At 38.2% G+C, this 72,089-nt stretch overlaps 1 long non-coding RNA gene, 1 other non-coding gene and 1 pseudogene across 2 annotated transcripts; 2 read left to right on the forward strand and 1 right to left on the reverse strand.

Annotated features, from left to right (window-relative positions):
- Positions 1–22,014: 22,014 nt before the first annotated feature.
- Positions 22,015–30,508, forward strand: LOC141658795 (nuclear poly(A) polymerase 1-like; annotated as a pseudogene).
- Positions 30,509–35,041: 4,533 nt separating this feature from the next.
- Positions 35,042–35,148, reverse strand: LOC141588973 (small nucleolar RNA R71). Its single transcript, XR_012519936.1, has one exon. It is a non-coding gene; the product is annotated as a small nucleolar RNA R71 (small nucleolar RNA).
- A 2,320-nt stretch (positions 35,149–37,468) lies between these two features.
- Positions 37,469–41,413, forward strand: LOC141658796 (uncharacterized). Its single transcript, XR_012549432.1, has 7 exons — positions 37,469–37,678; positions 38,481–38,594; positions 38,743–38,857; positions 39,346–39,414; positions 39,509–39,616; positions 39,697–39,772; positions 41,140–41,413. It is a non-coding gene; the product is annotated as an uncharacterized LOC141658796 (long non-coding RNA).
- Positions 41,414–72,089: the final 30,676 nt, after the last annotated feature.

Here is a 72,089-nt window from a genome sequence, read left to right on the forward strand (position 1 = left end):
TTGAAAATAAGTTGTTCAAAAGTTCGGTTTCGAAAAGGACATGGAAAATTTCGAAAAGACTCGGGAAAACAATTTGCACATTGTCATTCTCATGTTATAAGGATGTATGCTCTTAGACATCTCTAAGTCTCGGCAAGTCTTCTACAAGAAGGTCTATGCCCTCCATCCTTTTGCGGTCTTATAGAGCAAGGTGTCTTAAGGTAGAGTACCTAGAAGATCGTCCCCACCATCAAGAACCACGCGAGGTGAAGTGGAAGCAAGCAATGTGCAGCTTCCTAGCATAGTGGGACGTCGCCCCCCACGCATCACGAAGAAACGCTGGGACGGCCCGGGAAAGTCCTTAAGGGTTTATGCATGAATCGTAGCACTATGAGTAATGTTTTACTTTCCGACACTTTCTTTTCAAGTTTCACCTCGGAGGAAAAGACCCTAGAAACAAAGTGTAACTAGTCCTCTTTTCCCGGTAGTCGCCAAACTCAGGACAAGGCCCTCGGGAACTGCGTCTGCGGGATCCACACTAGGCATAATCGACTCGAGGTTCTTTCGAATCGAATTAAGACAAATTAGAGTCGCCACCAAGTTTTTTGGGAACTTGGAACCGTTCAAGTCAACTTTACACCTTTCATCGAAAAGCATAAAGCCAATCGACTACGAGTGATTAAAGATAAAGACTTGTACCCTATATCACTCGATTTGAATGACTCTCGTAATCCAATGGTATTTAGACGGATCCACAAACCATAGATCTTGAGTAAGGGGTGAGGGTACGTGTTAGGAAGCCCATAAGGACACCTAACCCCGCCCGTCAATAACGGCCTCTACTAAGTCAAGTGTCGGATTTCAAACAAGGTCATAGCTACTACGATATATGATATGCAAACATCGTTTTAAAACCCTAACATGTGACAACAATTTCTATGTCGTTTTAGATGCAACTAAACTAACTTTGTCAAAGTTGTAATTTAGCATGTTGGTTGATTTGAAATAAAAGATGCGCAAACACGGCTTAGGAGGAATGGGGGAGCCATTGGGATCTATCCTATTACAACCCAGGCATTTCATGCCGACACAACGAGAAATAAATTACAACTCGATTTAATTACAACAACTATCGAAATTATTTTGACTCAATTAAAATAAAACCTATGTACCTGATACAAAATTACAATACAAACTAACAAAAACAACTCAAACTATTATGACTTAACAAATAAAATAAATGAAAACAAAAAGGCTAAAACTAAGTTAGATTGATTAATGATGTTAGCCGATTTATTAATTAGTAAACAAATTAGACTAGAATTAAACTAATTAAATTAAATTAAACAAATACAAAGGTTTGAAATAAATTAGGTACAACTTATTGATTAAATTGAACCCAACTCATTAAAATTATTCACCAATCCATATTTATTAAAATAGGATTAGTAAACAATTAAAGAAACAAAAGAAGAAAAGAAATCAAAACTGGCAGACCCGTGCAGTGCACGGATCAGAAGTCAGAACAGACCCGTGCAGTGCACGGTTTTTTGTAGAAAACAAAGTTAATTGCATTTTAATTTCGAAATCAGCAAAATAAATTACGGAAAAATTCACTAAATTAAATTTACATATTTTGAACCTTAATAAAAACAAAATTTACAATATTAGAAACAAGTAAAACAAATTAAAGGTTAATTAATTATAAATTGAATTAAATAAATACGAACTAGGTTAGGTACAATTCTAAATCGTCAACGAGTGCAAATGGAAAGGTGTTAAGCACGCACTTCCATGCTAGCGAGAAAATTAGTGAAAGGGAAGATGAATTCAATTAAGTTACAGAATTGTTAATCGGTTTTTAAAGCTATGTCGATGTACCCTAATGTGTCTAATTAGGTTATCAAATCGATCTAATGTCATCTAAATGAGTTATATGTTAACAATCAGAGGTCATACTAACATGTAAATGGTCCAGGGGTAGGTCGAATCACACGAAACAGAAGAGAGGTCAAAAGCGAAGAACGAAGTTAGAATTTGTTTTATTAATGCCCTACCTTGAACACGAGGATATGTAAATGAGACGGGGGTGTACGACCGACTGATGTAGCGGTTTCTTTCCCATCTCAAGTCAACGCGGGTGTTCATGGTGGTACTTTAACTCATACTCGGACTAAACTAATTTCGTAGTTAATTATAACAATCGATAAACAAAAACGATAAACAAATAAAAACAAACTATAAAAAACAAACATGAAAAAAACGAAATAAAAGGGAAAAAGAGGAGGATTTGATGCACCCTCAACCTACATGTATCGTTGACACCGTCTTGGGTCGTAATCGATGGTAGATTTTATCTCGAGAGGCCGTCGTCGACGAAGAAACAAAGCAAACAACACGTTTTTATCGAATCTGGACAGCAACTTTCAAACAGCGATTTCTCTCTCGTTTCACGATGAAAATTCGATTTAAAAGATGTTTTGAAAACTAGAAAGAGAGGAGAACAGAGATCTTAAAGCAACCCCTGCTCTTTTTGAGTTATTGGGCACGAAAAACGAGCACAAACAGAAATGGACAGACAGGAACAAACCGCGAAAACAGAGTGTATAACACTCTGTTTTCCGAGGGATTTCGTGTACTCTCAAGGGCAATTTGGCTCATAAATCTTTGTCTAATGTGTAGATGGATGTTATATGGTTAATTAGGAACAAGAAAGTCGAGTTTTGATGGAGGTTTGAAGGAGGAACGAATTGTTTTTCGAAGAGGACACACAAGCTGTTCCAGTTTGGATGTCGGTTTTGTGGAGGGTTTTTGAGAGGCAATTAGGGTTTGTTTCTGAGGTTTAAAGCTTGTGAGTGAAGGTAGGATGTATAGAGCACTTAGAGGAATTAATGTATGGTGAAGGGGTGGTATTTATAAGGAGTTAAAGTAGGGTAAAAGAGAGGGAGAGACAGTCGGGCCTGCTCACGCATAGCTGCTGTCCAGCAGCTTTTGTGAGGGTTTGAGAGGGGTTTTCTTGGTGATTAAGCTAGGTTAATATGGGTAGGATACTAGGGTATGGGTTAGGGTTAATGGGTACGGGTATTGGTGGTATTTGGAGCGGGTTTTGGGCTCGGAATTTGAGCTGTAAAACAGGGGGGCTGCTCGTGTATATGCGGGCTGTTTGGGGGTGATTTGGGGCATGATTTGGGCCGTGGTTATGGGGGTTCGAACAGGGGTGGATGGGTAGAGGCTTAGGTTGGTTAGTGTACTCGATATTCGTGCCAACTCGCAAAAAAACGGGCTCAAAAACCGAGCTAAAATCGAGCTCAAAAACGCATGTTCAAAACGAGTTCTTTTCGATTTTCAAATCAATTAACACATTAAAATAAATGATTTTTCAAACCAAATATACTCATAAAATGATTTTTCAAATCAAATATTTATTTTATTTTCAATAAAATAAACTTGGGAAATAAATTCAAAGTAAAATAAAATAAATTGAAATCACCTTAAAAAAGACTTTAATTTAAATATCATTTAAATTAATAAAATGAACTCACTTAAAAAACATTAATTTAAATATCATTTAAAATAATAAAATGAACTCACTAAAAAACATTAATTTAAATATCATTTAAATTAATAAAATACTTCATCGACGACGCCTATTCTACATCGTAAAACGAACCCAAATAATGACAATGACAACTAAAGAATACATGTGTCCTATCATCATCGGGTGTTTGTCGGGTTCTCTATAAATTCCAATATCGACGGATACGGGTATCTACACTCTCACAAATCTCTCTCACTTGCCCTTTCACTTGCCCCTCTCACTTGCTTATTTGTCTCACGACAGAAGCTTGTGACGAATTTTGTCCATCCCAATTGAGAATTTGTATAGAATTAAATAGGTGTAAAAGAGTAACAGTAACATGGTGCTCTATGTCTGACATTTCTCTCATTGGGAACCTTGAGACACGTCTCATATAGGATTGCAGTGGGTAGGGTCTGAGTAGGGTCATATAGAATCCATTTCCATATTCATATTATATATGTTGGATCCATACCCGACCCATATCCACATGGTCCTAAATTTTCAGATCTAGATCATATGGATCTGGGTAGGATCTGGATCTTAAATGGGTCCGACCTGTTTAAAAAAAATTCGTTAATTTCCTCATCTTCTAAATGTACTTCCACTATTAAAATTACATAAACGCATTAGAATGTTTACTAGAATTGCGGATATAAAATATGTCGATATTGATCATGATAAAGTAACAAATTCCCGTGTAAATTATTATTTGTACGATGAAAAAGTTATTTGTTTTTTCTCGAATATTTAAATTAGGTTGTAAATTCGTTAATGACTATGAAATAAGAAAACTGACATAAGAGAGTTCAATAAAAGATAAGAAAACATGACTTCTATAAACATTAGTTATTAATGTATATCTAAAAAATCTATGGTATTGATTTTCACAGTACACATTTTACTCTTTGTGTAGACACCTCATTTCTGCACCTCCCGCAAACCACCCGGTGATGATTGGGCCGCATGTTTGTTATGCGGAACGATTTGTGACAGTTCGTAAGTTTATTGTTAAGTGATTGCTCAAACATTAATGTCTACCTCTTAAATGTCATCTACGCGCCGATACGGTCGTTTTGACAGTAATTAGAGTACATTTGGAGTCCGGGTCAAAAACCGTCTTCATTTCTTAAAACCGTCAAATCCCGAGTCAAAGCAACGTGCTTGTCTACCTAAGGTTAGGATGTCATAAAATGTTGAGATTATATCTCATTTTGTGTCCCATATCACTTCATTAGGCTAAACTAAAAGTTTACATTACAAAATGTGCATTTCATTTAGCTAAAATGACAACCCGACCTTTAGGCCCGTTTTACGAGGTGATAACCACTTTTTTGGGGCAGGCCTATTTCACAGAAAGTTCTAGATCTCTTTCTTAGCTTTCCAACGCCACCAAAATCACCTTAATCCGAGTCTTGTAGAGAAAGTTATGCCTAAAATACAACAGGCTGTCAAACGCGTTTTCTACGCGCAGAGGAACCTACCCGGGAAAGGACGCAAAGTCTTTGCGCCTCTTCCAAGGGACGCAGCACCTGCTGCGCCTTTTCCCAGGGATTTCTTTTTGTCCAAGTTTCCGTGTTTAACCTAAGTCGGTTATTTCCGGATCTTTCTCTCCTTTCCTAGTCTTACCATAATTCCGTCGTGTGATTAGTATAAATAGAGACCTTCGATCTCACATATTTCTCACGCGAGTGTCCGCCCTTCTCTTCTCCCTTTGCATTCTAGACTTTGTTCTTACTTACTGGCGTCTACGTGCTTGAACTTTCGACCACGTAAGCTCGGATCCTTCTGAGTACCAGCCTCCCCGTTTGCATGACCGACCAATTTGACCAACTCCACCTCAATCAACTTAATTAATTAATCGTTTTCCTCTTACGAGGGCACTTTCTTTGCATTCGCGTCGAGCATCACTAATCGATATCTTAGTCCTTCTCGTTTCGTCAACATGTAAGTCTGAGGGTGTAAATCTCTCTTTTATTTATTGTATTTACCTTTTTGTACCATCAAATGTAAGGTTTATGTCGAAAATACCATTAAAACCGATTTCTAAAACTATGCTTTAAAACCTCTTTTTACGGATTTCCAGTAGATAACCGTCGAGAAAGGACGCAGCAACTGCTGCGCCTCTTCGAAGGAGCGCAGTTCCTGCTGCGCCTCTTCGAAGGAGCGCAGTTCCTGCTGCGCCTCTTCGTGAGGCTGCCGCAGTTCCTGCTTCCTTTCTTCTTCGTTTGTCCTCTGTTGTTCGTCAAGTTCTTTTATTTGTTTCGTTTGTTTGTTAATCCTTCAACATGATAGCATATATTTCACATGTATATTATAATCATCATCATTAACATATATAATTCGTCACAATTCCGACTTAGATCCCTAGTAATCCAATATTTGCGGGTTTTCGTCATTAAATTCAATTCCGGGTTGTAGAGATTCAATTCATCGATATTGGGTTTCTGGAATTCGTCTTTGATATAGTTTTCATCTGTTGTTTGTCGTATTCATCGCATATTCATCATTAATCCATCATATTTAACTTAATCCATTTAATTTGTTTAGCTTGTTAATATTTTTCACTCCTGTAAGTAATCAATCTTATGTTCATTCGTTTAATTCCGTCTTATTCATGTTTTACTGTTTTCATGACCCATTCATATGTTAAATAACCTATTAATCACTTTCATCCGAGTAAATAATTTAATCGATCATTAAAATCACCAATTAACATTAACGACTTGCAATTACGGCTTCACAGCCAGAACTGAGCCAAGGAACAGACGCAGCGTCTGCTGCGCCTATTCCAAAGGACGCAGCTCTGTTGCGCCTGTTCCTGGCTGAGTTCTGTTCCTGAACTCCGTTGTTGCCTTGACCTAGTTTAATTAGTTTACATATTAAGCGACTATTAACCGTAATATCACGCTAATTCCTGTTCGTTAATTTCTTTCTTTCTTTTAATCCTTTTTCTCAAATTATCTGTTTTGAAGGTATTTTCGACATAAATCGCCTATTCCAATGTGATTAATGTAATTTTAATTATTGTAATTTCTTATTATTTTATTCACTATTCCTTGTATCATTTGTATGTTTTCACATGTAATTGAGCATTAAATCCTACTTCGACCAAATTGCATGTTAAATTAATTGTCTACCGACCTAGTTAAATCTTCACATGCTAGGATCAAAACAATGGATGTTGCATTGCATGCATACAATCGACGATATATCAAGTACGAATAACTTCCCTAATCATTAGTAGTGGCCGCTATCGAGGCGGGCGAGATTAGGTGTTCGATCAAAAGAGCTTCCTAATACGTACCCTCACCCCTTACTCCAGATATCTGTGAACACCCATGTTCATTGGCATCCACGAGAGTCATTCTAGACATAGAATGCTAAGGGTAACGATTGCTTAGTGTTCATGTCTTTACTTTGTGTCTTGACATGACACGAGGTACTCGAACGGTTCCAATTTCCCATAAAAATTGGTGGCGACTCCATACAAAATGCAAACGCTTGTTTCCCAAGCGCCCCCGTGGGCGGCCCGCTGTCCACAGTTTGGCGAATCCGCTGGGGATAATACACTTACGTGTAGCCAAAAGTGTGAAACTTGAACAAGGTTAGGGAATAGTTTGTATAAGACAATTGTCGGTTTTCATAACTCGATCTTCCTAGATCGTTCATTCGGCCTTCCTAGGCCCAACCCAACCCATTCGACCAATCGTCCCGTCTGAACGGTCCTAATTCTTATTTGGGCCTAAGGAGGGATAGCGATTGACGTCATCCATACCATGGTACCTACTCTTGTTTGTATCAAGGACTTTCACTACTTGAGGAAATGGACTAGGAATCGGCCTTACTCTTGTTTGGTACGAGCCTCTCCACAAACCCACCCTTTAAACCAAAACCCTTTTAAATGCACTCAGCATCCCGTTATAATGCCTGTATATATGTTTGTATCATATGTGATCACCATTTTGTAAACAAAACCATTTTGTAAAATCCTTTTCAAAATATAAATATTTTCAAAATAGCGCAAAATAAGCCTAAACTCTGTCCATATGTCGAGTCAAACTTCGGGCCTAAAACCCATTTCAAAACCAAATACAAAAACAAAAAAAAAAGTCCAAAAAAAAATAACCGAAAAAAAAAACAAAAAAGGTCCGAAAAAAAAAAACAAAATATTTTTCAAAATATGTAAATGTAAATGTGTAAATTCAATTGGGCTAAGTTAGAGTCAAAGTTCAAAACGACTATGTCCTAGTCGGAAGTCTGTCGAGTCATAAACTCGTCTTCCTTTACATTTTGGGTCTTTTCAAAATTCAAGTCAAGTCCTAAGGCGTCACGCCGTCATTTTGGACTCCCTACCCCAACTCAATTAGGATCTAAACATTTTCATACCTCGACTCACGCACTCGAGGCTAACACATCAAGTCATTCCAAAATCCATTTCTTGAATTCTCCTAATGACACGTTCGGGACACACATACCCGAACCTCGAGTCAAGTCTTTCTTAAACACACAAATTAGAATTAACACGTGTCATCAATCCCGTCAATTAGGTCAATCATATGAGGGTCACTCCGTCAAAGTTAACACTCGAGTCTAAAATTATAGTCAAGCACCGTAAATTCAAACACGAGAAGTCGCTCACCACATTTCACGAATTCACCAGTCAAGTCTAGATTTGTCATCTTGTCCCTTCCTTTGTTTGTTGCCTTAGTATGCGTGATCCCATGTCGAATCGAGTGTAATGCGCGTCATTTCTGTCGAGTAGGAATCCAGCAAGTTCTGTCAGTCAGCAAAGTCACGAAGCAGTTCAAGCCATAATCACCGTGTCTCTCTAAGACATTTACGCCATGGTCCTACGAGTTCAAGCTACAGTGGAAAATTTGAGCATTCGCATCCTCACCCTCGAGAATAGAATGGTAGAAAAGAACACACCACCTAGAGAAACCTCTAGTCTAGGTCGTCCAAAGCTTACCTCTTGCAATAACCATCGTCCTAGAAAGCCGAAAACAGCTGAAAGGAAACCTGGGAGGCATCAAAGGGTGCTTACCGATTTAGGCATGTCTTATGCCGATGCTTTGAAGAGACTCTCTGCCCAAGGCAAGCTACATCCAATAGGGCCAACTCTGGATCCACCATTAGAAAAATAGGTGAACCTCTGGAAGGGCAACAAATACTGCTTATATCACCAAGGTAGAGGTCATGATATTGAATAGTGTTTTCTCTTGAAACACACCATCCAAGATATGATCGAAGAGGGCAAGCTTCCTAAGCCACCTTCTGTCGGGAAATCCAAGAAAATCGACCCTCTTGGGTCTAATATCATTAAACATGACGAAGAATCATCTCTAGACTGTTCTCATCTCCTCGATCCTTATGACGACAGAGAGATCAATGTGCTCGAAGACGACTATATCCAAAGTGGAATGCTCATGCTTTCCATTACCTTCAACAATAAATTTTACGAAATAGAGGGGGCTATTGATAATCTAAACTCTCGACTTTCCAAGATGGGGAACCAGTTTACTGAAATGGGTAAGAAGCTTGATGCCCAACCTCTTAAAATTAAAAGTGTCCAGACAAACCCTCAACTTGATAGTCTTAAGGAGAAAGCAACGAGTGGGCAATCCATTCCTAGTTCTTCTCATCCAAGAACCAAAATCAACAAAGGCAACCTCCTGAAGCCTTCATCAAAGAAACCTAACAACTCTTCAAGGTCATCCACAAAGGCTTCCGAGAAGAAGGATACACCCCCTAGGAAATTTACCGAAATTGGTATTATATACACCGATGCCCTTCATAGACTCTTAGAACGACGAATGTTGAAACCTATCGGTCCTACACCTGATCCAGAAAAGAAGGCTAAATTCTGGGATGAGAACGTCTATTGCCGGTATCACAGGGGCAAAGGACACGATACTGAGATGTGCTATAAGCTCAAGCATGTGATCCAAGATATGATTGAAAGCGGGAAGTTGTCCCTCTCAACCTTTAGACCACTAGGCAACTTAGGCAATCCTTATGGATATACCACTTATCAAGAAACTCTTCTTGATTATTATCCTTCCAGTGTTCCCAATGACGAGGATGAGGTGCTCAAATGGGTGAATGCTCAAAGCCAGATGCCGAAGCTAGTTGCTGGAAGAGTAGATGTTCAAGCGTGGGCCGATGATTGCGAGTCTAGATCTAAGATCGAGTCAAAGTCCGGGTCCGGGTCCGAGTCCGAGTCTTAGGCTTTCTTTCCCATAATTGTTCTAATATCTTTCTTTGTGTCCATTTCCATTTCTAGTGACAACCTGGGGGCTGTCCCACGAGTCACGTGTCTTCTCGAGTCTATGTTAAATACATTCATTCTTCATTTCAATAAAAGTACACTCTTCAGTTCATATATTCTATCCTATCTCCTCCTTCTCCTATGACAACAAGAATTTATTCGAGACTTTTTTGTTAAAAAAATAATAACTACAACGCATGGCAGGTTAATGTGAGTGCGCTTAAACGATGTTCCATTCCAAGTTGTAGAGGACCCGAAACTCCGTGTTCTTTTCTTACCTATTCCATGTCTGGCAATAGAAACCACAATATAAACCTAGTCTAGGACGAGCCTATCTCAAGAGATTCTAGGACAAATCCAAAAATCTCCCTTGTTAACGATCCATGACGGAAGGCAAGCCCATTCCCCACAATAAACAACCCTGTTACTAAAAGACCAACCTGTTTCACACTAAAGGTGCTAGTCTGACCCAAGTCCATCCAAGACGATACGAGCCATGATGAAAGACAAAAGGCTCAATCAAGAGAAACTGAGGTCAATATCCAAGGCCACAATTATGCCCGTAATCCAAGACAAAAGAGTCAAAGAAGAAGGCTCAATCAAGCAAGTCAATATCAAAAGTCAAAATTATCTTCAAAAACCTAAATCAAGAATCTGAGCAAGAGCCGAGATATATTCCAGACCAAAGAATCTTAGTCTGAATCAAGAACGAGTATGAAATCAAATGCTGAACGGAATACTGCTGAAGTCTATATAATATCGAAGACGTCGATGAAGATGGTCAGCTAGCACCCTCTCTTAGCCTTTCACACATCACACACCCTAAGTACTTCTCGAGACCGTTACAGGGAGATAGTTAGGAATTTTGAGAATCCTTTCAAGCTCGTCAAGTATACCCATCCTTTAGGGCTAAAACATGGAAACTTGAACCCACATCATTTTAACCTACCCTTATGTGCTCAGGCTACATCAAGTCAAGAGACTCCATTTTCAAGCCACATTACAAGCCATAATCCCATCAAGCCTTAACTCCACAAAATCAAGCTCCAGAGATTTGTTTCATCAAAGCCTTTTATGTCCAAGCTCCACATTCCAAATATCCAATCCAGTTTCACCTTTGACCCATACATGGAGTCTTCAAAAACTTTGCTACCTAGAACGGGACATACCCATATCCATCCTTAGGGTCCACTTTCGGGTGTGCTCACACGACAAGGAATTTTTTACAAAATTAGTTATACCTCTGTGGTCTATGATCAGAGGGAGTTATCTCAAATCGATTCTTCGAGTCATCAAAGGAATATTACCCTTGTGACCCCTGCACTTTAAGGTCCTAACAACATAGCTTAGGCACACACTTGAACTACAAGCATGGTTTGATTTCACCTTTTCAGGTGGATACGTAGGCAATCCTTTCTTACACAAGAAGGATACAACCACAACACCCAAACATAATTAACCAAACCTCAGAACTGCGATCTGGTTTGATTTCACTTCACGTGAATACGTAGGCAGTCCTCAAGGACACAACCATCCCCACTCCCAACTTTCAACCTCTATTTCAACCTTCCAGCCTTAATTAACATCCCTTCCACAACAAACACCTCTATACTGGGGGCTCCTTATTGTCGCCCAACCTCTTTTTTTTTTTTTTTTTTTTTTTTTTACCAAAGTCCAGAGTCATCTTCTCATCCTGGGGGCTTCTCTTCCAAGATGTCACCCTTCGTTTATTCCTCTAAGTCTAGCTAGTACTCGGTCTGGACAATGACAAAGATCTTAGATCATTTCTCCAAGTCATCGTGCCTCACGAGGGGTCTCTTTTACAGCAAAAGGTGGTGAAAGAAGTCCTAGTAGACAGATGATCCATGCCTCATGCCTTGCCTTTATATGCCTTCATCATTCTTGAAATTCTTATACCTTTGGAACTGATACGCATTGTCACCCACACTTGGCTAGGGGTTGCGCATACTTAAACAAAGTCTGTCAAAGTCATCCCTGTGTCGCGTCAAAACTAAGTTAGTCTATATTTCACGTTACGTCCATATAAGGTTTGTGTCATGACAAGCCCTATGTCTAAAGCTCATTAAATATGCATAACGCATTACAAACGACAAATTTCTTTGAACAAGTTTTAAACGACTTTTAAAAGAAACAACTTTTGCAAAACCTATGTGTTTCCTTATTCGAGGTCCATGTGATAATCGCTTACGTATATATATTAGATTTCATTCTTGTGTGGCTACTAACCATGCAGATAAGTATGAGAAGTAGTACTTTATCAAGACCTCGCTTGCCACAACGAGCGAATATTCTTTGACAGGTGTTTCGACACACCTCTATTCTGTTCCCCCAGCGAGGGTACACGGACAAACATTCCCTCTCGAGACATGGAGATCAGTTCCCGATTATGTTCCCCCAGCGAGAGTACACGGACATACATTCCCTCTCGAGACATGGAGACCAGTTCCCGATTATGTTCCCCCAACGAGAGTACACGGACAGACAATCATCCCTCTCAATACGTGGAGATCAACATCAACCCCAAGACTTATCGAAGTTTGTTTGAAGACGACCCAAGCAGCTTCCCCAGCAGTTCCCGCTTACGTCCTGCTGCCCTCGACATTTTTGTTTCCTCATAGAGTTCGGCAAATGTGTCGTTCTCCAGAAGTTCCCAAACCAGAGCCTCCTTACTTAGGTTCGTAAACCCAAAGTTAGGATTCTTACCCCTACACAAACCAAAAAAGAAAATGGTACAGAAAATAAGAAACTTGGGGGCTAAGAAGTTGTCATATGCAGGGAGACTTATTCTAGTCCAATCAGTGCTTAAATCCCTACACAACTATTGGGCTAGTATGTTTATTCTGCCTAATGGAGTGATACACAGGATTGAGACCATATGTAGGAACTTTCTATGGGATGGGGGAGTGGACTATTTGAGGACTCCTCTAGTTTCATGGGAAAAGTCTTGCAAACCAAAAAATGAGGGGGGACTGGGTCTGAAAGACGATATTCTTTGGAATAAGGCTGCAGTAGGAAAGTTGGTGTGGTGGATTGCATCTAAATCCGACCATCTCTGGGTCAAATGGGTCAACCACACTTATCTTAAAGGTAGGGACTGGCTCCATTACAATCCTACCAGTAATTCCAGTTGGTCCTGGAGGAAAGTGTGTCAAGTCAAGGACATTTTTCTGGCATCATATCAATAGTCCAAGTGGACGACAGACAAGGGTAATGAATATACGATTTCTAGAGGCTATGAGCTGATCAGAAACAAAGGGGAGAAGGTGGAATGGCCGAGACTCATTTGGAACAACCTAACTATCCCTAAACATGGTTTCCTAGCCTGGATATATCATCATAAGAATATGAATGTTAATGAGAAATTATACAAACTGGGTATTAGCAAAGACGATACTGTTTAATCAGAGAAGAGAATCCGAAAGCATAAGTCATCTCTTCTTTGACTGTTCTTATAGTCAATTGGTGCTTCAATATGTTGAAGAATGGTTGGGATTCAAGCTGCCAACTCATGACTTCATCACATGGAGGCTCCGAATGTCAGGCTCGAAATTGGAAAAGGAGATAGTAAATGCAACTTTCAATGCATGCATCTATTCCATCTGGAAACAAATAAACCTCAGTAATCACGAACTCCACCTTATAAATCCCCAAAAAGCTGCTCATATGCTGATTGAGGAATTGAAGATTCGATTTTGGGGTAACATTGTAAGAGTAGACGGGCCTCATGATAGATCTCTGCTAATGAAAGTCTTGAAATAACCGGATGACGGATTAAGTGATGGAAAGGAATGCTGACAACAATCTGATGGGAGAGATGAAGATGGTTTAAGGAGAAGATGTTTATCGTCTTTTCTAGGGTTATCAATTTGATTTTGATGTTTTTGTCTGAAAATGTTGTTTCTGAGATTTGTTTTGGGCCAACTCTTAGTCGGTCCCTCTGTTGCGAGGACTGAAATGATGTTTGAGGATTGGGCTTATATCCCACTCGATGTATGGTTTACGTTTTATTTATATATACTTACATTTTACCGAAAAAGGATTCTTACCCCTAGATTCTTAGATCCCAAAATGGCTTCCTTTAGGTTCATAAACCTTTAAGCTCCCACACCAACATCTTTAGGTTCATAAACCCATAAATCCTTTTGGAGTTCTCATACCTCAGAAAGCTTAAGCGCACGCGTTTAAAACAAGAATTAGTAACCCAGCAGTTCCTAAACATAACCTTAGGATCCCAATTCCTTTAGGTTCACAAGCCTTTAAGTTCCCATACCAGCCGCCCTTTTAGGTTCATATACCCAGGTTCGCACACCTAGCTTCTTTTAAGTTCCCAAACTCCCTAGAGTTCATACACTTCTACCCTTAGGATCACCTTATACCTTTTAGGATCATATTCCTTTAGGATCACCTTTTCCTTTTAGGATCATATTCCTTTAGGATCATCACTTCCTTAGAGTTCCTACACTCAAACCTTGGTTACCCCTTAAGTTGAACTTATATTTGACCTCCTTCCCGACGATGCTTTCCTTTAGGGTCCCACTCCCTAGCACAATCTTTATATATCTTTTAGGTCTTACCCTTAGCTCCTACGCTTACCCTTAGCTCCTATGTTTACCCTTAGCTCCTACGCAACTCCGGAAACATCTCGAGAAAGAAGTCTCAGGTATGGTGTCTTCTTATGGCTGCCGAGCTTCCTTACGTAGTCTAATGGACTTTAAACGACCCTCCCAGGAAGTCGACAGACTCTAAAATGTTCCCGACGACAGGTCCTTGGCTCAGACCCCTTGAGCCGCCTCGCGTCACCATAGTCGTCAGGTTGTAATTTTCGATTGACCTGATGGCTATACTTTGACTTTCGCCTTGTCCAAGCCTCAGTCAAAGTGGGGGCTCTGTAGACACCTCATTTCTGCACCTCCCGCAAACCATCCGGTGATGATTGGGCCGCATGTTTGCTACGCGGAACGATTTGTGACAGTTCGTAAGTTTATTGTCAAGTGATTGCTCAAACATTAATGTCTACCTCTTAAATGTCATCTACGCGCCGATACGGTCGTTTTGACAGTAATTAGAGTACATTTGGAGTCCGGGTCAAAAACCGTCTTCATTTCTTAAAACCGTCAAATCCCGAGTCAAAGCAACGTGCTTGTCTACCTAAGGTTAGGATGTCATAAAATGTTGAGATTATATCTCATTTTGTGTCCCATATCACTTCATTAGGCTAAACTAAAAGTTTACATTACAAAATGTGCATTTCATTTAGCTAAAATGACAACCCGACCTTTAGGCCCGTTTTACGAGGTGATAACCACTTTTTTGGGTCAGGCCTATTTCATATAAAGTTGTAGATCTCTTTCTTAGCTTTCCAACGCCACCAAAATCACCTTAATCCGAGTCTTATAGAGAATGTTATGCCTAAAATACGACAGGCTGTCAAACGCGTTTTCTACGCGCAGAGGAACCTACCCGGGAAAGGACGCAGCAAGTGCTGTGCCTCTTCCAAGGGACGCAGCACCTGCTGCGCCTTTTCCCAGGGCTTTCTTTTTGTCCAAGTTTCCGTGTTTAACCTAAGTCGGTTATTTCCGGATCTTTCTCTCCTTTCCTAGTCTTACCATAATTCCGTCGTGTGATTAGTATAAATAGAGACCTTCGGTGTCACATATTTCTCACGCGAGTGTTCGCCCTTCTCTTCTCCCTTTGCATTCTAGACTTTGTTCTTACTTTCTGGCGTCTACGTGCTTGAACTTTCGACCACGTAAGCTCGGATCCTTCTGAGTACCAGCCTCCCCGTTTGCATGACCGACCAATTTGACCAACTCCACATCAATCAACTTAATTAATTAATCGTTTTCATCTTACGAGGGCACTTTCTTTGCATTCGCGTCGAGCATCACTAATCGATATCTTAGTCCTTCTCGTTTCGTCAACATGTAAGTTTGAGGGTGTAAATCTCTCTTTTATTTATTGTATTTACCTTTTTGTACCATCAAATGTAAGGTTTATGTCGAAAATACCATTAAAACCGATTTCTAAAACCATGCTTTAAAACCACTTTTTACGGATTTCCAGTAGATAACCGTCGAGAAAGGACGCAGCAACTGCTGCGCCTCTTCGAAGGAGCGCAGTTCCTGCTGCGCCTCTTCGTGAGGCTGTCGCAGTTCCTGCTTCCTTTCTTCTTCGTTCGTCCTCTGTTGTTCGTCAAGTTCTTTTATTTGTTTCGTTTGTTTGTTAATCCTTCATCATGATAGCATATATTTCACATGTATATTATAATCATCATCATTAACATATATAATTCGTCACAATTCCGACTTAGATCCCTAGTAATCCAATATTTGCGGGTTTTCGTCATTAAATTCAATTCCGGGTTGTAGAGATTCAATTCATCGATATTGGGTTTCTGGAATACGTCTTTGATATAGTTTTCATCTGTTGTTTCTCGTATTCATCGCATATTCGTCATTAATCCATCATATTTAACTTAATCCATTTAATTTGTTTAGCTTGTTAATATTTTTCAGTCCTGTAATTAATCCATCTTATGTTCATTCGTTTAATTCCGTCTTATTCATGTTTTAGTGTTTTCATGACCCATTCATATGTTAAATAACCTATTAATCACTTTCATCCGAGTAAATAATTTAATCGATCATTAAAATCACCAATTAACATTAACGACTTGCAATTACGGCTTCACAGCCAGAACTGAGCCAAGGAACAGACGCAGCGTCTGCTGTGCCTATTCCAAAGGACGCAGCTCTGCTGCGCCTGTTCCTGGCTGAGTTCTGTTCCTGAACTCCGTTGTTGCCTTGACCTAGTTTAATTAGTTTACATATTAACCGACTATTAACAGTAATATCACGCTAATTCCTATTCGTTAATTTATTTCTTTCTTTTATTCCTTTTTCTCAAATTATCCGTTTTGAAGGTATTTTCGACATAAATCGCCTATTCCAATGTAATTAATGTAATTTTAATTATTGTAATTTCTTATTATTTTATTCACTATTCCTTGTATCATTTGTATGTTTTCACATGTAATTGAGCATTAAATCCTACTTCGACCAAATTGCATGTTAAATTAATTGTCTACCGACCTAGTTAAATCTTCACATGCTAGGATCAAAACAATGGATGTTGCATTGCATGCATACAATCGACGATATATCAAGTACGAATAACTTCCCTAATCATTAGTAGAGGCCGCTATCGAGGCAGGCGGGATTAGGTGTTCGATCAAAAGAGCTTCCTAATACGTACCCTCACACCTTACTCCAGATATCTGTGAACACCCGTGTTCACTGGCATCCACGAGAGTCATTCTAGACATAGAATGCTAAGGGTAACGATTGCTTAGTGTTCATGTCTTTACTTTGTGTCTTGACATGACACGAGGTACTCGAACGGTTCCAATTTCCCATAAAAATTGGTGGCGACTCCATACAAAATGCAAACGCTTGTTTCCCAAGCGCCCCCGTGGGCGGCCCGCTGTCCACACTTTGCGGTACACTTTTGGCAATTATCCCTCTTATTTCCATTCCAATTTTCTCTCTCTAATTTCTCTTTAATCTATTCTCTCTAATTTTACTACCCCTTCTCCTCTAATTTTACATCACCCTATTTTCGGCAAAAGTTGTTGTCGTTTGAGGAGGGAGTTTTTCAATGGTGAATCGCATTGGGGTTGAGCTCGGGACCTAGGGTGGTTGTGTAAGGTAGGGAAACCGGGTGGGATAGGGCGGTTGCAGTGGTCACCAGTATGGCTGGACTTGGCCGGCCGACCAGACTATTGGCGCGCGGTGGTGGGGTTGCAGTGCTGGGTGGGTCGGGGTGGGTTGCTGGGTGCATGGGTGGTGCATGGTTTTGGTTGATGTTGTTGGTTCCTGTGTACTGCAATTATTCTAATCTTGGTGTACATGATGTTGCACAACCATAACAATTTTACTGACCACGGCCACTGTCACGCTACTGCGCGACCACCGATCAGACCACACCGGCGACGTCTGGCTATAAACCATCACAAATAAACCTCACCATAACACACTAATTAGTCCTTAATTAATTTTGATATGAACCCCAATTTAAAAAAGAACAAAATTATAAGAAAGAGTTAATTAATATTAATATACAGTTAAGAAATTAATTACATGCTCGTCAATCGAAATGATTCATAGTTGAAGAATTTTAAGGAGGTTGAAAAAGGGTAAGATTTGAACAATAGAGAGAAGGGAGAAAGAATCAAGTTTTTTTAGTTAAGGGAAAACAAATGGAAAGTATGGTGCAAAAAGTATTATCGTGACATAAAATCGTACTGTGAAAATAAATTAGGAAAATCTAAAATAAATTGTTAAAAAAAGACTTAATTGGGAAAGGTGAAATGAATCATAAATATGAATTAAAGGGCGGTTGCAGTGGTCACCGGTAAAGCTGAACTTGGCCGGCCGACCAGACTTTTGGCGCGCGGTGGTGGGGTTGCAGAGCTGGGTGGGTCGGGGATGGGTGCATAGGTGGTGCGTGGTTTTGGTTGATGTTGTAGGTTCATGTGTACTGCAATTATTCTAATCTTGGTGTATATGATGTTGCACAACCATAACAATTTTACTGCCCACGGCCACCGTCACGTCGCCGCGCGACCACTGATTAGACCACACCGGCGACGCCTGGCTATAAACCATCACAAATAAACCTCACCATAACACACTAATTAGTCCTTAATTAATTTTGATATAAACCTTAATTTAAAAAGGAACAAAATTATAAGAAAGAGTTAATTAATACTCTAATATACAGTTAACGAATTAATTACATGCTCGTCAATCGAAATGATTCATAGTTGAAGAATTTTAAGGAGGTTGAAAAAGGGTAAGGTTTGAACAATAGTTTATTTGTTTTATGTTTAAGTGTGTGAGTTCAAAAATTTTATAGTACAACTCGAATTCTTTAAAAGATAACTCATAAATATGAATTAAAGAGGTCCTACCGGGAGTTGAGCCCAGGTCGTTGGTTTCAAAGTCCAGAGTGCTAACTGCTAACCACTACACCATAGAACCCTTGGTTGTTTCATTTTCAATTGAATTATAAATATATAAATCAAGTTTGTTTAAATTGGAGATTTCACAAAAGAGTGAAAAAACACGCAAGTGGCGGATGAGGGAAATAATCCCGCGCACATTATTCCACCCTTGAAAAAAAAGGAAAATTAGAAAAAAAGTTCTGAACTTCACTCACCGTTTCTGACCATCCCCGACCACCCGACAACGACGACCACCCTGCCTCGTCAATCCTCCGTCGCCGACATCCTCTTCCCCTATCTCTTTCATCGAGTGAAGTTAATTGGGATTATTTCTTATTTTTAGGGTTTTTGATTTGTCCATCGACTTTCGTCGCCATCCACTGTGACACCCTCAACTTTGGCGTTAAATAAACACGTAAATTCTACAGAAAAACTGACAGGATATGTTTGTAATTGGTTCAACTAAATAAAAACCTGTAATTTTAAAAACTTTTCTAAACCATTCACAAACATTTCCAAATGAAGAGTGCCAAAACCTGCAAATACTAACAAACTAATTACATAACGTAGCTAAAGTCGCGAGAATAAAGTGATACAAACCAACGTAAAAGAGGGAGACATATGTCCCTCCAAAATATAAACACAACCATATGTTTAAAGGTTTACTACAAAATATAACCAAACTAGGTCCAAGGTTCTTATGCTCACTAGCTCGTCCGTGTACCCCATCTAATCATCATCAACCCACAATCGCATTTTATACAAACACGAAAGCCACAATTCAGTGGGGAGTAACTTCGAGTCCTCCCAGCCACGAAATGTCATAATTAATATAACATGTAAACATAAGAATATGAATACGAATCACACATAGCTTTAGCATATAGATGCTAGACAATCGTGCTTATCATGTGAACAACAATATAACAACACATAGTCCTAGCATGTGAATACTAGACCGACTCATCCTACACTATCATGCGAATCACATAACATCCAGGAATCCAAACTCTATCAACCATAGTCGGCTTGCATCTCACCTTCTATGATTCATAGAATCACCATACAAGAAAGGACAATATATCAAACAGGGCATAAGTTCTTAGCACCGTCAATAGTCACTCAGAACTCGAGTCTATACCACGAGGTAGGGAAGGTAATCGAACCGGTATCTTGGCTCGAGGTTCTATCAAAACATGGCCAAGACACAACAGAACCCTAGTCCTAAATCTGCAAGAGACCTAGACATGCGGATACACACCACCGCACCCAAGACCCACAATTTTTTTAAAAACAAAGTGAGTACCCTAAGGAGTCCACCAAAGGGTTGGCTAGTACTTAAGCTGACCACTTACCCTCAAAATAAGTAACGAGGTCATGCCCCAACTTGGATATAATCCCACCAAGTCAGGAACACAAAGGCTATTAAGCAGTGAACATATACTCGTCAAAGACTATAAAGGCCTATCTATGACAAACACAACAACCTGCAAGAAGTATTCAATACCAATTCCATTTCAAGCAATATTAACAATATTAAAGGTTTCAGGGAATCTAAGGCCGTTTCTACAATATAAGAAACCATTCAATTCAACCAACAACACATGTAAACTAAAAACATAATAAATGACCTAAAACAAGAATAAGGCCAATTATCCATTTTTCACAATAATTTTCATACAACCGAATTTTTACCCGCAACCCCAGTCCTGCGACAGGTACGGGTTCAATTGCGGCTGACCAATCACACAATTGACTGACATCGATCCAGTCAAAGGGACTAAGGCTCAGCTTTCGGCATAATCATCCAAACATTGCATTTATCGCTATAAAATTCATTTTAAGCCTATTCATTACATTTTCATATCATAACCTATCCTAACATGTGCAACTACCAATATAAACATAATTTTACCATCAAAATTATATTTACTACTAACATGATTCATTTCAAATGATTACCCATATGTTACTTATACTAAATTTAACATTAATAAACCCGAAACGATGAATAACGCATGAAAAATCGCGCAAACAAGCAACGGGCCGACCCGGGCCAACCCCAAGGCTGCCGTGGGCCTGCCGGGCCTGCTGGGCCGTTTGGGCCGCCACCCCCAATCCTCCATTTCTCCGTTTTTGTTCATTTTAACATCGTTTTAAGCATCAATTAATCATTCCCAATTCATTTCCATACTAATATGTGAACTTATACTTACAAAAGACATGAATTTAACCCATATATTCATGTGAAATAAACTACTCAAATAACAATTACAAAATCACACAAAAAGCAAAGAATGTGACATTAATTCGTCGAGTAACTCGAAATATGTTACCTTTAGCAACAAAATAAGCAATTAGCACCTTGAACACCAAACCCTAATATGCAAACTAGCCATTATCTTCAACTATATACGAGTCTCCAAACTCGTCTTCTAAATCTTCACCTAAATAAACAATAAAAACACAATTATAAACACTAATAATCAAAACCCTAAAAATGGTGGACAAAATAAATTTAGGGCAAATGAATTTAATACATACCAGGATGTTGGAAATGAAGAGAGGATTCCAAATATGTAATCCTTATGAAATTTGGAGTAGAAATGAGTGAATTATGATGAAAATTAGATTAGAAAGGTATGAAAATGGTGTTTTTAGGTTAGAATGTTTTAGAATGTTCAAGGAGGATGATGTTGGACAAGAAAAATAAAAAGGGAAGGAGGGGAAGGGTGTGCCGCCCAAAAGGAGGAGAGAGCGGGATTTTTTTGGCGGAATTTTATTAGTCGGTTTCGGCTCGTTTCGACGATAATTAGAACCGTTTGTCAAATGCAAATTCCGACAATGCCAAAGTTCTTAAACACGAGATTACAAGAAGATTGAGTACTCATATGACCCATTTCCAAAATCGTTTGCCCAATTTTCACAAGAATTGCCATTTTTCCCGATATGCCCTTATTTCGAAATAAATGGTTTTTACATGGTTTAAACTATTTTTAAACATTTTGAAACTATCAAAATAAATACTTTACTTCAAAATATAATAGAATTATATTTCTTTGAATTATTATTACTTCAAATACATTAATATTAAATTTTACTTGATTAATAAATTACTTTCGCAATATAATAAGGGTCCGAAATTACGGGGTGTTACATCCACCCTCCGCCGCCGATGTCCCCTTCCTCTATCTCTGTCGTCGGTCAGTGGTGAAAACCAAGGTTAGCGCTGCTGGTCATCGGGATATAGTTTATTGGAGTTTTCTGTTTTTGGGGTTTTGATTTTTCGTTTCCACTGTGGCTGAAAAATAAAAATTTCGAAGAAGGCGGAAAAATTTACGGGAAATAGCAAAATTGTGCGCGTGATTTAGAAAATCACAAAATTTATTGTTTTAGGTTGCCTTTCAACTATATAGTGTAGATTGAGAGATTTTGTTAGCGAATAGAAAGAATTTTGTTAGGGAATCGAGGGAAAAGTTTTGTCTTTGAGCTATAAATGGCTAGCTATGGAGCGAATGGTATTCGGCCTAATGGACAGAGGTTGGGGATTACAGAATCCGTTTCGTTGGGTGGGCCAACAGAGGATGATGTGATCAAAACTCACGAGCTTGAAAAGGTTGTTTGTTGTTTATTTATGTTGAATTTAGTTAATTAATTATGTTGATATTGGGTTGTTGATTGCCAGCTATAGATATACTTAACCGAGTTTATGGTGGTTTTTTACAGTACTTGGAAAATGTGGGGTTGTACGAGAGTCAGGAGGAAGCTGTCAAAAGGGAGAAAGTGCTTGGAAGACTCGATCAGGTGAAACTGCGTCTTTAACGGGTGTTGCTTTGCTTGTTTGATTTTGACACTTGTTGATTGTGTTTTGTGATGGAATAGATAGTCAAGGTTTGGGTGAAAACAATAAGTCGCGCCAAGGGGTTGAATGATCAATTGGTTCAGGAAGCGAATGCCAAGATCTTCACTTTTGGGTCGTCTTAGGCTTGGGGTATGAATGCTTCTTATATTTAATTAATTGAATCATCGTTTGAGTCTTGAATGATTTAGATTCTCTATCACAAATTACATTGGATTCTTGTATACCTCCTTGCTGACCACCCAAGCTTGCAGCAGTTGCAAGTTGTAACACAACTGATTTACTGGACTTCAAACTTCAAACTTTATAGAGTAAGGCACTTGTGGTATATGTATTAGGAATTGTAGCCTAAGTAACTACATTCCTGATATTATGCCTGGTCTCATTTCGGAAGGCAGAAGAAAGGTCATATTCAGTAACAACTTATTGGTGTTTAGCTAATCCCCCTTGCCCTGATATGTCAATTCTCGAGCACCATCAGAGGTAGCTGCCATGTGATAAGAAGTAGTTAGGTTAGTTTTACAGAATGGCGGAATGACTTCAGATTTATTTTGCTGTCCCTAATTTGACGCCTTTCATTCTGCTCCTAAAATTATGGGCTGGCGATATTAAATTATTAAATACTCGTTATTCCCTCCATTTTGGTCAATAAATTCCACTGTCCAAAATTCCTGTAAGGGAATAGGCAAATGAGGGCTATTGACCAAAATCGTAAATCTGAAAACGTCCCCAACCAAACGTTTGTATCTCGTTTGGTTGCATGTTGGAAATTGCATTGCCTAGGAAGTGATAAATCACGTGATTTTAGAATTCACGTGAATTAGAAAATGTTGTTTGGTTGCATAAAGGAAATGCAATTCATGTAGGCAATCCCACTTACCTAAGGGGACCTAGGTAAGCAACTTCCTCCATTATGGAGGAATTAGAGTTCTAAGGTAATTCTATTTCATGTGAATTAGGGTAACCAAACAAGTTACCCATTTTGCAATTCATGAATTGGAATTCCTGTGTTATTTAATGGGTAACTAAACGACCCCTAACTCCATTTGAAGCTGGTTTGACTGGACAATCACACTTCTGAGTTAGAAAACAGAGGTATTAACATTGTTTATACATGGTATGCTCATATTATGGAAAGCTTGTATTATAGAATCATGAGGGGACAGGATTTCTCAATGCACCTCTTATTATATAGTGGCGAACGCCTTCATGGTTTGATCCATTTATGTGGTATTATACTTCCGTTTTGGCAAATGGGCATGACCTTGGACATTGTAGGATATTGGCTAATTGAAGAAAAAACTAAGTGGATGCTAACGTATGATTAATAAGATTAAAAGAACGTTTGGAAGTTGACCAGCAATAACAATTACATTGGCGTATAGTAGATTAGTAGAGATGAATAGGTAACAACGAGGGCTGTAAACAAGCCGATCTACGCCCGAGCTTGGGGTCGGCTCGGAATTTGGAGCTCCGGCTCGAAGCTCGTCGAGCCTATAAAATTGAAGCTTGAGCTCGGCTCGAGTTCGAATCGAGCTCGTTTTGTTAGTATATTTTGTTCACTTTCTTGCTTTTTGAATCTAATTAAATACTCCGTATAAATATTTTTCAAGACAAATAAGATTATAAAATAATAATGGATAAATTTATTATAATATACCTATAAATGCCAAAATAACATATAATTTGAAATACCATTAATATTAGAGTATAAAAACTATACAAAAAAAAAACTATAAACGAGCCTAAACGAGCTTTCGAGCCGAGCAAGGCTAGCTCGGGATTGGCTCGGTTTTACCCTAGCTCGACTCCAGCTTGAGCTCGGTTTGACCGAGTATAAGCCGAGTTTTGACTGAGCCGATTGCGAGGGCTCGATGAGCTGGCTCATATCTTTTACAACCCTAGTACTAACAACATTTTGTCCCGATTTGAATGTGATATCTCTATTCTTTCTTTTGGCAATTATTAGGGCACATTCCGAGTAGGTATTTTGTTTTAAAGATTGATCCTAGTGTTTGCGAGTTAGCTCTGTTAATCACACTATTTTTTTCGTTGTTAGGTGCATGGCCCTGGAGCTGATATAGATACACTCTGTGTCGGGCCTAGACATGCAACACGAGAGGTAAAAATCGAACCTTAGCCAACTCGTGTGATCTGTTCAAGTATACAATTTGGTGCCCTTACTTTGGGTGTTTCTGGATGTAGGAAGATTTCTTTGGTGAGCTCCATAGGATGTTGTCCGAGATGCCAGAAGTTACAGAACTGCGTGCTGTCCCTGATGCTCATGTTCCAGTGATGGAATTCAGGTTTAATGCGGTCTTTATTGATCTTCTGTATGCAAAGTTGTCTCTTTGGGTGATTCCTGATGTGAGTTCAACCTTTGTATCATTGTTGTTTTCTCATATGCATTATACACTCCCGAAAATCTGGATTCAATGTCATGTATTCTTCGAGTGCATTTTCATTTTTCTTACTACTTGTGAGAAGTTATGGTGATTTTTATGTTAGATTGAACTTGTGAGACTCAAGTGTTTCCCTACAGTAAAGAGAATAGTGTTTTTGGCTCCTATATGAAGTGTGTTCATGTCATGTTATGTCTTTTCCTCGGATGAGTCCTCCTTTCTTTTTCTGAATCTCGTTCTAGTGTGGATTTATTTTCGATAAATCTTGAATTGGGTGGGTCTTATGATGTCTCAGTTGTATCTGAGTCAAGTTGATGTCTACTCTCTTAGTTGTGTATGGTTGGGGAGAGCAATGGGTTTTCTGTAAGCGTAGAATCAAGCCATCGAGCTGAACCTTGTCTTTGCACCAAAGTTCTGTTTGTTTGATTGTTATAGCATTGAGATGTGAAGTTTAAGTAGAAGAAATTTTTTAGGGTACCTTATTTGCACGGATTGGGGTGGAGCTCAAAGATTAAGTAGGATACCGTCATACATCACGTAGACACGGATGACTTTTGTCCACACCACTTTGTGCTCGGCCTGAGACATTACTAGCATCAACTCGTCAAGCACTTTTCGATAAGATGCTATCTGACTTCAATTGGTTAGTTCTAACTTAAAAAATCTAACATTCTTGAAGCACTTCCCCCATAAGTTTTGTATCTTGCTTAATCTGCATTTTGTGCTCTGTATATTACCAACTATAAGGCAGAAATTGTTGGTGGAAATTTGTATGGAAATAAAATTTTAGTGCAACTACAAATAGTTCTCCCCTATGGCATACAAAAGTACATCAGTTAGGGAGCTGCTTGGATATTTATGTTATACGTATGTTCTCTGGTGCATGTTTGCCGGTTTTGTGACTACTGCTTTTCTTTTTAAATATCAGGATTTGGGTATCTCGCAAGATTCAATTTTGCAGAATACAGATGAGCGAGATCATCCGTAGTCTTAATGGTTGCAAGAGTTCTGAGATCAAATTTTGCGTTTGGTTCCAAATATAAATGTATGCAACTTGTGTTACAATTGATTCTATAAGCTAAGGGGGATACTTTATGAATATCCGTTTTTACTTGAGACTTTTTATTGTTGTCAACTTGTCATTGATATTCGTATCTTTCAAACTAGTTCTGTTCAATTAATTTTGTATTGTGTTTTAGAACTTCCGTACAACACTTAGATGCATGAGATTTTGGGCAAAATGTCGTGGTGTCTACTCAAATGTACGTAATAATTTATTTCCTTCTTTTGGAGCCCATAAAAGACATCTAGTTGAGCCTGCTAGTTACTCTTTGTTGTTATTTTACAACTTGAACAGTTTTAAGTCTAGCGTTTTTAGGCTGTTGTTTAGAATCAATGATCAACCGCTGTCCATTTTGTGGTTAGGTTGCTGGATTTCTTGGTGGTATCAATTGGGCACTACTAGTTGGTCGCATTTGTCAACTGTACCTTAATGCATTGCCCAATATGTTGGTATCTCACTTCTTTAGGGTTTACAGTCAATGGAGGTGGCCAAATCATGTTATGCTCCGTGATATTGAGGAAGGATCGTTTGGTCTGCCAGTGTGGGACCCTAGGAGGAATCCCATGGACAGATATCATTTGATGCCCATTGTAACTCCTGCGTACATGAATTCTAGCTATAATGTCTCATCCAATGCTCTAAGGATTATGATGGAACCGTTTCAAAGGGGCCATGAAGTTTGCGAGGTATTTTTTTTATGTTTTAGGGTGGTGATGTGGCCTAGCTATTGTCTGTGGCAGCATTTCCTTTCTCTGATGTCGGGTGTTTTATTTTTTTTTTTTTTTTTTTTTTTTTTTTTTTTTTTTACTACTATCGCCAGTTTTTTCTTGGAGGAGGCTCTATGTTTTGGTTGTATGTTATCTCTAGATTCTATTGTTCAGATTCTTTGCCCATGTTATCATGTAGTTGGATGTCTAGTTATAGAGTCAGCTTGCTAAAATGGTACTCCCTCCTATTCACTATATTCTTCCCCTTTCCTTTTTGCACAATAAATAAGAAAATGAATTTAGACCACACAAAATACACTACCCCACATGCAATTTAATTTAGACCACACAAATCAACCTAAAAAGGGAAATAGGGAAGAAAACCCGAATAATCCGAATAAGGAAATAGGGAAGAATATAGTGAATAGGAGGGAGTATATTGTTTTTGCATAATATGCTATCAAACGTTATTATAGTCCGTCATCAATCATAACACATTCCCTGATCTGTTCAGTTCGGATTCTGTCTGTTGCTTTTATGCTATGATCCTGTTGTGCACTTGTACTTCTTTCATTGTCTTCCTCTCATCATGTGTGTTTTAGTGGTAACTTCAAGACATACTCTTGTAATTCTGTTGTTTTTTTTTTTTTTTTTTTTGTGAACTCCGCCTGTGAGTGTTTTCGGGCATTCACTGTCGGTCCCAAGCCCAGATAAAGGAGGAGGGTTGCTGTAGGTTTGTGGCAGCCAGCATAAAAACTTAAGTCACATTTTATGGACATGAATCAGAATTTGAACACCGTTGGGGCGTCTCCTCAGAAGCGCGCTTCTTAGACCCGGGTGTAGTGTAATGGAGTGGGTATTGTCATTGATAAAGATTATATCGATGATGTGGTAGAAGTATCGAGAAAGAGTGATAGGATTATGAGCATTAAGCTTGTAGTCGGGGATGACTGTTATAAGTGCTTACGCACCTCAAGTAGGATTGGATGCTTCTTTTCGACGAGCCTCTGGGAAGATCTAGATCTAGAAGAGGTTGTAGAACGAGTCCCTATTGGAGAGAAATTGTTCATTGGTGGTGACCTCAATGGGCATGTAGGTACTAGTCGAGTTGCCTTCGAGAGCTTTCAAGGGGGTTTTGGTTTCGGGGAGAGAAATGAAGCGGGAAGTGACATTAGATTTTGCTTTCGCAGATGTGACTCACAAAATTAAGGCGGGATGGTTGAAATGGAAGAGTGCTTCAGGGTTTTTATGCGATAAAGATAAGCCCCAAAGATTAATGGGAAAATTTTATCGCACGACAATTAGGCCTGCCTTACTTTACGCGGCTCCGAGTGTTGGGCCGTGAAACATTGTCACATTCAAAAGATGAGTATGGCGGAGATGCGTATGTTGAGGTGGATGTGCGGCCATACAAGGAAAGATCGTTTAAGGAATGAGGTGATTAGGGAAAAGGTGAAAGTGGCGCCAATAGAGGACAAGATGATGGAAAACCGACTAAGATGGTTTGGCCATGTGAAAAGGAGACCTATGGACGCACCCGTTAGGAGGTTGGAGACCTGGGAACAGAAAAGGTTGTTAGGGGTAGAATGAGGCCAAAACAGACATGGTTGAGACTCAGTGAGTGATATAGCACGATATGAGATTTCTCGGGCTTGATGAGGGAATGGTGACGGAGAGGGCACAATGGAGGGAAATGATACATGTGAATTTTTAGTATTTGACGTTATTTGAAATATTTAATGTTTTTTTATTTAATTTTTAAAAAATGTATTTGTTCTTTTCGGTTTTATTACACCTTTTTACCAACAGCTTTGCTATATATTAATACTTGGTTCACTTTTAAGGTTTTCCGAACCCTTAAGTTTTACTTCGCTTTTCAAAATCGTTTTAATCTTTATTCACGATTTAAATTCTAAGTTTTTATAAAAGAAATTCGGACTTCGATTTTAAAACCTTAAGTTTACCTTCTTTTATATTATGTTTCACTCCCCTTTTGTTTTGCACTTTTTCTTTTTTATAATTTCACATTTTGAGGTGTGTGTTCAACCATGGACGGTTCTGAAGGATGATTCATGTCAGCCGATTCCAAATCATTTTGGGATTGAGGCTATGATGTTGTTGTTGTTGTTGTTTTGTGATGCAGGTTTACTTTTTGCTATGCAGAATCATCCACTTGTGTTTTCAACACAGGAATTATGCTGTGTATAAGTATATCCATGTTCCATTGTTGTATCACATGTATACTTTTTTGTAGTTCCACCTAAGGGTGATTCTGTACGCTTTCAGGAAATGGAAGCCAATAAAGCTGACTGATACACTATTTGAGCATCATCCCTTTTTTGAAGCATATAAAAACTATCTGCAGATAGACATCAATGCAAAGAATGCTGATGACTTTCTAAATTGGAAGGGATTGGTTGAGTCTCGTATTCGTACGCTTACTTTGAAGGTAAAGAAAGAGTGGGCCTAATACTTCAGCCAATTCTAATTTGATTTTACTTCCCTTTTCTTTCCTGACATTCTGCTGTTAACATAACAGATAGAGAGACATACGTACAACATGCTTCAGTGCCATCCACACGCCGGTGAATTCTCCGATAAATCCAAACCTTTTCATTGCAGTTATTTCTTGGGGTTGCAACGTAAGAAAGAGATTCCAGCTGGCGAAGGGGAGCAGTTTGATATAAGAATGACTGTGGATGAGTTTAAACAAACAGTAAATATGTATACTCGCTGGAAACCTGGGATGGAGATCCGTGTAGGCCATGTGAAAAGGAGAAATATACCTGCTTTTGTATTCCCTGGGGGTATAAAACCTTCCTGTCCTACTAAATCATCTAGTGAGAGTAGGCGGTTTGTAGAGGGCAACTCATCTGTCAGCGCTATGGCAGAAGCATCAGAATGTAAATCCATTTCTGATAAACCAGATGATGGGAAGAAGAGAAAAAGGGAAAATGACAATATGATAAACCTGGAAACCTTTGAAGCCAATGGATCTTCACAGATAAGTTCCCTTAAGACTTTACCTGCTCCTGCAGTTCCATCAAAATTCAATGAGGCAGAGTCGTTGGCAATCGAGAAGATTATGTCTGGCCCTTATGGTGCCAACAAAGAACCTGTTCCTGAGCTAGATGAGCTTGAGGATAACTTGGGAAAAGCAAATCAAGTTGAGTTTTTCGAAAATAGCTCCGAGCCGTCAGACGAGTCTGCTAAGTCATCTCCAGTTATTGCAATAATGAATGGCGCTACTGCTGCTCCATCCACTTCATTTGCTACCGAGGATTTGGAGGAGCTTGAGGTCTCATTCTGTTCCCAAATCTTATTTTTTCCAATGTCATACCAGTGAACTATGATACATTGTATTCTGCTTTAGGAACTTGGAGTCATGTAGTCGTCATCTCTACAGTGGTGGTTTTTAATCTATCCTTCAAAAATTGATTCTGTTTTTTTTTTCTTTAAGCTAAAATCTGGCAAAAGCAAATTTTTTTTTTTTGAATTATAAAAATCTGGCTATGTTACATCATGATCAGTTTCTTTGGCCTTGTAAGCGTATTTCCTAAACTTGTAGCTTTTATGTTTACTAGTTTGTGGTTCGCACCCTATCGGGCGCGGTATTCTATTTGTTTCCGAAACTGTGTGACGCCTTCATTTTCAAACTGCATGTTTTTGCATCCATGTGATGTGGTTATATTTTTTTTTTGGTTACAAGAAGCGGGAATTACCCTAAAAAGATAACGGAAGGGAAATAAAAAGGAAACATAAAAACAAACCAAAAACAGAGGAAAGCTAAACAAACTACAAGGAACATGCTAGGTAGTATACGAGGGGACCATCCTAGGCCACAATACTCCACTAGTGTCCTGCTGCATCAGACGGAATAAATGCTCCGGCGCTTCATCCGGTTCCCACACTATCAGTCGGTGATTTTGTCTCACACCCACATTTGCAAGCCAATCCGCACATACGTTTGCTTCCCTATAAATATGATGTATAGAGCATTTTCCTATTTAAAGTAATTTGTGATGTGGTTATCGGAAGAACAGCTTACTTTCACAAATGCTTTGAAACCAAGATTTCACCTTCACTTGAAAATGAAGATGCTGCTGTTGTCTGGAGTTTGAAGGAGGTAATCTCTGAAATTAACAAGTTGGTAATTCATTTGATTTCAGCTCTGAAGTTGTATACGTTTTTTTTTTGTTTCATGTTTGTTTTAATTGCTGTAATGCTTCTTCTAAAGTACTGAAACGATTAGACTACTTGTCAAAAAACACATTGTTTGATTACCGTAAATTAGTTGTTGGTTTTGTTTGTTCTCGAAACACATGTAATGTAAGACCGAGAATGGACAAATTAAGAATAGCTGATTATAATTTAAAACACCATAACTCTTAATTTGCAAAAGGTTTCAAAGCATAAACGAATAAACATTCCAGGCATAATCGTTCACTCCTAGATGTCGGGTTACGCCTAATCATGGTTTTTACTTCCAAATTCGTGAACAAACGGATGTTAATTGTAACGGTTATCTTCTTCATGAAAGCATAAACAAAATACTTAGTTCGTTTCATGTAGTATCTGAAACTGTAACTAAACTAAATAATTACCCGCAACATCTTGAAGATTTTGCCAAACACTATGGTAATGCGTTTGGTACCTGTGTTTCAGCCATATTTCCCTTAAGCTTCAGGCACCTATTCTTGATGTTTTCACAGACAAGGGCAGCGATTTCATGTTTATCCGGTACATAGTTTGCATCTATGACTTCGATGTTGTAGATAGGAACTAAGTTTTCTATGACTTGCTCGGCAAGTTCCTGAACAGCTCTAGTAGAAGTGGTAGCTGTGTTGCTAAAGGTTGCTTCTAGACCCTTGTTGCTGTTGTGGTGGGTTATAGTGAGCCATGCTGTGAAGCTGCAGGGGGTGTGTTCGACCACTTTTGTTCCAGAGCAGTTTAACGATAATTTCCTGGTAACCTCTTGCAATGTTTGCATGAAATCGATTTGCACGTAGTTGAGCTCGTGCATTTCCTTAAATTCAAATTCATGTTCCATTGATAGCTTTGGTCCCCTTTTGAAGCCGTTCTAGCTCCTGTCGCTTAAGGCGCCATAGGTTTGTCAACCTTTCACAATTTTCTTGTCTAGCAGCTGTGACATCTTTCACGTAAATACCGTACTTTTTAATTAGGTCGTGGATTGCGCATTGTGCGGCTTTCTCCATAGAATTCTCAAGTGTCATAGCTTGTCCGCCCAAGTATACCCCTTCGATTGTGTTGTTTATGGTTCGCACAGTAACTGAACACTTTTTTCCAACTGTTTCAACAATTTCGTATTCTGGAACTGGTAATCCAAGACATTGAGTGATGGTTAACAATAGTGGCTGGAAACGAATACTTTGATTGTTTCTGCGTCCATTCCCTATTTCAAGAACTTGTTGAATTAATTTCGAAGTTATCCATTAACATATACATTGTTATGCGGCTTAATAAAACTAACCGAAGTATGATATAGAATTGCTGCAATAATGACTACAACTTTCTGAATTTTAGACAATTAGTAAGAGGTTATCATGTACTTCAGATTTCTAACCATAAGTTTAGATTATGAGGCCATTCCCAATCCATTGCTGAAGGCCTTAGCTGAATGGCCCGAAACAAAATTTGATTATTTCTGATTCACAAATTGTTTAATAAGGCGGTCTTATACCATGAGACCAGCCCATTAAGCATAAGCCCAACAAAAAAAAAATTCAATCCCAATACCCCTGCAAAGAAACAAAATCCATCTGTCTAAATTTTTGGATGGTGATCAAAGAACGATTAATCCCACAAACTGCTTCTCTCCAAATAAAAAAAAATCACTTATTGTCTTCAATCAAAAATCGCCAGTGGTGATTATACTCCACGCCTCTTCTCTGTAGACCATAGTTAGGCCCTTTTTCTTTCGCTTATTTTCAAATTTATTTCGATTCAAATTATTCTTATTCGATTCGATTCGATTCGATTGATTGATTAATTCATTCACTCCATTCGATTCGATTGATTTCGATTCACTCCATTAAGTTCAACTCATTTCAGCTTTACTCATCTTAAATTTAATAGTTATTATTAATTTTGTTATCAATAATTCTATTTTTTTAATATTATTATTCTTTATTATTATTATTATTATTATTATTATTATTATTATTATTATTATTATTATTATTATTATTATTATTATTATTATTATTATTATTATTATTATTATTATTATTATTATTATTATTATTATTATTATTATTATTATTATTATATTTAATATTATTGTTAATAATAATGTTATTAATAATTTATTTATTATAATTACTATTATTATTATTATGAATATTATTATTAAAATGAATAATAATGTTATTAATGTTAATGTTGTTGTTGTTGTTGTTGTTGTTGTTGTTGTTGTTGTTGTTGTGAATAATAATGTTATTAATGTTAATGTTGTTGTTGTTGTTGTTGTTGTGAATAATAATGTTATTAATGTTAATGTTGTTGTTGTTGTTGTTGTTGTTGTTGTTGTTGTTGTTGTTGTTGTTGTTGTTGTTGTTGTTGTTGTTGTTGTTGTGGTTGTGGTTGTGAATAATAATGTTATTAATGTTAATATTATTATTATTCTTGTTGTTATTATAATTATTATTGGTATTATTATTATTAAAATTAATAACATTTATTATTAATATTATTGATGGGGCACGCTCAACCGACTTGACCCACTAGCCAATACGGGGTCATACAAGTCAACACGCTTGCAAACATGGTTACGGATTCGCTTGATACCCTACGAACCACGAATCGTTAAAAGCGAATTCTATCAAATTGATTACTAAAAATACATATAACACATTTGATGCGTGTCATTTATATGATGTTTTACACCCTATTTTTGCACGCATTTCAGAGCTCAATTATGTAGTTTTATGCTACTATTTGCCCCATTTCGTCTACTTTCGTATTTTTATGTAATATTGCAGATTTATGCGGAAATGAGTAGATATTGAGCTAAATCCGTCCCCGAGTACTGTGCATTGCATTTGACGTGAAGTATTTACTCAAGGAACGAGCTTGGTGCGCATTTCGAGGCCCGAAAGACAAATCCACGAGAATTTAGAAGTCAAGTATCGCTACTTGATCGATCGATCACGCTTGCTTTAGTCGATCGACTAGATCACGAGTTCCGATGAGCTCTTGTTTAGTGAAGAGCATGATCGATCGCGCCTTGTGGTCGATCGACCAAGCCGCTAATTCTGACGTGAATAAGAAGATCGAGAATTAAGAAGCCCATTGTACATTAGGTTTTGGAATAAGAACTACGTTATATTCCTATATAACGTAGCTTTAGCATTCAGAATAATCATCTAGTTTTCATCAAGCTTTAATCCAGTTTTTATTCAGTTATTAGGGAACTAATTAGGGTTTTGCATTCGGGGTTTTAATCATTCAATACAATTTACTTTTGCATTCGATTTTGATCTTCCTTCTTGCTTTTACGTTTCTTATTATGCGCAGGTCACATGTGGTGAATTATTACCGTTCAATCCCGAGATTGAGAAGACTTTGCATGAATTGAAACGATCATCTAGAGTATTGCCGATAGAGGAAGAGCTGAGTACTCTGTCCAGTTACTACGAGAGCGAGCTATTTGAGGAGGATCCACATTCATCTCCTGTTTCCACTTCTTCAGCTGAGACCGTCACATCTCCGTTTTTCCAAATCATGGTCAAGAAGCGAGTATAGCCAAATCTGATCACTGCGGCCGACAACTGCGAATCTTTACAAAGGATTCGCATTACCAGGGGAAGACATAAAATTCGAGCCGAAGCCTTCTTATATTAACTTATTCGAGCCGAAGCCTTCTTATATTAACTTGGTTGAGAGAAACCAATTCGGGGGAGCTGCAAATGAAGATGCAGCCAAGCATATGGAGACATTCATAGATTATTGCTGTTCCATATCCCCACCAACTGGTGTGACCCAGGACCAGGTGAAAGAGACTATGTTTATATTCTCTCTTCGAGATGCTGCGAGGGAGTGGTACAGAGACCTGGATTGAGCTGCTAATGGGATCACTGACTGGAATTCCTTGGCCCTAGCATTCTACAAGAAGTATTTCTCTGCCTCGAAGACTAATGGCATTAGAGCTCAGATCACGAGCTTTAAACAGGGTCCTGATGAGAACTTTCATGAGGCGTGGGTCTGTTTCAAGAAACTGGTGCGAACCATTCCGCATCATGGGTTCGAAAAATGGAGTCTATGCAATCAATTTTATAATGGGCTCTATGACGATCAGAGAGCTATCCTGGATGCGGCAGCTAGTGACAGATTCCAGGAGAATGTTGGAGAGACTAAGGGGTGGAAAATTATTGATGATTTGGCCACCCATAAAGCTGAGTACGGGAATTCCAGGGGAAATCAAAGGAGGAGTGCTGAATCCCCTTCTATAGCTGCATTAGAGGCTCTTACGGCGAGGTTTGATAAATACGAGTTAGGAGGAGCTTCAAAAGGAGGGATCTATCATGTGAATGCTGTTTCAGACGGTCCTTTCGTTTGCAAGAGATGTGGCGGAGAAGGACTTGTTTCAGACAACTGTCCTAATCCCTATGAGTCTTGTGCTGCCTTTCAACATTATAGGCAGACAAATACTTATTTTGAGCCGAATACCCATCCTAACTTGATGTGGAGTAGCCAAAATGTCCTGAATCCAACTCCACCTCCACGGCAGCAGCAGCAACAGAATTATGTGCCCCCTCATAAGCAGCAACAGTTCCAAAAGCCTCTGTATGTTCCTCAGCAGCAGCAGCAGTCCCAAGGTTTCGAATTTGCCGAATTGAAAAACTTGTTGCTGAAAGAGTCTCAAGCTAGAGAGGCCGGGATGAAGATGTTGGAGAGCCAAATTGCTCAATTGGCAAGCAAGAATACAACTCGAGCTCCGGGATATTTACCGTCGTAGACGGATCAAAAGGAGACCCTTAATGCTATTACTTTGAGGATTGGGTTTACCCTTGATGGGCCCGCTATGATCGAGGACATTGCTGAAAAAGATGAGGCGGAACCGAGTATGAAGAAGGCTGGAACGAACAGTGGAAAGAAAAAGACGATTACCAGGTATATCAGTCGATCGAGTGATATACCCAGTCGATCGACCAGTCCGCGAGATACGATAGCTTCTGTCAGATGTCGATCGATCAATCGACCAACATGGTCGATCGACTGACAACGCTGCTGATGGTGAGTCTTTTCGTCCTCCAATGCCCAATAACTTGAGGGACCACTTGTTTCGGGGTACGACTACTCCGAAAATATTGAGGCAAGACCCGAATGCTGATGGGTCAGTCCCGGTTCCGAAATATGGCCCGATGTCGATTAATGGTTCATTTTTGAGACGGTCTGAAGAAGGGTCAAGCTACAACAAGGAGAAGGTAGTGGATTTTCAGCCTAAATCCACCGATGTCGGCATGAGAGATTTAGAGGAGAGGGCTAAGTTACTTCTTTCAGCCCCTTATCCAGAGAGATTGGTGCCGACAAAGGAACAGGTATCGTTTAATAAATTTGAAAATGTTATTCGTAGCTTAAACGTACAAGTTCCTTTTCTTGAGTTAGTTAATCAAGTGCCTGCTTACATGAAATTTATGAAGCAACTTTTGTCTAAGAAAAAGTCACTTGAAACTGTGCATACTGTCGCACTAACTGAGGAGTCATGCTCTTATTTGACCCACACTGCACCCCATAAGCTAGAAGACCCAGGTAGCTTTTCCGTTCCATGTAGTATTGGCACCTTTTCTATTGAGAAGGCCTTATGTGACCTAGGAGCCAGTATTAGTGTAATGCCCTTGAGTCTTGCCAGGAAGTTGAAATTGACTAGGTTTGCAGTTACCAACATGACAGTACAGATGGCTGACCGATCTGCGGTCCAGCCTATAGGAGTCTTAGAGGACATTTTTGTGCAAATAGGAAAGTTCTTTTTCCCTGTTGACTTCGTTGTACTAGATATGCCCGAGGATGCCCAGATTCCTATCATATTGGGTAGACCATTTCTGCACACTGCTGGTGCAGTTATAGATGTTGGTTCAGGGACTTTGACCTTCAAAGTAAGGAAACATTCTATTGTGTTTGCCTGCATGACTAAGAAAAAGACCTCATGTGGCCAGTCACTTGTAATACAGTTTCTGAGAAGAAATCTTATTTTGTGCTTCCTGATATGCCTGTCTCTATACCTGTTTCTGCTATAACACCTCCGCCCCAGACTGGGAGCAAATTGGAGGAAGATTCTTCTGTTTTGGACATTGTAGGAGCTGCACTACTACAATTTAAGGCTACGAGAACGCTACTTAAAGAACGGTTGATAACGGAACTGGTCTGTTTGTTATTTTTAGTTTGGGCGCGCATATATGAGTCCAAAAGAGAACGGTTGTGTATTCAAATTGTGCTTGTAAATTAACAAAGAGAACGGTTACGTTTGACCAACCGTCTTAAATTAACAAAGAGACCGGGTAATATCTAGAACCGTTTTCCTTAAAAAAAAAAAAAAAAACAAAGAGAACGGTCCATTTAACTGACTGTTCTATTTGTAAATCCCTAAATATTAAACATGCCATTTACACTTCTATCTGTTTCATTGAAACACAACCATCATCGTTTTCGCCCTAGGTAGCACGGTTTGATTTTCACTCGTCTCTCCCTTTGTTGTCCGTGGTCGCTCGTACTCCGGCCACCACCTCGTTGTCCCTGATCGCTCGCCTTTCATCGTTGCCGATTGTTTTTGCTGATGGTAAGACCATTTTTCACTACTCTTCAATGTTAGCTTTAAGACCATTGTTTTTGCTGCTGGTAATCCCTAAATACCCCGGTTAATTCATTGAATTGCTACCTTTAAAACAATATCCATGGCTTAAAAATGGAAGCCCCTATGTATAAATAATTTAATGTATGGTGATGTTAGGGTTTAGTATTTGTACAGTTGTACCAGGCATATTCATAATTTGTTTGTTCATACCGACTACGGAGTATAATTTTAGACGGTTATAGGGGCTTGGTGTTTGAAGCTATGGTGATTGCAATATAGGAGTTTAGTGAATTTGTCACATGTAGTGGCTGGGATGGAGATGATCAGGGGACCCTGTCATATTTCTTAACTCTTTGCCTCTTTAATTGCTTGTTGCTAGTCTGTTTAGAATCATGGAGTACGAAAAAAATGCTAACCAGAATATAATGAACTAGGGAAGCATTTAATAAGAGTTTTGTACATTGATCTTCCATGGGAGTTATCGAGTTGTGTATAAAACAATGTAAAATTACAACATTCAGGTTAGCACTGCCTCCGAGGCTCCGAATAAAAATATTCAGGTTAGCACAGGTTTAAGTGTTTGATGTTTATACTCGGGTTTGAGTGGCAACACGTCTGTTCAGAAATGTTCAGCATTCACCCTTACTCTAGCAATAACTTTAAGGTTTTGTATCACTTTAGCTCAGATTGAGTTATCCAGCCAACTTTTAAGGCTGTCTGGTCTGAGTAACTGTATTTGACAGCATTTTCAGAAGTTCCAGTAGTTGATGAATCATGTATCTTGCAGGTGCTTATGGAAACGCTTCCAAGTTATTATCGTCATCTCGAAAAGTACAGTAAATCTCTGCTAGCCAAGTATTATGGCCTTCATGCTTCAAGGCCAGGCATTGGGGGTGAAAAGGTACACTTATGCTGAAAATAAAATCCTAGTATCAGTTCATGTAATGTTGAGACGTTGCCTAAGTGAAGTGTTGGATCGGTATATGTTAAGCTCTATGTGATCAGTTTTGTAATGAAAGATGACAACGTTAAATTTTATGTAAATGCAGGTGTATTTTGTTGTTATGGAGAATCTATGACAAACAGAACTTCAATTAACTTTAAGGACCCACATTTTGATCTGTGTTTCTATATTGACTCTTCAACTCGGTGTATACTATTAGAGTAAGCTTACTTAACTCTCTGTTGTTTTAAGCCTCTTACTTTACCAGTCAGGAAACATGTAGGAAAAAATCAGAAAAATAGATTAGATGTTCGTCAGTTCTTATATAGTCCTGTTACGTAACCGAACAAGGAGTTTGGGTAAGACCGTCTTATAGTACCACCTTATAATCCTTCGGACGTGGTGTGAACTCTCCAACCAGAAAATTTCCCGAAACTTTGAGTCATCATCCTGTCATACTGTAAGAAACAATGTCAGACTTGACAGCACTAGCCTACCCTGAAATTACTAATTTTATACAAAACCTTGCTAACCACACCCCAAAGAAACCCCGAAGGCCCTGAACTAACCATTACTTGAAATGGCAGAACATGAATCACTGTTTGTCGGTCTAATCCTACCCGAGAATTGCAATAATCTAATGAGCAGCTTGGAGTGATATGAGAATTTCTAACCATGTAAAGCATCTTTCACTAATTTACTCTTACAGTCTGCTACTTGGAGTACATATAGAACCCCCATCATCCTGAAAACTTATATTTGCAGCTTATCACGAAAGGTATACATAAACTTTCCCCTTTTCAAACTTCTTTTTATTTATTTCTGGATAAATACGTGAAAATATTCTCATTGTTCGCTTTTTTTAATCGAAGTGATCATTGGATGTTGGCGGCTATTAGTCCATCTGAAAGTACCGTGTATTAGTGTGATCCTGCTGGATGTACGGAGCCTCGACAATTTTTCGTGAAAACAGTTACTAGGTAAATCATGTATATTTGATATTATTAGTGATTAGAATTATGTTTGAAGTGACAACTAATTTACGTTAAATGAAATATAGAGCCTTCGAGAAAAGAAACTCTATCGATCCACTTGCCGAGTTCGAGGCAAAATCACTTACATGGAAATTAATTAAGGTATATCTTTTATATTGTCAATATTTATTATTATAGTATATTTCAATCATTGTTTTTTTTTGCCATAACTAAGGAGTAGACGATATAATATGTATGTATATCTCATTACCTCTTGGGAGCGTATTATGCGGATATTATGTTTGTCGATATATGTTGGAGCTTATCAAAGGAAGATATATTAATATTACCCCAAATGTATGTTTTATTTTCTTCATTTCAATCATTTTCATCTCTCTGTGTTTTCTCATTTCCATCTTAGTAATTGTTTTACTTTTTTTCGGGAAAGTTAAGCGATTTATTAAACTCAAAAGAATGTTATATTTACAACTCTTCATATAAACCAATACATCATCAAAGAAAAACACCTATTATTACGGAAAAACGATCATTGCAACTGTTGAAACCAGCTTATATGGTTATATATCACGCTGAGGCCTGAGAGAGCAAACTGACATTAAGCCTTTGAAACCTTGACTTAATATCCTTCATAAGCTGCTATACCTTCTCTGAAGCTTGGACCCCCTGCCATTAGAATACCAATGTACCAAATTCTGCATCCTGAGCTGTATCCCCAGATTCTGTTGTAGCAGCTTGGAGCTCGTCTGAGTATACATGCGAATAGAAAATGCTATCTACGGATTTAAAGTTTGTGTGACTGTGTAGCATTAAATCCGATAAATCTTTAGTGGTAACTAGTAAGGCGATATGATAATAATTATGTGTCACAAAAAATTATTAACTTATAGGAACACATTAACTTTACTGATCTTTGAATTGTTCTCAAATCTATAATAATAGCAAATCTAACGAGGAGATCTAACATACAATTTTATAATACTTGGTTGGAAAGATATTGATAATTACTAATTAGAGGCTTGGAACAAGTAAGGTGCACTTTGCAACTCATCTATTTGTCAAAAATTGAAATTAAGTGTGAAATTCTAGTTTCTATATTTCACCATTTTTAACTATGAACTCCCTTATCGATTTTATTTCTTGTGTTTACTAAGTGATCATAAAATGTTATTTTTATTTTTTCTTACATAATGATAAAATAAGTGAGTATGATCCTCTGGTTCAGCACAACAAATCTCATATAGAATTCCAGCATAAGAACCCCCAATCAACCTTAGGACTGCCGTTCCTCAACCATTCATAGCCATCTTTCATAGTGTAATCATTATCAGTGTTAAGCCATCTATTCTTAATGTATGCTTACTTGAAAATATGCATAATGTGGGTAATTCTCCTCTATGACCAACTACTGTCAAGAGGAGCAATATAGTCCGTCCAATCTGCATAATTGTTTTACTTTACACGTCATATATAATGTGTTAACTAAATTTTCGGGTGTCTTATGTATATAGTTCATGCTTAATGCCCCAACGACATATACGGTTGAGCAAATTGACGAGATGCGGAATATTTGGGCTGAATTTACCCTCCATTTTAAGCCCAAAAGTAATGGTGGATGAAGACGATGATTACAGTTTCTTGATGGTCAATTATTTTTGCACTTGGATGCGACTAAGTAATGAGGATTGAAGGATTTTTATTTATGTTTTGTACGTTTAAAAACATGATACGACTTTGTATATTTTTTGTTTGCACGTTTCAAATTAAAGCTCAAGGACTTTGTATATTTATGTTTTGCACGTTTCAAATTAAAGCTGAAGGTTTTTGTTGCGTTAAACATGCTGGAGCTTATGAATTGTAATGCAGGTTTAATTCTAATGAGCTATACGATTCAGTCGTGTAGGGGTTACGATAAAAGCAGAAATATTTTTAAAAAAATGTCAGGATCAAAGAGAACGGTTCCTTGTAAAAACTGTTCTCTTTGAAATTAACAAATAAGACGGTTCTATCACTCACCGATCTCTTTGAAAAGGTAAAACAACGGCGCCAAATATCTCGACATCTTTATCAAAGAGAGCTGCCTTATCAAAGAGACCGGTTATCATATGAAACCGTTCTCCATGATATATCAAAGAGCACGGTTATGGAGCGCAACCGTTCTGATTGTAGTTACATAGAGACCGGGTTGACTTGATTTCAACCGTTCTCTTAAATAAAAGAGAACGCTTGGCCACAGGACGGTCCAAAGTAGCTATAAGAACGCTTGGCAACCGTTCTCTTTGATCATTTTTGTAGTAGTGCTGGTTTGGGGAAGGAAGAGCCGCATGTTGCTCCAACTGTGACGGAGCCAGTCGTTCAAAGAGGTGGTCTAGGATGTCTTAGCTATGGCATAGATGAGGAGCCCGATGATGAGCCAGTCAAAGAAACGGAGTCCGACTTGGATTCTGATGAGCCAGAAGAGGTCATTGATTGGGGAGATGCTGAAGCCGTTGATCCGTTGAGTTTAGCGGATGTTGGAGTTGAGAAGAGTGCAGCTGAGGAGATGAGCACTGTAGAGGCTACCTCTTGTAGCCAGAAGCCGAGTAAGCGGGCCATTCCGTGGCCGTTCTTGATCAACTATTAGTTGATCAAAGACTTTACAAACATTTTATTGCTTTCGTTAACTCTTTTTATTGCTTTTGTGTGTGCGAGACTTCGCATTTTAATAAGTTTGCTTAGGATTTTATACACTTTAGACTATTGCTTTGGGTTTTGCGCAATTTTGGGCGCGTTATTTTGTGTAATTGCAGGTTTATAGACCTTGATAGCTCAATTTATTGAGCTAATTCGAAGAAATCAGAACTTACAGCAGGTATTGCAGTCGATCGATTGGCCTGTGTGGTCGATCGACTGAGCTGCGATTTCCAGGAGCTTGTTCATGTTCACTCTGGTCGATCGACTGGGTGATGTAGTCGATCGACCGTTGTTGCTGATGTACTTGTTTTCGATCATTCCCCTGCTGAGTTTGGTCGATTTGCGGAGTTGAGGGAGTCTTTTCTCCACTTTATTCTCCGTTTCGTTTCTGTTTTCTTCCGTTCCTTTATTTTACACATAATTTTGCGCTTCATAAATTGCTTTCTCAGAATTACACGTGGTATTGTTTGTCTTTTCAGGTACTTATTAGTAGCACTGCTGGCTACTGGAACCTCCTAGCTCACGCTGGTTTGGGGAGGTTTCCTTTTGCTGCGCTTTAAGTCTTGTGAGTTTCCGAGTTCTTACTTCATGTCTTATGTAGTTAATTTCACGCAAATTCCCGTTTTCCTTTTATTTCATTACATGATTTTGCACAATGGGGACATTGTGTGATTTGGTTTGGGGAAGGGTTTTGCGTTGCATTTCATTTGCTTGCATTCACGTTTACATTTTGTCTTGCATTGTTGTTTATTTCCTATATATACAGGAAATTCAAAAAAAATTGAAAAATTTCAAAAATTTGCATGTTTATTTTAACATATAGGTCGAGTCGGAACGGTAGTATTTCAATGATGACATTGCATTTGCATCTATTTATGCCTAAGCCTTGCTAATTGACATGTTATTAGTAGAATCATATATGCATATCTACGAGTTTTCGTTAATTTATCTCGCTAAGCTTGAGACTTGACTTTAATTTTTGGCAAACTACTTATATTTCTGAGGTTTAGAGCTTATAACTGGTGACATTCATGACCAGTTTATCTAGGATTGTGAGTAGTTACTCCTTATGAGACATGTTAGATAAATATGCATAAATATGAACTTAATCTGCTTAATACCTGTATGCATTTGGTTTGTGGTTTGTTGACACATGGGGAAGAGGTCACCCCTTTGTTCATTTTGCCCATAAGCTCCACACTGCCAAAAATAGCCTTTTTGTCCTGTTAACGACATCCTACATTTAGCCTGCCTTTGTCAAGCTAGTAGTTTAGTTGTTGGGATTGTCACTTCATTTTTGGCTGCAAATGCTCTTTTGAGATGATGTTGGGAAAATGAAAAAGGAAGGAAAGGAAGAAGAAAAAAATATAGAATTGAAAAGAAGAGAAAAAAAAATGATTCGAAAAAGAAAGAAAAAAGATGCGTGCGGTACTGTAGAGGGAGGTCGATCGACCGGCCTCATTGGTCGATCGACTGCAGCCCGAGAAGAAAAGAGAAAAAAAATCATTTCGCACTATACAAAGTCTTTATTAAATGGCGATTTTTGCTCCCATGTTGCATTTCTATCTTATGGGGAGTTGATTGATTATTATGGAGATTGTGAGATTTGTGCTTGATAATTAGCACCAGTTTTATTATTTAATTTGAGCAAGAAGTTGGACGTTGTCATATGGTTTTGTTGGGTACTAGCTTGATCATCTATACCTCCACATTCCCATACTGTTTTGCCTCCTCTTACCCATTACCTCACATATCCATATTTACCTCGGCATGTGTCATGGTCATCTGTTTGGTTGGAATGCATATGCACGGTTGTAGAGATTATTTTCATATTAGATTGCAGGCATGTTCTTATAGGTCTTAGTTAGGTGATTTTCATTACAAAATGAATTCTTTCTATCTTTTACATATATTCACCTGTATTTATTGAGTGATTTAAGCGACCTGTGAGAGTCTGATTTGATAAGTCTCTACAGTTGACGGTTCAGCAAGTTTTAACGACTATATAACTCGTTTGCATGATTCATATTACTAATTGATTATTATTTGTTGCATTAAATTGGTTTAGGCTACCCAGTTTGCATTTCGCTCTGAGATTGAACTCGTTCCATTAGGTTTTAAGATCGAGTCTAGTTCTTGCTTGGGGACAAGTAAGGGTTTGGTTTGGGGAAGTTTGATGCGTGTCATTTATATGATGTTTTACACCCTATTTTACACGCATTTCAGAGCCCAATTATGTAGTTTTATGCTACTATTTGCCCCATTTCGTCTACTTTCGTATTTTTATGTAATATTGCAGATTTATGCGGAAATGAGTACATATTGAGCTAAATTCGTCCCCGAGTACCGTGCATTGCATTTGACGTGAAGTATTTACTCAAGGAACGAGATTGGTGCGCATTTCGAGGCCCGAAAGACAAATCCACGAGAATTTAGAAGTCAAGTATCAGCTACTTCAGTCGATCGACCGCTGCCCTTAGTCGATCGACTAGATCACGAGTTCCAGTAGCTACTGTTTAGTGAAGAGCAGTCGATCGACTGCCTTGTGTGGTCGATCGACCAAGCCGCTAATTCTGACGTGAATAAGAAGATCGAGAATTAAGAAGCCCATTGTACATTAGGTTTTGGAATAAGAACTACGTTGTATTCCTATATAACATAGCTTTAGCATTCAGAATAATCATCTAGTTTTCATCAAGCTTTAATCCAGTTTTTATTCAGTTATTAGGGAACTAATTAGGGTTTTGCATTCGGGGTTTTAATCATTCAATACAATTTACTTTTGCATTCGATTTTGATCTTCCTTCTTGCTTTTACGGTATTCTTCTGCTCTTATTTCAGTTTACTCTATTTCGTTCGTAGTATAGAATTTCTAGTTAGTTTCCCGAAGCCGAAATTATCGCTTTATGTTATTTGATTGTTTAATTATTTCAAGCATGAATTCAGTAGTATTAATTCTTAATCTTATTGTTGTTTTCGTCGTAGTCATGAGTAGCTAAATACCTTGTGCTAGGATGTAGGGAATCTGTAGAAGTGGGCGACATTAGAATAGGAAGACCTAATCGCGCCATGGTCTATCGACTGCATACCCCGGTCGATCGACTGGCCACGTGAGGTTTTGTTTCGTTTTAATTAAATTAATTGCTATGTTTGACGAATCGAGTGCACGCGACTAGTTGAATGTTTAGGAATTGACCGATCCAATAAAGATCGAAAGATAGGGAAGGGAGATAGGCTACCTAATTAAGACGACTAGATTAATGAGATCGAAAGATAAGTTAATTTAGACCTTTTAGTCACTTTTCAGGACGAAAGTTAGTATTAGTGATATTAGGGACCTGTAGCGAGATCGAAAAATGCTACCTGTAAGGATGGACCGAGAGGACTTCTTATTTTCCCGTCTCACGTGCTTGTTTTAGATCTACTTAGTTTACTGCCGCCGAAACTATAGTGAACCGACCATCTTAGCACTCTTTTAATATTTGTTTTCATCCGTTTATTTAGTTTACTGTCTTCTATTGCCTTCAGCTATAGACCAAATAAATTCAAACCCCCACATTTGTTACCTTAAAGACTAAAAATAGACAACTAATAATTGCATCGCCTCCCTGTGGTTCGACCCTGTTAGGCTATTTTTCGGCCAACCATAGAAGAAAAGAAAAGAGTTTCTTTTCAATTTATTTATTCATTCATTCAAGCATATAATTTTTCTAGAGTAAGAAAAGAAATATGCTCTCTACATCTTATGAGATTTCTAGAGAAATAAACCACACAAAATACTCCCTCTTGACCGAAATTTTCAAGAGAAAAATACAATCTATTTTGTGTCAATTTTATAGTAAAACTAATATTATTACTAGATCTAAATAATATTAGTTATTATGAGTTTTCCTTGGGTATATGCTTTTGGGAGGGATTCTATATTTGAATCCTTGTTCTTCCATTTGGAGAGCTCAAGAACAAGAGAGAAGAAGAACTCTGTTGTGCCCTATTGATCCGAAAATCACAATGTAAGATGATGATTTCTTCTTTATATTGTTTATATGTTTGCATGCATAAGATCACTTATTAATTTTATGACAAATTAAATTAAAACATATATGAATATGTTAGTATATAGATCTACTTTTCCTTCAATTGCTCTGATACCAATTGAAGGAAAAGTAGATCTATATACTTACATATTCATATATGTTATAATTTAATTTGTCATAAAATTAACAAATGATCTTATGCATGCAAACTAATGAACAATATAAAGGAGAAATCATTGTCTTACATTGGAAATTTGGTTAAAATGGGCACAAGAGAGATCACCTTTCTCTCTTGTTCTTGAGCTTTCCTTTTGGATGAACAAAGACCCAAGTATAGGATCTCTCCCAAAGTTTTATACCCAAAGCTTACTCTTAATTAAAATTAATACTATGAATACTAGATAATATTAATTTTGTATGAAAATTGACCCAAAATAATTTGGTTTTTAATCTCCCAAAAACCGGTTGAGAGAGGAGAGGAGAGGAAGTATTTTATCTTTCTAAAATTCTTAATTTTTGATAAATGAATAAGTGTAGTAACAACAACATTATGTATTGTTTTATCAAAAATATAAGGCAAAAACCCTTGCCTTTCCTTGTCAAGAAAACCGGGTAGGAGGAGGGTAGGGGAGCCAATGCATGCCTTTGTTTGTCTTCACAATGCAAATTAGGGTTGCATGGCTAGGCTATTAGTGAATGATTATGTTTTCCACTAATTTAAACAAACACAATATTAGCCTAAACCTCCTCCTTATTTCGGCACCTCCATAAAATGGAACCCATTTTATTTTTGTCAAATTTGTCAATATGTCACATGTCATATGTAACATAAATTTGTTATGTATTTTTAACATATTAAAAATCAACGTATTAATAAAAATAAGTCATATACAAAAATCGACTTAGTAATTTATAATTACTTGTACCAAAATATTTTACCAATTTACAAATCACAATAAATTGTATTTATAATAATTAATTCAATTTCAATTGTTTCTTTAAACAATAATTTCATCTGAGTAATGATACAATTCAATTACTCAGACCGTATCTCATTTAATCAAATTTCAATGAGATACGTAAATTTTACTTCCAAAATCGTCCGTCAATTTTTCAAGTAATTTAATTAACTCGTAACGTTATACGATTAATTAAATGATCAATTTAGAGTGTTGCCTTATAGGTATGACCTAGGGGGTCAACTGATCACCACCGTCGCACGACAAGATGAGTTGACTGTAAATCATTACCGATATATGTGAACCAGTTGACTGTAAATATTACATCCCACATGTATTCTTAAAATGAGATTTAATAATGATATTTAAATCATATGATCGCACAATTGTTGAGGACACATTTCCCAACAATCTCCCACTTGTCCTCGACAAGTGTGCGTCACCAATTCTCTTGTCCTATTACTATATCCCACTCAATGCAAGGTGTCTTTCGGATCGTACTTGCAAGTGATCATATCGAGAGTGGTTTCCTCGATCTAGAGAATAACTGATTGACCGCATTTATCTATCATAGATACCTTCCGAGCGTGGCCACGCATTTCCAGTTCATTACTCCTCGAGTGGCCCTGAGATATTGTTTTAACCCTGACAAGGGGGTGGACAATTCCTATCGCACTTACTCCCTTCGACTAGCCACAGCCATCATAACCCAAAATATGCCCATTTGACCCCATTTACGAAGGTCGTAGTAACACAAATCAAAGTTAATCTGAAACTGTGCCATCTTAGGCGAACAGTCTTTAGTCAAAAGAATCGACTCATTAGAATACTATAGCGAGCTCTCGCCACGACCCGTGGCTATATAAATTGCCAGAACTCTATAAGCGGTCATAAGGCCCGACAAGGTGTTCCTAACAGTCTGCCTATGTGATCGACTAGTCATCTCACATGACTCTATGGCACTTGAACTTGCCATCAATCACATCACACTCTAGTCACTTCGAGACGTCACCTCATACAAGCGACTATGAGCTAATACTATGTTAATCCGGGTTCACTTTAACGGGGTTCAACGTTATCTCTACAACCCGTTTGGATGTAACAAAGTATAATAAAAGAGTTTTTGTAACACCCCGATTTATGAAGGAGCCTTTAACAAGACATTCCCTAATAAACCGGACTGTTACCATCTCGATTTCCCGAGGTAGTGAATAACAAAATAACTCCAAGGCAAATTATATAATTACTTTAACTTAACTACTACAAAACCTCTTTTACATAAATTTCAAAGAACTAGCATAAATAAAAGTGAAAGTCTTCTAAATAATGATCTAGTTACTAAGTCTTCTGATCCAGTATCTCACGCCCATCAAGCTCCCATCCTATCTCATAACCTGTCCAAGTTTGCTCCCAATATTTGGATCATCACAGGTGTTCACGAATACACAGGGTCAACCACGAGGTTGAGTAGGGAATACAATGAAACAACAAAGTATGATATGCATGCTCCTCCGTCACCTCCATCTCCATCTCAACTCATATCTCATAACCCGTACAACCCAAATGACCATACCGATACCCTAGACTATATATCGACCGTAGCCGATCCGCTCACCGCAATCGAGGACACCAGGGCAAGTCCTGCAGAACCCGCCTAGGCCTTATCACAACATCATCATCACCACACCACATCACCACAACATCCTCCATCTCCAATGCATATGAATGCTCAAGAAATTAATGCAACACAATATGTATATCATTGAACTGGTAAATCATAGAATCATGCCTATCAATGTTGTGATAATATACTCAATACGATCAATTCAATCAAGCACATTCCAGGATATGAATCATAACATGAATCAACAACCACGAATCCAAATCAACGTTCACGCTTTGGTCATATGAAACAAAAACAAGTCAACACAATTCAACAACAACGATAATAAGTCAATCGTATTTCCCTACCTCGAGATCAGCAGTCAAATAGTTGGGTGCTCAGTAATATTCCACAACAATTCACCCTCTGAAAGATAAATAAATGATAAACAATTACTTAAACCATTCCCGTTCCCAAAATAGAAAGTTACTAAAATAGAAACCTCTTAAAATGGAAAGTTTCCTTAAATGGAAACTTTCCCGATCTAGCAGCTTTTCCATTTTAACAAACCCGGCTCAAACCCGTCACTAAACATTTTAAATGACTCGGGAATTAAATTAGCTAATTAAGAATACGATAAATAAAAGATAAAACGAGTTATACGATCAAGAGAATCGAAACAAACATTGAATAATCCTATCAACCCGACTCTTACAACCCGCGCCTTCACTCTCGCCCACACCCCTCACGCGCCGCCTGAACCACCACGACAACCACCAGGCCTGCTCCCCTCTTCGACCCCACCACCAACAACCGACCCCAACCTGGTCGACTGCCGCCGGCGAGTCGAACCAGGGTTGTCATTAGGCCTGGTTCACCACCGTGCCTCACCAAACGCCCCCTGTCCTCGACTCACAACCACCGCAGCCATCACCTAACCCCTGCCAAACCACCACAGCCCTGCTCGCCGTCAGACCACGCACCCAGACGTCGTGGCACCGCCGTTTCGACCTCCCCCGAGTCCACGGTGGTGCCACCCCAACCTAACCATCTAAACCCGCCTAAAAACCCCTGCTTAAACCCGTCTGATTGTCTCTGTCGACAAAGCCTCCTGCCGCCATTTCCACCGCCTACAATCACCCTAACCGCCACCAACAGGGGCGCCTCAAACCACCTAATACAATTTCCCGACACCAACCACCATTACCACCTCCCTGAGACACACGGTGACAACCAAAACCACCCGACAAACGACAAAAGAGAAAAATAAAGGGGGACTGCTTACCTAAACTGCCACGTAAACCACCACCACGGCCGCCTCAAGTGTCGACAACCACTCTATGCTCTTCCTTGTTGCGCCGTCAACACCCACACTCACTCTCGTTGCTCTCGATTTGCGTGAAGGTTGGGATTTGTGCCGCTGAAATGAGGGAGGCGGGTGAGGGAGTAGTGTTTGTAGAGCTAGTGTAAAAATTTAGGTTAAAGATTAGGTTAGATGGTAAATGGGTCATGGGTAACGTGATTGGGTAAATGGGTAAGCTAACGTGACTTCGTTCAGTTAACCCGTCTCAACAAGTTTACGAATAACTCGATCTTACGATATCAATACGACTAAACAATTAACTCGACTCAATTAGCGATATAAAATACGGGGTATTACAGTCTTCCCCCCTTAAAATGAACTTCGTCCCAAAGTTCGCTCATCTATCAAACCTCCACGCATCACCGTGGTTACGAAAACAGATTTTCTAATATAAGAACTCATGAACTTAGGCCCATAAAACAAAATGTTACATTCTACCCTCCTAAAAAGAAAGTTACGTCCCGGAATTTACTTCATGCAAACATGTCACCACGAATCATTCCATCGTCCTACTACCGTCGTTCACCTCAAACTATAAGAGCACCATAACAGTAGTTTAATTACACAACATAGAGAACTCATTTGTATGGGTACCACACAACGAAACATCAACTTGATCAAAACCACAATCTATAAACAAGTGCAACATAAACATTAAGATTTTACAATCCTACCCAACTAAAAACATAGTTACGTCCTCGTAACCTCTTTTCAACTTTCATATTCCTATGCAACAAAATCTCTGTCAACACATGTAGCAGAAAAGAACACATGATAAGAGATTGCGCAGTAACATTAAAGTCGAAAACAAGGTTTTATTATGGAATTAACTGATTGTCAACAAGTAACACTTATTACTTAGCTCATGCTTGACTTAAAAACACAACACCAAACTAAAAGAACAGCAAGAAAGGAGCTAAAGGTTTACACGGTTTCATAACAGATCGATCATGGTGTTACTAGCTCTAACCTAACAGTTCTTAGGTCGCGCTTACTCTGATTCTGGTGACTTCTATGTCATTCCCTTCCTGGTTCACCTCTTCCCCAAAGTCTGGCTTGGGTGGTTCAGTCGTAATTTCGGCATCAGGTGCATTAGCGTAAAATTCGTATCTCAGGTCGCCTGATATAAAGTCAAAGGTATGCTCGGGCGGGTAACTGGCCCCGCCGCAGTAATTGGGGTCACGGCATAACCTCATGCAATGGGTGGACAACTCTCTCATATAGAAGTGTTTGCTGTCCTTTAGTATGCCGAGTCGGGATAATATCGATAAGGGTATACGCTCTTAACTGAGTATTAGTTAAGTACTCAGGGTGCCCATTATGGCCATACATGTCCATGGCAGCACAAAGTTTCTCACAATGCTCATTGAAGTCAGCATCAAGTGACATGTAACAGTCTCGCGGGTGTACATTGTAGGGATCCATCCTACAAAGTGGAAAGTTAAACAAATTAAGACACAAGGGTGCTACCGTAGAAGGGTGTTAAGATAAAGGATTCATTCACGAGGTTTAAGTGTGCGAAAGTTACATAACAAGTTTTCAGAGTAGCTGTTGTAATACCAGGGTTTTGGTCAACTCAAGATCATCATAGTTCGCATTATCTACAGGAGAACAACAACCTTAGAAAGATCAACCATAAGGATACACGTATACCAGCATACAATCTAACATTGACCCCACCAAATTCCTCTCCCAAGTCAAAACTATTACTAATTCCGAACAATTGAACCATATGCGCATTCATTCCGCCCTACTACTAATCAATCACCAGGAGTATTAAAACATGCGGTGCATATGCACTACTTAAACACTTTGAAACCATAGAAAACGTAACACGTAATCAAAACCATTTGACTCATCGGACATGCAACACGAGTTAGTCAGTTTGTATGATATAAATTCTGAAAACATATTTCCCAATAAAAGTTACAACATATGATCCATGACAACAACTACATTACTTCCATATCACCCATGTGTTTAACATTCTAGCAACCATATCGTTCGATTTTGTGTCCAAAGAACTTAGTATAACTCCTTTTCAGCAAAACAAAAGATATCGCATAAATAGCTTAAACATACACATTTGCCATCATATACTTTGTAGAACCTTATCTATGATAAAAGATTAGCAAGTTGAACAACTTCTCCGATTTGCACGATTTGAATAATTAGGCAACTTGTAGGCTCAATTGAATGTAACTATAACGGCTATCATTTAAACCAACGCATATCATGTGAATCATCAAAGGGTTATCCCATTATAATTGCCAACATAGTTATCATAAACAATCTTCATTAGAATATAATTGATAGCAACGACTCGAGAATATAAGTATGTCAAATGTCGTGCTACATCAAACAGTTTCCTTTATATCACGCCCATACGACTGCAAGAATCACTTTAGCATTTTATGACAGTATAATAACGAGCATATCCAATAAGGAATAACAACACTGTTTATTATCATGTCATTGGTTTAGGTTCAACTGAAATAACTTAATGCGATGAAGGTATTAAATATAACTATGGGCACACAAACTCACATTAAAGACATTAGAACTCAGATGGCATACTACATGTGTGAACATTTAGACATACTCATTACTACCATCCATGTGTAAACATTTAAACATAATTATTATAAATATTCATGCGGGTATATTAGAACAATCAAGTTAACATTTAACGCCACCAACTTTACCAAGATATGACAATATAGCTTTATATTTATATATATCCGACCACCATACAAATATGATGAACACCAGAGATATTACAACATGCCAAGCATATATAAAATATGCAAACAACCGGACTCGTATAAAACATTTCACCCTCGATTAAGGATCAAATTATGCTATTCTATCTAACTCATACTATCATGCCAACAATGTTATCAACTAAGCTTTAATTTTATCACTTGTTAAGATACATAACTACAGAACATGCGTGTTACTATCGTCATATGAAAACATTATAAGGTCACATTAATAAGACTCATGAAATAACCAAACAATTGTATGAAAACTCAACATAGAACACACATTTTACAAGTCACGATTCACGTTGTAACTTCCAAGACCACGAACAAATAACCGTCCGATTAAAACTTGATTCATATTAATTTTATAAAATACGGAGAGTTATAAATACAGGGGAAAAAGAATTAAGTCTAAAGCACAAGAATTCTATTTTTAAAGAATTTTACAACTCAGTTGGTCCAAACAAGTATGTGACAGCAATTGGTCCGAAACTTGGGTCAGTTTGCAAAACTTACCATTTAATATAGAAACATCAAGAATTTTCGTGGCTCATCAATTTGAAAATATATGCAAATTTTTTGATCGATGGAGTTGGAATTATGCAAAAATTATTAATACAATTTAAATGAGGATTTTTACAAAATCGTTGGTCAAAACATCACTGCACAGGAACTTCCTGACCACAGCCCACTAAAATATTTATTACTCCTATTCCGTATATCCTATAAGCATGAAACCAACGCCAAATGAACACTAACTCACGACTATCTCTCATAAAATTTTCATCCATAGGCAATAAATAGAAAAGAAATGGCAGTAGGATCAATTAAAGAGTAAAATCAAACAAAATGAGTTTCAGCACTAGGTCATTCTTTACTATGTTACAAGCTCTTATGAATATACTATGTATACTAACCCATCCCAACTTAAATCTCACACTTTGTGCTTACGTAAACATCTATCCCATAGAATCCCTTCGCATCTCGATCTACTCCTGACATCTAAATCACGATTGCTATGACTAGAAACATGCAATTCAATAGTGTTTCAGATTACTATCACAATACTATACTAGCATGGCTTCGGGATCACATAACCGCATATCGCTAGACATATTAGCTCTATCAACACATCATTCAACATCCATCCAAATAAATGTCATCAATTCGCAATTATTTTCACGCTCACGATTACCACAATCCAACACTTCATTGATTATCAACCAGAACACGAAAATTTATTTCTCATCTCCACAACATCATATGATCATGTCATCATTCATACAAAATACTTACCGTAACGTCGTCCTGCAGAATGGTTAGAATATATGGGTCTCAAGGTATACATCAACTCGATTATATCCAAGGTTTTACTTCTAATTACCCCATTCACTCAATTTATCTCGGGTTACCTGGCTCAAAACTGAGAGGGCAAAAGAGCACGTATTAAGGGCGCCTTCTTAACCGCACTGTGAGCTCCTAACAGTTCCTATCCAGGGGTTCATTTTATTTAGACACTTCCTACGTTCATTGAGTTCATTGGTTTAGGCCTGAGGATCGTTCGCTCTGATACCACTTTGTAACACCCCGATTTATGAAGGAGCCTTTAACAAGACATTCCCTAATAACCCGGACTGTTACCATCTCGATTTCCCGAGGTAGTGAATAACAAAATAACTCCAAGGCAAATTATATAATTACTTTAACTTAACTACTACAAAACCTCTTTTACATAAATTTCAAAGAACTAGCATAAATAAAAGTGAAAGTCTTCTAAATAATGATCTAGTTACTAAGTTTTCTGATCCAGTGTCTCACGCCCATCAAGCTCCCATCCTATCTCATAACCTGTCAAGTCTGCTCCCCAATATTTGGATCATCACAGGTGTTCACGAATACACAGGGTCAGCCACGAGGTTGAGTAGGGAATACAATGAAACAACAAAGTATGATATGCATGCTCCTCCGTCACCTCCATCTCCATCTCAACTCATATCTCATAACCCGTACAACCCAAATGACCATACCGATCCCCTAGAGACTATATATCGACCAGATAGCCGATCCGCCACTCGCAACAGGACACCAGGGCAAGTCCAGCAGAACCCGCCTGGGCCTTATCACAACATCATCATCACCACACCACATCACCACAACATCCTCCATCTCCAATGCATATGAATGCTCAAGAAATTAATGCAACACAATATGTATATCATTGAACCGGTAAATCATAGAATCATGCCTTCACAATGTTGTGATAATATACTCAATACGATCAATTCAATAAGCACATTCCAGGATATGAATCATAACATGAATCAACAACCACGAATCCAAATAACGTTCACGCTTTGGTCATATGAAACACAAACAAGTCAACACAATTCAACAACAACGATAATAAGTCAAGTGTATTTCCCTACCTCGCATCATCATAGTCAAATAGTTGGGTGCTCAGTAATATTCCACAACAATTCGCCCTCTGAAAGATAATTAAATGATAAATAATTACTTAAACCATTCCCGTTCCCAAAATAGAAAGTTACTAAAATAGAAACCTCTTAAAATGGAAAGTTTCCTTAAATGGAAACTTTCCCGATCTAGCAGCTTTTCCATTTTAACAAACCCGGCTCAAACCCGTCACTAAACATTTTAAATGACTCGGGAATTAAATTAGCTAATTAAGAATACGATAAATAAAAGATAAAACGAGTTATACGATCAAGAGAATCGAAACAAACATTGAATAATCCTATCAACCCGACTCTTACAACCCGCGCCTTCACTCTCGCCACACCCCTCACGCGCCGCCCAACCACCACGACAACCACCAGGCCTGCTCCCCTCTTCGACCCCACCACCAACAACCGACCCCAACCTGGTCGATCGCCGCCGGCGAGTCGAACCAGGGGCCATTTGGCCTGGTTCACCACCGTGCCTCACCAAACACCCCCTATCCTCGACTCACAACCACCGCAGCCATCACCTAACCCCCGCCAAACCACCACACCCGCTCGCCGTCGACCACGCACCCGACGCCGTGGCACCGCCGTTCGACCTCCCCGAGTCCACGGTGGTGCCACCCCAACCTAACCATCTAAACCCGCCCGAAAACCCCCGCTTAAACCCGTCTCGATTGTCTCTCGTCGACAAAGCCTCCTGCCGCCATTTCCACCGCCTACAATCACCCTAACCGCCACCAACAGGGGCGCCTCAAACCACCCAATACAATTTCCCGACACCAACCACCATTACCACCTCCCTGAGACACACGGTGACAACCAAAACCACCCGACAAACGACAAAAGAGAAAAAGAAAGGGGGACTGCTTACCTAAACTGCCACGTAAACCACTACCACGGCCACCTCAAGTGTCGACAACCACTCTATGCTCTTCCTTGCTGCGCCGTCAACACCCACACTCACTCTCGTTGCTCTCGATTTGTGTGAAGGTTGGGATTTGTGCCGCTGAAATGAGGGAGGCTGGTGAGGGAGGAGTGTTTGTAGAGCTAGGGTAAAAATTTAGGTTAAATATTAGGTTAGATGGTAAATGGGTCATGGGTAACGTGATTGGGTAAATGGGTAAGCTAACGTGACTTCGTTCAGTTAACCCGTCTCAACAAGTTTACGAATAACTCGATCTTACGATATCAATACGACTAAACAATTAACTCGACTCAATTAGCGATATAAAATACGGGGTATTACAGTTTTAAAGTAAAACTCGAACTACAAATGCGATTATCACATATGAATAATCAATGCCTGATTACTATTTCATGTTCTATAATCTAATTTGATCTTGTACGTAGTTGTTCATTTCAATTCAATTGAAATGACATGACTCATCATGTTTAGCCTTTGAGTAGGCTTTGGTTAGTAGGTTTTATCAATTTCTTGTACCTTACTCAACCTTACTACATACTCGTTTTCCTTTGTAATGTATACATTTGCATCACAAAACTTTCTGAGTACTTGTCGATATCCAATCAAGACATAGGTCCTTTAGCCTAAGAATAACTCCCACTTGTTTTCACAAAGAAGTGACTCATCCTCTTTGCACATCTCATGATTGCAAGTGTACTCAATTTCCGTTATAAATATCTCTCATTGTTCTTTATTGCCTAGAACGATTCTAGAAAATCTACTTCTTAATTAACATTGCCACAATGGTATCTTAACCATCCTAATTGTGTTTTGATTATGGTTTTGTCGGAAACCATGCGCAATCTCAATTGTCAATTGTCACTTGTGTAACACCCTTACAAAAAATTGCATCATAAACACTTTGCATCATAGCCTTAATGCTTCTGCAAGCACTTAAGGGTAATCTTTATGGCTTACTTGGTAAAGATTACTTAAATTCGATTTTGAAAACAATTCATCATACTCAAGGTATATGAAGTGTTATACATCATTACTCATTTAATTGATCCGGCAGCGGAAGCAAATGGAACCAATCAAATATGTTCAATTTAATTGAACTAGTCATGAATCTTATCAACATAAGACTTCTTATTGACGCTAATATCATGTAGATTTATCTTCATAAATCTGGATATTAAAGATGTATTATATTACTCCAAAAGTCTTAAATCATTCTCAATGATCAATATGTCATCCACATATCGGACTAAATAAAATTTCCGTAACTCCCACTAAACTCCATGTATAAACACAACTTCTCGACTTATCGAGAAAAGTTTTATAACATGATCAAAACATTGATTCCAACTCATTGATGTCCTACTTAAGACCATCTCTTAAGTTTCACATTATCTTAGGATTGCAAGAATCTATAAAACTCATGACATGTATTGAATACATTCCTTCTTTTGAAGAAGTGGGTTTTAGATTCACATGCTGTATGCGTATCCTCATAATGAAACACAATCCCTAAGAAGATCCAAATAGACTTAATCATTTCTTTTTTTTTTTTTGGTAAAATGTAAGTGTGTATTAATAATAGGATATCAAAGTACAAGAGTCTTATAGATTTTACAAAAGAGTCATGCTATGCAACCAATCAACTTCATCTTGTTTCACCCTCGATAAATCTCTACTCCTTATTCTCGCTCTAGTTTCCTGCATAATCAGAGAGCTCAGTTTCTCAGGTCTGAGCACCTGCATCTCCTCCCTGCATCTATTCCTTTGCTGCCATAGCTGATATACCAGACACACAAGCAAAGCATACAATGCTCTCTTCTGGACTTGAGAACCAGGATGCTGCATACTCCTTTCCAGCAGATCATGAGTAGCTAGAATTCCTCCCATCACCTGATTTAAAGCTTGGATAACTCTTCTGCTATAAGGACAGTCAAAAAACAAGTGATCCTGAGTTTCAATACCTAGCCCACACAGCATACAATCAGCATCATCTGTAACACCAAACTGCAGAAGCTTATTTTTTGTTTTCAGAGCATCATGCACCCATAACCACCCCAAGAAGCTATGCTTAGGCGTGTTCCAGGGGTTCCAAATCACAGAATACCACCCAACCTTAGTCTGCACCCCTCTTAACCACCTGTAACATCTTGCAGGAGAGTAACCCTTAGGTTGTTCATGCCATTTGCCATTCAAGTAACCAGCTGCTAGTTCAGTTTTAACCCTGCATACACGCCTCCACACCCAACTAGTATTAGTGCTAGGCTCATATTCAGACCAAGACCTTCCTCGCAAATGATTGCACTCCACCCACTTGACCCAAACAGAGTCCCTTCCTTCATAAATCCAGTCCACTAGTCTCCCAACAAGAGCTTTGTTCCACATCTCCATGTCCTGTAAACCTAGTCCCCCTTCCTCCTTTGGTCTGCATACCTTATCCCATGCCACCAAAGGAGCTCTCACATACTCAGGACCCCCATCCCACAAGAAGTTCCTGCAAGTAGCTTCAACTTTTTTAATTATCCCTTTAGGCAGCACAAACAAAGAGGCCCAGTAGGAGCATAAACTCTTTAGAACAGCTTGTACCAATATCAGTCTCCCTGCATATGAAAACTTTCTAGCTCCATAGCCATGGATTTTAGAACAAATTTTGTCCACAAGGCAATCACAATCTTTCGTCTGCAGCCTGGTTGTTTGAATAGGCAGTCCCAAATATCTGAATGGCAGCTCCCCCTCTGTAAACCCAGACACACTCAGAATCTCTTGCTTTAACTGATCAGGAACTCCACAGAAATAAGCATTTGATTTGGCAGCACTGATTTTAAGGCCTATAGCTTTAGAGAAAGTTGAGAAGGATCTCAATAGCAGCATCATAGACTTAGCATCCCCCTTACTAAACATCAAGACATCATCAGCAAACATCAAATTTGTCAGACCCATTTCCTTACACATAGGGTGATAAGCAAAGTCATATCTAGCAGCTGCATATTTAAGTGTCCTAGTCAGGTACTCCATGCATAGGGTGAAGATAAGAGGAGAGAGTGGGTCTCCCTGTCTCAGACCTCTCTTCCCTTGAAAGAACCCAAACAGTTCACCATTCAGAGAGACTGAGAAGGAAGCAGTAGTGATGCATTGCATTACTAGGACTCTAAATTTCAACGGGAACTTTACCATTATCAATAGCTTATCCACAAACTCCCATTCAACAGTATCATAGGCTTTTTGTAGATCAATTTTCAACATACACCTAGGAGAGGATGAGGGCCTTTCATACAATCTAATCAAGTCTTGACAAATCAAGATATTCTCTTGGATACTCCTGTGTTGTATAAAAGCTCCTTGGTTTTTGTCTACAATGCAAGGGAGAACCTCAGCCAACCTAGCACAAAGTAGCTTTGATATGACCTTGTAGATCACATTGCAACAAGCTATAGGACGGAATTGCAGAACAGACTTAGGCTTATCACATTTGGGCACCATAGTAAGAGTAGTTGTATTAATTTGCTTCAGAATCTTACCATGATGGAAGAAATCAGTCACTGCAGCAACAACTTCCTTGCCTATTTCTCCCCAAGAATCTTTGAAAAACCTACTAGTATACCCATCTGGTCCTGGTGACTTGATATCAGGAATTCCAAAGAGAGCATCCTTGACTTCCTTACCAGTAACAGGCCTGAGTAAAGCACTAGCATGATCCTCAGTACACCTAGGTCCCTGATCAATAATCCTTCTGTGTATCTTCTTCACCCCTTGACTAGAGCCCAGCAAATGTTTATAGTAGTTCAAGAAAGCAGATTGGACCTTATCAGGAGACTCACACAAATTGCCATCCATATCCTCAATCATTATCACCCTATTCTTATTCCTCCTGCATCTGATAGAATTATGGAAATAAGTAGAGTTAGTGTCCCCTTCCTTGATCCAGACACTCTTAGCTCTTTGCTGCAAGAAACTATCTCTGGCTAAGCTCTTACTCTTCAACTCCTGGCATGCCTCAAACTCCTGTTGCTGGAGCATTAGATTGCTAGGGTCCCTGCCCAGTTGAGCCTGCAAATCCTCAACCTCCTGCTGCAACTTTGCAGTAGACTTCTCAATGTCACTAAAGTCATCCCTATTCAGCTGACGTAGACCAGCTTTAAGACCCTTCAAATTTGTAATCAATCTAAATAGAGGGGTGCCCTCTATGCCTCTGTCCCAATGCTTCCTGACAGTGTTAACAAACTCTTTGGAACTGCCCCACATATTAAGGTATTTGAAACTACTTTTACCCCTCCCATTGGTAGAACTCCTTATCAGGCAAGGTGAGTGATCAAATAGACCCTCTGGCAAGAAATGAGCATACGTGTCAGGATATAAATCACACCATTCTCTATTAACCAAGAATCTATCTATCCTGCTATAGATTCTCTCCTCAGGCCTCTGCTTGTTATTCCAGGTGTACAAAGAACCAGTAGCAGCAATATCCACCACCTCACAGTCCTCAACACATCTTCTGAATGGTTCCATTTCAGCCATAGAGGAAGCCCCCCCATATCTTTCACTAGCAGCTAGGATACAGTTGAAATCCCCTGCTATAGCCCAGGGACCATGAGTCTTACCAGCAATCTTTCTCAGTTGGTTCCAAAGAGGGACTCTCTCTTGAATGCTATTGAAAGCATAGACCACAGTCAAGTAGCACATGCTTTTATCAAGCAAAGATTCCACCTTCATATGAATGAACTGAGCATTGTACTCAATAAAATTCACCCTAATCCTCTTTGGTTGCCATAAAATCCATATTCGTCCTCCACTATGATATCCATTATTAGTAGAAATACACCAACCATCATTGAAACTATTAACAGCCTTTAAAAAATTTTTATTCTTGATTTTTGTCTCCAATAGACCAAATAAGACTATTCCTTTATTCTGTAAGAAAAAATTTATGTTTTTCTGCTTCCCTACTCTATTCATGCCCCTAATATTCCAAAAACCAATACTATCCATGTGATTGTGTAGGGGAGTGACCATTACCATTTACACCTGACTTCTTTGAGGGAGGAGAAGCAACATTCCTGTAGGATTGAGCTCCAAAGTCCACCTTACTATATCCACCAGGTTCCTCATTTCTCCTTTTAAGAATAGTCAATCTCTTGATAGGGGTAGTAATAATTTGACTTTTCTGGACAGGAGTCGTACCCACAGCTTGCTCCACCACTACTGCTTCAACAGCAACTTCCTGTACCTTCTTCTCAGGCGCTTTCACCTGCTCAGGAACTTTCTTCACAACAGGCCTCCACACTTTCCTAGCTATCACAGCACCTTTCTTCTTTTCCTCTACTCTTTTGCATTGCTCCCCATCATGACCCATTCCTTGACATTTACTGCAAGTAATAGGCCTCCATTCATACTCTACCTCCACTTTAATCACATCTCCTTTTTCATCTTTAAACAAAACTTCTGATGGTAGAAGTTGATCCACCATCATTTCCACCATCACTCTTGCAAAGCCTAATCTCGTTCTTTCATTCGTAGCCTGATCACTCTTCACATATTTAGTGCAAAACACTTTGCCATCAATCAAGCTTTGAAATCTCTCTTTATTAGTGCAAAACCCTTTGTCACTAATCAAGCCCTTTTGTTTCGAATTTTCATGGCTCAAATCTCATTTTTAAAGAATATAATTGGGAAGTATTTTTACTATCAACTGGTCAACATATATCGGTAATGATTGGCTGACTAGAGTTTGACATTACTGTCGTGCGACGGTGGTGATCAGTTGATCCCTTAGGTCATACCTATAGGGCGACACTCTTAATTGATCATTTAATTAATCGTATAATGTTACGAGTTAATTAAATTACTTGAAAATTGACGGACGATTTTGGAAGTAAAATTTACGTATCACATTGAAATTGATTAAAATGAGATACGGTCTGAGTAATCGAATTGTATCATTACTCAGATGAAATTATTGTTTAAGAAAACAATTAAATTTGAATGAATTATTATAAATACAAATTGTTGTGGTTTATAAATGGTAAAATATTTTGGTACAAGTAATTATGTCGATTTTTGTATATGACGTATTTTTATTAATACGTTGATTTTTAATATGTTAAAAATACATAACAAATTTATGTTACATATGACATGTAACATATTGACAATTGACAAAAAATAATATGGATTCCATGTTATCCATATGTGCCGAAAATATGAGGAAGATTAGGCAAATATTAAGTTATTTTTATTAGTGGTAAACAACATGATTACCTACTAAAACTAGCCTTGCATACCTATTGCTCATTGTGAAGAACAACTAGGACATGCATTGGCTCTTTTGTACCTCCTCTCCCACCCGGTTTTGGGGAAGAAAACCCTTGTGGTTTTTCTTCTTATTTTGCTTAATATTCACTTAGATAGAGACTAGTGATTATCATTCATTCATCACACTAAAACAAGAGTTTTTAGAAAGAGAAAAATCACCTTCCATTCTCCTCTCTCTCAACCGGTTTTGAGAGGGAAAAACCAAATATTTTTGGGTCAATTTTTCTTACAAAATTAATATTATCTAGTATACATTATATTAATTTTATTAAGAGTGTGCTTTGGGTATTAATCCTTGGGAGAGATCCTACACTTGGGTCTTTGTTCATCCAAAAGGAAAGCTCAAGAACAAAAGAGAAGGAGATCTCTTTTGTGCCCATATGAACCGAAATTCCAATGTAACGATGAATGTTTCTTCTTTATTTTGTTAAATAGTTTGCATGCATAAGATCACTTGTTAATTTTATGACAAATTAAAATGGAACATATATGAATATGTTAGTATATAGATCTACTTTTCTTTCAATTGGTATCAGAGCCATGGTTGTTTGCATGCAAATCGGTTAAAAGTTTTTCCGAGTTATAAAGATTAACATATAAAACTTGTATAATTTGTGTTATTATGATATATCACGAAATTAATTCATGCATGTTAAAATTTATGATCCTAAAATGTTTTAGGATATTTTGGTTAATTTACGGATTTTTATTGTTCATATTATACAATAATGGCATTTAAATATGATTTTATGAGTAAAAATGTCATTTTCGGACTAAAATTAGCTAAACTTCGAATTTTCCAGTGATTTTTGGATATTTTATCACATATATTATTTTGAGATGACCTGTAAATTTTCATAATTTTTGGACATGTTATGCTCGAAAAATGGATTTTTCATTATTAAAGTTGATTTTAGGTGAAAAATAGGTTAATATGAGATAAATTTCGAATATGGTCATAGAAATTTAGTATGTTGTCACATGCAATTTTACAAGATGTTTGTAAAATAATGGGCTATATTGAAGTCTTTTTGCATGATTTATGGATTTTTTGAAGAAAAATTACATGAATAGTGACTTAATTAGTGAAAAATTAATAAAACATACTCTATGACTAAGGAAAAACATCATATGTTGCATTTTATTATCTTTTTCAGATCTAAAATTGAAAAGTTAATGAATATAATTTTTCTCATGTTTTTATGATTATTTTGTTAAAAACCGATAAACCGCAACATTGTTTTTTTTTTCCGGAAAACTTTCAAAATTTTTAACCTAAGATTTTGAACATTATGAGTGTCATGGTATTTTTCCAGAATTTTCATGAGTTTAAATTTCAAATTTTGAATTTATTTGAAATTTTGTGATTTATTTGAAGTTTATAGCTTATTTTTGTAATTTTTGGTCCATTAATGAACAATTTTAGAAATATGAGTTAATTATGGTCATATAATTAGTGAAGACTAATTTTGAGTCCTAAGAGGTTAGGGTAATTAACTTATGCATAAATATGAATTTATGTAATTTTTAAGATTATAAAATGTTGAAATCACGCAAATCCGTAAAAATCGAGTAATATGCGATATTGGCTAATTAAAGGCGATTTAGCATAAAATTGGGCATGTTCATACATATTATAATGCTGCATTTTCTTTATGATTGTCATAATTTAATTTATGTAATTTTTGAATTATGTAATTTTACTTAGTATGGCCTTAGTTTTAATTGGTATTTCCCGAAATGTATGGGAATATCGATTCGGTTGTAATTTTATTTTGATCTCGTTTCACCGTTTTGTAATTTAATATATTTAATTTTATTTTAGTTACAAATGTATAATAGGAAATTATGTAATTTGTTATGTAATTTTAATTTATCTCGGAGGTCCCAAAGACGGATTTCTTCAAGATGGCGATACATAAAGATGGTGTTACCTCGAGATGCGTGCCACAACTGAAGTTCAAGGGACCAATGAAGTTGGTTTCCGAATATGTAATAGTTAAATAGTTTTTCTATTTTAGGAAGGCCATACTAGGATTTATTTTATGTTTGCATTTTATTTATATGTCGCATGCATCGCTAAATCGCCATAACTAAAACATGCATCTTCTTTCATCGAGTTTATCGACCGTGTCAATTAAAAATTATCGTAGTTCACCGCTTTAGTTCACTTAAAACGTGATAGATAATAAATTGACATGACCTCTTGCTAAAACAATTAATTGAGACATAGCCTTACCAAAGAGTAGAAACCATGAAAACCTATTTCGTGAGGGAGTGCACTCGGCCACACCGGGGTACAAACCTTGTTACGTAGGGGAAATGGGTGATAAATGTCTATCCACTGAATTCATGTTGATAAGGGATGTATCGGCCACACCGTGCCCAAGTTAATGTGGGTTTGGATCATGGACACATTTATTCGAAATTTGGATTGAACTCAACAAAAGTTTTTGATAAGGGATGTATCGGCCACACCGTGCCCTTGTCGGATGTGTTTTGGGTTAAAGATAATTGTTAATGTAATATTATCGACCAAGAGTTCTAAAAGTAGAATCGATTAAACGTTAATCCACCGAGTTATATTGATAAAGGATGTATCGGCCCCACCGTGCCTAAGTCGATATGAATTTGGGTCTTGGAATCATTTATAATAGTTGGGTAGAGGTCACTATATAAATGTTCATATCTTGTTAATTATTTACAAGTATGATATTAAAAGACAAATGTTAATATTTCCTTTTCCTCCATATTTGTAGTTCATTACAATGAATCCATCAAATGCTACCGCACCGATAACTATTGAGTCTTACCACAATGTTTTTGACGACGTTTGCTCCAACAATGATTTCGACACTACTAGAGAACTTCATTTTGGGATAGGTTCGGATGGAAACCTTAACTTCCTCACTTCTTCTAAACCACCTACTACTACTAGACCTCGTGTGAGTCCGTCTCAGGAAGACTACCTCATACAATCTATAGGGTCTTTGTCTCTGGAAGATAAAGATGCCAAAACTAGTGGGAGCTCAAGCAATCAAGTTCTTGCTTCAAAGGGCAAAAAGTTCAAGAAGAGGGGAAAGAAAATAAAAACTTCAAGCAAGTTAATGATGAGTGCCATTATTGCTATGGCATGGGACATTGGCTTAGGAATTGTCCCGTATATTTGCGAAATATAAGGGAAGGAATCATCACTCCAAAAGGTAAAATTCCTAAGGAAATTTATGTTATTGATATAAATTATACTTCCACTACGACATGGGTACTAGATACCGGTTGTGGTTCTCACCTTTGTAATCATTTACAGGGTTTAAGAGACGTGGAGAGGCTTAGCAAGGGAGATGTGGATCTACGCCTTGGAAATGGAGCTCGAGTAGCGGCCGAATCCAAAGGAACTTATGTTTTAGCTTTGCCTAACGGATTTGAGTTGTATTTACATAATTGTTTTTATGTGCCTACGCTCTCTAAAAACATTATTTCAATCGCCATGCTAGACATGGATGGTTTTTGTTTTGTCATTAAGGACAATCGTTGTACTATTTCAAGGAATGATTTGGTTATAGGCCAAGCTTCTTCCATCAATGGCATTTACATCTTAGAGACCTCAAATCCGACTAATGATATGTATAACATTCAATCAAAGAAACTCAAATCAAGTGACCTAAGTGAAGCGTTCATTTGGCATTGTCGATTAGGTCACATAAACGAGAATCGCATCAAAAGATTAATTTCGACTAATGTGATTACACCATTTGATTATCAATCATATGGTACATGCGAATATTGCCTACTTGGCAAAATGACTCGTAATCCTTTTAGTGGTAAAGGGACACGAGCTAGTGAACTATTAGGACTCATACACACCGATGTATGTGGACCAATGAGTATCACCGCTCGTGGTAATTATGACTACTTTATAACCTTCACCGATGACTTGAGTAGATATGGGTATATCTATTTGATGAAGCATAAGATTGAAGCGTTTGAGAAATTCAAGGAATTTCAAAACGAAGTAGAGAACCAATTGAACAAAAGGATTAAGGCACTACGATCCGATCGTGGTGGAGAATACCTTAGCCTTGAATTTGATTCACACTTGAAAGGTCGTGGTATTATATCACAACTTACTCCACCCGGAACACCACAACTTAATGGTGTTGCCGAAAGGAGAAATTGAACCCTACTTGGTATGGTTCGATCCATGATGAGTCAAACCGAGTTACCAAACTCGTTTTGGGGATTTGCGATTCAAACCGCAATTTGATCTTTAAACAATAGTCCCACAAAGTCCACTGAAAAGACTCCATGTGAGATGTGGACGGGAAGGGTTCCCAATATATCCTATATGAAGATTTGGGGATGTGATGCTTACGTCAAGTCTAAGAACGACAACAAGCTTGCCCCAAGATCCGAAAAGTGCATCTTTGTAGGTTACCCCTTAACCTCACGAGGTTACTACTTCTATAAACCTCAAGAAAACAAAGTGTTTGTGTCTTGCGAGGCTGTCTTCTTAGAAAGAGAATTCATTTCTAAGAGACAGAGTGGGAGAAATTTTGAACTTGAAGAAGTTCAAGAGCCTCAAACCGAGAAAGAGACGCAAGAAGATGTTCCTTCGTCGTCTAACGCGGTTGTACCTCCTCCACTAAGAAGAACGGGTCGAGTAATTCGCCATCCCGATCGATATGTGGGACTTATCGAAGAAGATGGAACACTCGATGTGTTCCTTATAGAAAGTGATGAGCCCGCTACCTACAAAACCGCAATCTCTAGTCCTAATTCCTCCTTATGGCTTGAAGCCATGAAGTCCGAAATGGATTCTATGCATGAAAACCAAGTTTGGGACTTGGTAGATTTGCCTAAAGGGGCAAGACCTCTCCAATGCAAATGGATATTCAAAATCAAGAATGGCATAGAAGGACATGATGATGTCTACAAAGCTAGGCTAGTGGCAAAAGGATTTACCCAAGTCCAAGGTCTCCATTATGATGAGACCTTCGCCCCCGTAGCCATGCTAAGATCCATACGGATTTTGTTAGCGATTGGCCCATTTCATGATTATGAAATATGGCAAATGGATGTCAAAACCGCTTTTCTAAATGGGCATTTAGAAGAGGAGGTGTACATGATACAACCCGAAGGTTTTGTTGATTCTAAAAATCCTAACAAAGTGTGCAAGCTTAAGAGATCCATTTATGGTCTTAAGCAAGCATCTAGAAGTTGGAATCATCGATTCAATCATGTTATAAAGGAAAATGGTTTCACTCGAAGTGTTGAGGAACCATGTTTATACATGAAATTTAGTGGGAGCAATGTTGTGTTCCTAATCTTGTATGTCGATGACATACTACTCATTGGAAATGATATTCCAATGTTGTCTTCTTTTAAGAAGTGGTTAGGTAACCACTTCCATATGAAGGATTTAGGAGAGGCACAACGCATATTAGGTATCCGGATCCATAGAGATAGATCCAAGAGGATATTGGCACTAACTCAAGAGTCTTATGTTGATAAGATTCTTCGATGGTTCAGCATGGACAAATCCAAAAGGGGGTTGGTACCTATGGTAACCGGGACGATATTGAGCAAGACTCAATCTCCCTCCGAACCCCATGATGTTGAACGCATGAAGACGATCCCTTATGCTTCCGCTGTCGAATCAATCATGTACGCCATGATATGCACACGTCCTGATGTCTCGTATGCCTTGAGCATGACGAGTAGATATCAAGGAAATCCAGGTGAGAGTCACTGGATTGCTGTCAAAAACATCCTTAAGTACTTAAGAAGAACTAAGGATTCTATCCTAGTGTTTGGAGGAGACACTGAGCTACGTGTTAATGGATACACGGACTCAAGTTTTCAAACAGATAGAGATGACATGAAATCACAAGCTGGTTTTGTTTTCATGCTCAATGGTGGTGCCGTTAATGGAGAAGCTTCAAGGAAGTCAGAATCATGATTCAACAACGGAGACTGAGTACATAGCAGCATCAGAAGCTGCCAAGGAAGCTGTGTGGATCAGGCAATTCACGGAAGGTCTAAGAGTAGTACCTACTGATACTGTCGTTTCATACCAAAAATAAAATACCTAAGTACTACTAACAGAAGTCAGCGGTAAGTAGGGTCGATCTCCACAGGGAGGCGGTGTACTATCTATTTGTCTATTCTATCCGTCTGATGTCACAATTGGGGGTTGAATTTGATTGTGTTAACTAAACTAAAAAGGCTAAAGAAGAGAAATGAATAAGAGAATTAACAGTAAGAGAAGGGAGTATGCTAAGAGTCGGTCCACCGTGGCAGCTATCAGATCTTATACTATCGGGAATACTAAGGCGATTAGACTATTGATAAGAAGAGCTATGGTCGTCACCTTTCGGTCCTTAAACCGCCTAGAGCGTAAAATGACTTTAACTTTCGCCCTCACTGTAATACCCTATTGTAATTAAGCAAGCCTTCCCTTCCAATCTTTCGATCTAGGTCGGGGTTAACTAGATTTATGGTCTCCTGCATGCATTCATTCGACCGGATAACAATTAAATTGCCTAATACAATTCCTATCGCAAGACTAACCTATTTAAGTCAATTAAAACATTGCTACCACGGTTTCCCTAATCCTAACATACTATGGGGAATTAGTTACTCATGATAAAATAAACAAGAACAAGAATTAAAAGAGAATTAAACATTAAATTAAGAAAGAAAAGGGAAGAAACGTTATCAAATAATGATCCTAATAAAAAGCAAAGTAACAAAGTGTATCGTTCCAAGAGAAAAGAGAGAGTCAGAGTGTCTCCGGATAAAAAAGCATAACATAAGTGACGACCTAACTCCTATTTATAAGAAATTAGGAGTTTAATTAAACCTAATGACGGAAAATAACTAAAAAGCCCAGCCCGTCAGCAAAATCCACTCGATCGAGTAACTAAATCACTCGATCGAGCAAAGGCATAAAAGGAACTGGTCGATCGAAAGGAAAAATAGTCGATCGAGTACTTATTCATCCTAAAACCACTCGATCGAGAAGAAGTGGCTCTCGATCGAGAAAATGGGCTCTCGATCGAATAGAAATAGTTCTGGATCGAGCACTTCTCAGCGCGTAATTCCTGCTTCGCGCACTGAACTTCAAACGGATGCCATTTCTTCGTTACTTGGACAAATAAGGCGTGGTTGGTGGCGTTGGAAAGCTAAGAGGATAAGCTTTCACCTCCAACTAGAATCACCTTAATAACTGTTGTAGAACTCGAGATATGGCTCTTACAAGAAGGAACTAGCAAATTGAAGCACTCTCTTGGCTCGCCTAACTTCCTTACTCCAATGCGCATCTCAAAATAGCACTTTCCAAGCTCCGAATTATCTCTTCCTCCAAATGCATGCTAAACGGACGGTAAATAGCTTGATTTCACTACTTTCGGATCCATACCTGCAAATAAGACATAATAACCCAAAGTAGCATATTCGGGGCATTTCGTAGCAATAAACCACGATAAAGGCATAGAAATACGTGCATAAAATAGGCTAAAAAGACTATATAAAATGCACGTATCAAATCTCCCCAAACCAAACCTTTACTCGTCCCCGAGTAAACTAAAATGCAACTAAAGGAACGGAAAAAGATAACTCAGAGCTAGCTACAAATGCCCACTTAAGCCAATTTAATGCAAGCAAACTAACACTTATAGCAGATAGTCAAATGCAAACGAGTTATAGGATGTTTATAAATAAAGTCAACCGTCGACCTTGCAAGACCTTTAATAATGGACTCTCACGGGTCACTCTTTCTCTCATGAAGCAAAGGGCAAGCATATATATGTAAGAGAGGAAGAAAAATAGTCGCTCACCTAGACTACGACCTACATAGCATGCATGCAACTAATATGATAGACAATTCTAGCTACCAAACGTACATTCTAACCAAACGAGGTCCTGTCACAGCCGAGGGCTTACAAAAATACGGTAAAGTGAGGCAATGGGTAAGAAAAGGCAAAACATTTATGGGAATGTGGAGGTATAGGTGATCAAGCTAGTACCTAAACAAAACCATATGAAACATATCCATTTCCAACTCAATTATGAATCTAAGCACATACCCTTCAATTGGCACAAAATCTCACCAAACCAAACTGAACATACTCCTCAAATGATATAAGATAGAACATAGGAGCAGAAACCGTCTCAAACAACATTTTTTTTTTTTTCTTCTTTTTCGAATTTTCTATTTCTTCACATTTTTCATTTTTTTCCGATTCTTTTTTTTTCTTCAACTTCTTTTTTTTTTTTTTTTCATCTCACGTCTTATTTTTCTTTTTCATTTCTTTTTTTCTCATCCACCTTCTCTTCATAAATTACCAACTCCGAATCAATAGATACAAGCCAAACTTGATACAATAGACAATATACCGCAGAAACAATCTAAACTAGCTTGACAAGGCAAAGCAAATTTGGATGTAGCTAAGGGTCAACTGGCAAATTTGGCTAATGTGGAGTTTATGGGTAAAAATGAAAGAAAGGGAAATGTAAGCACCTCCCTGCATGTGACACCAACCACTAACCCGAATGTATGCAGGCAAAAAGCAATTGAATTTCATATACGTGCAAATTGATGAACATGTTATGCAAGGAGTAACTACTCACAATCCTACATGAAACTGGTCATAAATGACACCAGCTTATAAGGCTCTAAATCTTAGAAATTATAAGTAGGTTGCCAAAATTTCAGGTCAAGTCTATTCGTTCAGCGAAATTAAACATTAACTCGTAGATTATGCAAAAGACAAAGCTAAAAGATAACAGTTTAATGCAAGGCTTAAGCAAAAAGACAATCGCAGTGCAATATCATCATTGAAATCTACCGTTCCGACTCAACCTATATGCTAAAATAAACGTGAAATTTTTTTGAATTTTAACAATTTTTTTCAATTTTTTATGAGATTTTTGATTTTTATGAAAATAAACAACAATGCATACTGAAATTGAACGTGATAACAGAAATGCAATAAAAACAAGATGCAGACACAGATATGGATGCATAACCTCCCCAAACCAAACCGTACAATGCCCCCATTGTACCAAAACATGGAAAGGAAATGCAAACTGAAGGAGAAAGAGAGTAAATGCGGAAAACTCACAAGATTGCGCGAATAAGGGGACCTCCCCAAACCGACCATGAAATGGGAGGTTTCTAAGGGCCCGGAAAACCGTCTCAGGAAGCTAATCCAAGTCAATAGCACTCGATCAAGAGGAATAGTAGTTGATCGAGTGAACTGGGCATTCAAAAACTGCTCGATCGAAAGGTAACTAGGTCGATCGAGTGGTTCTCCTTTTGCAGGTGGTCGATCGAGTAGAGGAAATGCTCGATCGAATGGATTTGG

Source organism: Silene latifolia, chromosome 6 (assembly GCF_048544455.1).
Source record: "Silene latifolia isolate original U9 population chromosome 6, ASM4854445v1, whole genome shotgun sequence".
In the NCBI taxonomy this organism is placed as follows: Eukaryota; Viridiplantae; Streptophyta; class Magnoliopsida; order Caryophyllales; family Caryophyllaceae; genus Silene; species Silene latifolia.